This window comes from Medicago sativa, chromosome 8 (assembly GCF_051527215.1).
Source record: "Medicago sativa cultivar Bolivia chromosome 8, Bolivia_mono, whole genome shotgun sequence".
Classification (NCBI taxonomy): Eukaryota; Viridiplantae; Streptophyta; class Magnoliopsida; order Fabales; family Fabaceae; genus Medicago; species Medicago sativa.
This window is the reverse complement of record NC_140756.1, coordinates 51,468,868-51,539,658: the sequence shown is the minus strand read 5'-3', so window position 1 is coordinate 51,539,658 and position 70,791 is coordinate 51,468,868. Positions and strand designations below refer to the sequence as shown.

Sequence of the window (70,791 nt, the reverse complement as noted above, 5' to 3'; positions counted from 1 at the left end):
AAGACAGTGCCACCTCTTCAAGCGGTCCTCAATAATTGCATTGGTCTCGGACAGAGCATGAATGAATCCCGGCGTGGAAGTACCTCTAGTTGGGTTGAACACCCCAGGCTTGCTAGCGAGATAAGCCCAAACCTTCTTTACGCTTATTCTCGGGTAGATTCACCAACCGACCCTGACCTTCGGCCTTTACCCTCTTAAACCATCTTCGAGCATCCTCCAAAGAAGTCATACAAGTTTCACCTTTCCTAGTATTCCCTTCTGTAGAGAGCCCTTGAGATGAAGTCCCATCCGCACTATTACCACCGATATAAGAAAAAGCCGACAGATTGCTAACCAACAAAGCCGACTCACCACTTACGTTATTAACTTCCCATGACTTACAAATTTCGGCTTTTGTTGAAGAGTAGATGTCACAGCCCCCGCTTCATGAATCCAAGGCCTGCCGAGAAGGCAACTATAGGAAGCCCGGATATCCATAACTCCGGAAAGTGATTTTGAATTCATGAGGCCCGATGGTAATAGGCAAGTCTATATCCCCGAGTAACGTCTTTCTCGATCCATCGAAGGCTTTTACCAACACCGTATTGGGCCTTAGCCGGGTACTTGAGTATGCGAGCTTATCCCGCAGTGGTTTTCGCCATCACATTCAAAGACGAGCGGTATCTATTAGAACATTGGACGAGAGAGTCCGTCTTGCAAAAGACAGAGATATGTAAAGCCAAATTGTGATTCTTCCCTCCGCCGGGAGGTCTTCATCGCTAAAACTCAATTTATTACATGCGGTCACATTTCCTTCGTACTCCCAACCGACCCGCAGTCACATCGTGGTCCACATAAGCTTGGTTTAACACTTTCACTAAGGCCTTTCTATGAGCATCGAGCTTGTCAACAGAGACATTATAGAGATTTTGGACGGAGTCTACAATAACTAATCCACTATATTAGACTCGCTTCTCTTGATCGGTTTCGAATTTCATCACTATCTTCATAAACAATTCCACTAGGTTGACTTGTAGCTTTACCTTTACCCGGGTTCTCGCACCGGCTCGGTTCGTCAACCGGAGCACTAGTCTTCTTTTGAACAACAACAGGGAGAATATGTCCACTTCTCAAAACTTGACTACTATCAACAATATTATCTACGGAGGTCGAAGGACTCAAGGGTATCTCTTCACCATCTTCTAAGATTGTAGACTCATATTTGAATGGAATAGCCTTCGAGAGACACATGGCTTAGGTCTGGTAAGCAAATCACAAGAGGGGTGATAGCCGGCATGGCACTGCTATAGGTTATTTCAAGACGTTCCCGACGCTCCGGACTCGAACACAGGAGTAATAACAAGTTGTATTTTTTTCCACCATGATAGGGTCTTTTTTGGGCCTAATTTTAATGGATTTGAGGTCTATATTTCATCAATATTTTCTTCTTCTTCTCCTTCTAATTACAAGTAAACGTATAATATTACTTATTCTTAGAGTACTTGTAATTTTTGGCATATACTTGTCGTATAAGGTCAAAAAAATTAACAACCCGGGAATGTCATATGTTATTTTTTAAGTTGTATTTTTTTCCACCATGATAGGGTCTTTTTGGGCCTAATTTTAATGGATTTGAGGTCTATATTTCATCAATATTTTCTTCTTCTCCTTCTAATTACAAGTAAACGTATAATATTACTTCTTCTTAGAGTACTTGTAATTTTTGGCATATACTTGTCGTATAAGATCAAAAAAATTAACAACAAACATTATAAGTTTTTTTTTTCTTTTTAAAAAAATTGTATTTTTTAGGGGCCTATTTTTTTAAGAGAGTCGGGCCTCCAATTTCACAGAACGGCCCCGAGCATGACGGTGTCTCAAAATGTGTATCCTAAGGGATGCTAGATACCATATGTCTATTTTTTTTTATTTAAAAAACACAAATGTAGGTTCTAAGTAATGCATGTTAGATTCCTTAAAAAAAAATAGAAGGTAATTGCATGTTAGATCAAGCACTTGAACCAGGTTTTGGGACCTATGTTAGTAGTCCCAGTTTTGAACTCTAAACTTCCTTCTCAAACTCCAAGTGTTTCAGATCAAACACTTGAGCCAGGTTTTAAGACCTATATTGTTTGTTCTCCAATAATCGAAGAAAAAAATATTCAATAAAGATCATACACTGGAAATAGTGCTAGTGGTGAAGATTCAATCGAAATAATCATAAACCATGCTTAAGCCAATTTATACCAAGTGGGGTAAAAAGTAATATAAATTCACACCGTGAATGCACAGCATAATAGAGCAACAATTTACACTGTCATTAACTATGTTTTTCAGGACAAACTTTATTTTTTAGATGTTACAACTAGAAATAACAGACCCATGGTATCAAAATTAATTTGATTAGATCTTGCAAGGTTGGATTAAGGTACGAAATTGGCTTGACATCATTTATCCGTATTGGCGTGCAATCTTTAACAGACTATGTCTGGTGAATGATCTTTTTTCAATTACTGGAACACAAACAACATATTGGATACATACAACAACATTTACTAACCAAGCAATTGTACTTAAGATTGTCAAAATCGGGATTTTACTTGCAAAATCGTAAATCGTAAAATCATAATCGAATGATTTTAGTTAAGGACTTTTGTAGAATCGATAAAGAATAACAAAATCACAAATCGTAAAATCGCAATCCAAATCAAAGATTTTACCATAACAAAAATAATATTAAATATATGTTATAAATTACATATTGTCATAAATTACTCAAAGTTCAAAGTACACAAAATACATGTACATAAATGACTCAAAGTCTAGATGTCAAATATTTTAAGGCAAATCCTAGATGTCTAATGTAACCGTCCGATTTTTCGCTAGATTTATTTTATTATTTATTTAATTCTCCTATGTGTGTTAATATGTGCTCTTATGTAATTATTTGCCTCTGTGTGTATTTTTGGTTGGGAATTGTAGAATTCGATGTTAGAAGGGTATTTCGGTCATTTTGGACTCGGGGGTATTTTGGTCATTTTATGAGTAGGGGTGATTTAGTAATTTTGATGAGGATTATTTTTAGTGCTTAGTGAGAGTGGTTATTTTATCGCCTGTGCAACTCGCCGTTGCGAGTAACTTTACTCGCGAGGCGAGTAAGCTCCAGGGAGCCCCTACTACTTGCGTCCAACTCGCCTTGCGAGTGCGGTGGCGAGTTATGACCGTTCAGTCTCGGAAAAACCTCCATTTTCATCCCAAAACCCCAATTTTGACTTCCCAATGCCCAAATTTGATCCCAAGGTTTGTCCAAACATTTCCAAACATGAAAAGACACTTAAATTGATAAAAAATTTGACCCAAAACATTCTCCCAACAAAATTCACCATTTGACCCATTTTCATAAAACTTTCAAAAATAACAACACAATCATCACAAGCTCAAGATAATGATAACCCAAGGTTCCATTCCTCAACAACAACACCTCACAACGTCGACAACAACAACCAATCATGAATTCATCACAATTCATCAACAACAACATCTCATATCAACAATTTTTGGGTAAAACACAAAGCATACATATGTACATGATTTAAGCTTGCAACTTCATCATCAACAACTCAATTAACATTCAATTTACATACCCAAACATTGCATCATAACATAAGCACGAATTTCACAATTAATTCCACAATAATCAATTATTCAATTAAGCACTTAAGTAAAGAATTAGGGTAGAACCTACAACTAAGTAATTATGACCAAAGACTAACCCCCTCACCTTAATTCTTCACAAACTCAAGCCAAGGCTTCAATTTAGCTCCCACAACTTGAATCCCTAGCTCTCCTTCTTCAAACCCTTTCTCTTCTCTTGCTCTTTCTCTTTCTTCCTCTTCTCCCAAATGGTAAATGTTGGTAAAACCCTATTTCACTACTAACACTAGTGTTTAAATAGGCTTTACTTAATTGGGCTCAACTCATAATGCCTTAATGGGCCTAACCCATTTCTATTCTAACCCAAAATGTTACTACTCACTTAATGGTAAAATGTAATAACAACGGTCAACTACCGGTAATAAAATAATTACTACACTCTCTCTCGTAACTTAGTAAAATACCCACTCTCACTAAGCACTAAAAGTAATCCTCATCAAAATTACAAAATTACCCCTACTCGTGAAATGACCAAAATACCCCCGAGTCCAAAATAACTAAAATACCCTTCTAACACCGAATTCTACAATTCCCAACCAAAAAATACACACAGAGGCAAATAATCATATACAAGCATATATAACACACATAAATAAATAATAAAATAAATCTGTCGAAAAATCGAGTTGTTACAACATGCATATATGTGTCGAGTATAGGCGCATTGCATATTGAAATGATGTCTTGTTGTGATATGTGAATGATGTTTGTTAGTGATGAACGTGTTTGATAAGTGCTAGTTGTGATACTTGAATTTGTTGTATGAATATAGTTATGGAAGTTAATTGTTCATGCAAACTATTTGAGAATTGAATTGAATTATTTATGTCAATTATTATTATGATTAATGTAAAGTGTACCCCCAGTGGTTTTTGCCGCCTACTGTCTGTATGGATGGGTAGACATTGTGCGGGAGAAGTTGCTTTGGTGAGTGCTTGAATAGCGGGAGCTTTCTCCGTTATCAATTGGAGTCGTAGGTCTAGGCTCGATTAGGGTCGGTGTCTTTTGTTGTTGTATATGTTGATGTATTTTGACCATGGCATGTATATGTTGGAGTTATATGATTTGTATCTGCATTTGTGGCTGTTGAGATATTTTATATATATATGCATGTATGTTTGGCTTTTGGATTTTTATGTTAGACGTAGCGTCTATTTCTTGAATATTCGTTATATTCGCGTGTTTTATTGCTTTAATAGTTATAGGGCTTTACAAGTTGGTATCAAAGCCGTGGTCGGTCTTGTCGGACTAGTATCCATTGAATTTTCTGTTAGTATACGAATGGTAATGAGTTACCTTCGATACAAGTTTTGTTGTGTTGTTGTTCTTATCTCGTTGGTTGTTTTTCCCGTTGTATATGACATGTATGGAAGTACCGTCGGTACTTGTTCCGATGTTCGTTATTTTAGGAGGGTACGAGCTAAGTAGGGAGAAGCGGCATACTCCAGGTAACTTTTGGATAGAGAAGCTCGGTTGTTTGTGGTTGTGGTTTCGCAAAGTTTGAAGAGCTTTCGAGGTTTTGTCCGTACATCAATGAGGAGGATGATATGGTTTCTAAGTGTGTGAAGTTCGAGAGTGGTTTGAGGTCCGATATCTATCGGTACATGTGTATTCGGGAGATCCGAGACTTCGATACTTTGGTGCACAAGTGTCGTATGTTTGATGAAGCCGGAAAGGTCAAGGTGAACCATTATAAGGCGATGAATGATAAGAAGGGAAAGAGTCATGGATTTGGGAAACCGTATAACAAGGACAAAGGCAAGAAGAAAGAAAGTGGTGGAGGCTCTAAGTTGAATGTTGCCGAGGTTAAGTGCTTTAAGTGTGGCAGATTTGATCATTTTGCTAGTGATTGCGGGAAGGGTGATAGATGCTACAAGTGTCGGAAAACGGGTCACAAGGCTTTTAAGTGTACTTATGTTGAGAAGGAGATCACTTGCTACAATTGTGGGGAGAAGGGTCATATCGGTACTAAGTGTACCAAGTCGAAGAAGGCGACGGGGAAGGTGTTTGCACCGAATGCGGAAGAGGTGGAGCATCCGGATAATCTCATCCGAGGTATGTGTTTTATCAATAGTACTCCTTTGATTGCAATTATTGATACCGGTGCTACTCATTCTTTTATCGCGGTTAGTTGTGTTGAGCGTTTGAGTTTGGTTGTGACTCGGTTGTCTCGAGGGATGGTTATCGACACCCCGGCTAGTGGTTCGGTAACTACTTCTTTTGTGTGTGCTAAGTGTCCCGTTAGTTTTGGTAAAGTTAATTTTGAGTTGGATCTTGTGTGGCTTCCGTTGAAGCATATGGACGTGATTTTTGGCATGGATTGGATGTTGACTTTTGGTGTTAACATTAATTGTTTGACCAAGAGTGTGACGTTTTCTAAGCGGTAGCCGAGGAAGGTGGGAAATTCTTGACCGCGGAGCAAGTGAAGAGGTCTTTGGATGGTGAAGCTAGTGTGTTCATGATGTTTGCTTCCTTGAAGGAGGGTAGTGAGAAAGGAGTTGGTGATTTGCCGGTAGTGCAAGAGTTTCCGAAGTTTTTTCGGACGACATTACCGAATTACCGTCGAGAGGGAAGTTGAGTTTGCAATTGATTTGGTACCGGGAACGAGTCCTATTTCGATTGTGCCGTATCAGTATGTCTGCATCAATGGCAACGCCAACTTAGAGAATCCCTCAATTAACCTCCGATAGTAACTCGCCAAACCAAAAAAGCTTCTAACTTCAAAAACGGACCTAGGTGATTCCCACCGCAACACCGCATCAACTTTCGAGGGATCCACGACAATACCACCTTTAGAAATCACATGACCAAGGAAACTCACTTTCCGTAACCAAAACTCTCACAGAGACAACTTAGAAAACAACTTGTTCTCCTTCAAGACTCCCAACACAATCCTCAAATGCTCGACATGCTCTTCTTCCGACTTCGAATACACCAAAATATCATCTATAAACACCACCACAAAACGGTCCGAAAAGGATGAAATATTCTATTCATGTATTCCATGAAAACACTCGGCGCATTAGATACTCCAAATGGCATCACAGAATCACTCATAGTGTCCATACCTCGTTCGGAACGCAAGCTTTGGATATATCTTCCGCCTTCACTCTAATCCGATGATATCCCGATCTCAAATCAATCTTGCTTGAACACTTTCGCACCAACCAACCGATCCATCATATCATCAATCCTCGAAGCGGATACCGATTCTTGATTATCACCTTGTTCAACCGCCAATAATCCACACACAACCTCATGCTTCCATCCTTCTTCTTAACCAACAATACGGAGCACCCCACGGAGAAACACTTGGCCCGATAAACCGCTTCTCAAGCAACTCTTCCAACAAACTCTTCAACTCACCCAACTCGATGCAGTACATCCGATACGGCGCAATCTAAATAGGACTCATTCCCGGTACCAAATCAATTGCAAACTCAACTTCCCTCTCCGGCGGTAATTCGGTAATGTCGTCCGAAAAACTTCAGAAACTCTTGCACTACCGGAAAATCACCAACTCCTTTCTCACTACTCTCCTTCAAGGAAGCAAACATCATGAACACACTAGCTTCGCCATCCAAAGACTTCTTCACTTGCTCCGCGGTCAAGAACTTCCCACCTCCCTCGGCTACCGGCTTCGAAAACGTCACACTCTTGGTCGGACAATTAATGTTAACACCAAACGTCAACATCCAATCCATACCAAAAATCACGTCTATATGCTTCAACGGGAGACACACAAGATCCAACTCAAAATCAACGTTACCAAAACTAACAGGACACTTAGCACACACAAAAGAAGTAGTCACCGAACCACTAGTTGGGGTGTCGATAACCATCCCTCGAGACAACGGAGTCACAACCAAACCCAAACGCTAAACACAACTAACCGCGATAAAAGAATGAGTAGCACCAGTATTAATAATTGCAATCAAAGGAGTACTATTGATAAAACACATACCTCAGATGAGATTATCCGGATGCTCCACCTCTTCCGCATTTAGCGCAAACACCTTCCCCGCCGCCTTCTTCGGCTTGGTACACTTAGTATTGATATGCCCTTTTTCACAACAATTGTAGCAAGTGATCTCCTTCTCAACATAAGTACACTCATAAGCCTTGTGACCCGCTTTCCCACACTTGTAGCAACTCTCTCCCTTCTTGCAATCATTAGCAAAATGACCCAATGTGCCACACTTGAAGCACCTCACCTCAAAGCAAATTCATCTTAGAGCCTCCACCATATTCTTTCTTCTTTCCTTTGTCCTTGTTGTACGGTTTCCCAAATCCATGACTCTTCCCTTTCTTATCATGCCGAGCCTTGTAATGATTAACTTTAGCCCTCCGGGCATCATCAAACATACGACACTTATGCACCAAAGTATCGAAGTCTCGGATCTCCCGAATGCACATGTATTGATAGATATCGGGCCTCAAACCGCTTTCAAACTTACCACACTTGGAAACCATAACATCCTCTCGCATTGATGTACGGACAAAACCTCGAAAGCTTTTCGAACTTAGCCGCATACTCAACCATTGAATGGTTCTCTTGCTTCAAGTTCAAGAACTCCACTTCCTTCTTGGTCCTCAAATCCTCAGGGAAAGTACTTCCCCAAAAACTCAATCTTGAACCTAGCCCAAGTCACAACTCCACCACCGGCCTCAAGCCTTCCCTTAGCATTGGTCCACCAATACTCGGCCTCCTTAGCAATTATATGAGTAGCCAATCCGACCTTCGATTCTCACTAGTTACCATAGCACGAAAGAACCTCTCCATGGCCTCGCATCCATGTCCGAGCTTCATCCGGGTCATACCTACCCTTGAACATCGGCAAGACCGTTTCTCAAGAAACGATCAAGCCTCCGCTCCTCGGCCTCTCCAGATCACGATGACCACCGCCGCCCGCTCATTATCCCGAGCCAACACCCGAGCCATCGAAGCCAAAGCCTCGCGCAATCGCTCCATCAACTCTACCACCAGCCATCTCAAGACTACACAAAACCAACCAACGAGATAAGAACAACCGCACAACAACCAAGTATCGAAGGTAACTCATTACCGTTCATATACTAACAGGAAAAATCAACGGATACTAGTCCGGCAAGGACCGACCACGACTTTGATACCAACTTGTAACGACCTAATTCTATTAAAGCAATAAAACATGCGAATATATCAAATATTCAAGAATTAGACGCTACGTCCGAACAAAATAACGACGGTCATGCATATATATAATATCTCATCGGTCACAAAGGATATAATCATACATCTCCAAATCAAAACAAGATATATGCCATGGTCAAACATCGACATCAACATAAAATCCTCCAAAGTCTCAACAATGAGTACACCTCAACATAGATAAAATCCAACAAAAGAAAGGGACACCGACTCGACCTAATCGAGCCGTAAACTAAAAATCCAAAATGATAGCGGAGGCTAACTCCAGCTATCCAAGCACTCTCCGCAAGCGGACTACTCGCACAATGTCTACCCATCCATACGTACAGGTAGGCGGTCAAAACCATCGGAGTTTAGCATTACATTAATCATAATCAATAAATAATAATTGAAAAGAATAAGACAATTTGGTTTTCAAATAGCTTGCATAAACAATTAACCTCCAAATATTAATTCATTAAACCAATCCAAATATTACAAGCAAGCATCCACTTATCACCAACAAACAACAATCACATATCACATCAAGATTCCATTTCAATATGCAATGTGCCTATACTCGACACATACATGCATGTGGTACCGAAACAACGTCATTAGATGCCAACCGCACATCTATGTAAGAGTACACACAGAGGCAAATAATCATATACAAGCATATATAACACACATAAATAAATAATAAAATAAATCCATCAAAAAATAGGTCCGTTACAACATGCATATATGTGTCGAGTATAGGCGCATTGCATATTGAAATGATGTCTTGTTGTGATATGTGAATGATGTTTGTTAGTGATGAACGTGTTTGATAAGTGCTAGTTGTGATACTTGAATTTGTTGTATGAATATAGTTATGGAAGTTAATTGTTCATGCAAACTATTTGAGAATTGAATTGAATTATTTATGTCAATTATTATTATTATTAATGTAAAGCGTACCCCTGATGGTTTTTGCCGCCTACCCGTCCGTATGGATGGGTAGACGTTGTGCAGAGAAGTTGCCTTGGTGAGTGCTTAGATAGCAGGAGATTTCTCCGTTATCAATTGGAGTCGTAGGTCTAGGCTCGATTAGGGTCGGTGTCTTTTGTTGTTGTATATGTTGATGTATTTTGACCATGGCATGTATATGTTGGAGTTATATGATTTGTATCCGTTGTGGCTGTTGAGATATTATATATATATATATATATATATATATATATATATATATGCATGTATGTTTGGCTTTTGGATTTTTATGTTAGACATAACGTCTATTTCTTGAATATTCATTATATTCGCGTGTTTTATCGCTTTAATAGAAATAGGGCTTTACAAGTTGGTATCAAAGCCGTGGTCAGGTCTTGTCCGGACTAGTATCCATTGAATTTTCTGTTAGTATACAAATGGTAATGAGTTACCTTCGGTACTAGTTTTGTTGTGTTGTTGTTCTTATCCGTTGGTTGTTTTTCCCGTTGTATGCGACATGTATGAAAGTACCGTCGGTACTTGTTCCGGTGTTCCGTTCTTTTAGGAGGGTCTCGAGCTAAGTAGGGAGAAGCGGCATACTCCGGGTATCTTTTGGATAGAGAAGCTCGGTTGTTTGTGGTTGTGGTTTCGCAAAGTTGAAGAGCTTTCGAGGTTTTGTCCGTACATCAATGAGGAGGATGCTATGGTTTCTAAGTGTGTGAAGTTCGAGAGCGGTTTGAGGCCCGATATCTATCGGTACATGTGTATTCGGGAGATTCGAGACTTCGATACTTTGGTGCACAAGTGTCGTATGTTTGATGAAGCCGGAAAGATCAAGGTGAACCATTATAAGGCGATGAATGATAAGAAGGGAAAGAGTCATGGATTTGGGAAACCGTATAACAAGGACAAAGGCAAGAAGAAAGAAAGTGGTGGAGGCTCTAAGTTGAATGTTGCCGAGGTTAAATGCTTTAAGTGTGGCAGATTGGGTCATTTTGCTAGTGATTGCGGGAAGGGTGATAGATGCTACAAGTGTGGGAAAGCGGGTCACAAGGCTTTTGAGTTTACTTATGTTGAGAAGGAGATCACTTGCTACAATTGTGGGGAGAAGGGTCATATTAGTACTAAGTGTACCAAGCCGAAGATGGCGACGGGGAAGGTGTTTGCACCGAATGCGGAAGAGGTGGAGCATCCGGATAATCTCATCTCGAGGTATGTGTTTTATCAATAGTACTCCTTTGATTGCAATTATTGATACCGGGTGCTACTCATTCTTTTATTGCGGTTAGTTGTGTTGAGCGTTTGGGTTTGGTTGTGACTCGGTTGTCTCGAGGGATGGTTATCGACACCCCGACTAGTGGTTCGGTAACTACTTCTTTTGTGTGTGCTAAGTGTCCCGTTAGTTTTGGTAACGTTGATTTTGAGTTGAATCTTGTGTGTCTTTCGTTGAAGCATATGGACGTGATTTTTGGCATGGATTGGATGTTGACTTTTGGTGTTAACATTAATCGTTTGACCAAGAGTGTGACGTTTTCTAAGCCGGTAGCCGAGGAAGGTGGGAAATTCTTGACCGCGGAGCAAGTGAAGAGGTCTTTGGATGGTGAAGCTAGTGTGTTCATGATGTTTGCTTCCTTGAAGGAGGGTAGTGAGAAAGGAGTTGGTGATTTGCCGGTAGTGCAAGAGTTTCCCGAATTTTTCCGGACGACATTACCGAATTACCGCCAGAGAGGGAAGTTGAGTTTGCAATTGATTTGGTACGGAACGAGTCCTATTTCGATTGTGCCGTATCGGATGTCCGCATCGAGTTGGGTGAGTTGAAAAAGCGAGTTGGAAGAGTTGCTCGAGAAGCGGTTTATCGGGCCGAGTGTTTCTCTGTGGGATGCTCCATTTTTGTTGGTTAAGAAGAAGGATGGAAGCATGAGGTTGTGTGTGCATTATCGGCGAGTTGAATAAGGTGACGATTAAGAATCGGTATCCGCTTCCGAGGATTGATGATTTGATGGATCAGTTGGTTGGTGCGGAAGTGTTCGGCAAGATTGATTTGAGGTCGGGATATCATCGATTAGAGTAAAGGCGAAGATATATCTAAAATTGCATTCCGAACGAGGTATGGACACTATGAGTATTCCGTGATGCCATTTGGAGTGTCTAATATGCCAGGTGTCTTCATGGAGTATATGAATAGAATATTTCATCCTTTTCCGGACCGCTTTTTGGTGGTGTTTATAGATGATATTTTGGTGTATTCGAAGTCGGAAGAAGAGCATGCCGAGCATTTGAGGATTGTGTTGGGAGTCTTGAAGGAGAAGAAGTTGTTTGCTAAGTTATCGAAGTGTGAGTTTTGGTTGCAGGGAAGTGAGTTTTCTTGGTCATGTGATTTCTAAAGGTGGAATTGTCGTGGATCCGTCGAAGGTTGATGCGGTGTTGCGGTGGCAATCACCTAAGTCTCGTTTTTGAAGTTAGAAGCTTTCTTGGGTTGGCAGGTTATTATCGGAGGTTCATTGAGGGATTCTCTAAGTTGGCGTTGCCATTGACGCGATTGACTCGGAAAGGACAAGCTTATGTTTGGGATGCTAAGTGTGAGCGAGTTTCCAAGAGTTGAAGAAGACGTTGACTTCGGCTCCGGTTGTTGATTTTGCCGAATCCGAAGAAATCGTTTGTTGTGTATTGTGATGCTTCTAAGATGGGTCTTGGTGGTGTGCTTATGTAGAATCGTCGAGTTGTAGCTTATGCTTCGAGGCGAGTTGAAGGTGCATGAGAAGAACTATCCGACTCACGATTTGGAATTAGTGTAACGCCCCATTTTAATTCTATTATTTTTAGTAGATGTGTGAATATTTTTATATGACTTTATTTGTTATATATATGATTTTATGTGAAATATAAATTTTATATGATTTTTATGTGATATATGTTGTGATGCTATTTTATTATATGATTTATGGAGTTGTGTTTTATTTGAATGAATATTGTTTTATTATTTGATAAGATAGTAAGAGAAATAGAAATAATATAGAAATAGTGTTTATTTTGGTTTAAGGGGAATAATGAGGAATTAAAAGAAATCAAGGGAGTTAAGAGAAAAGAGAGGTTTTAGTTTACGGTAAAAACGAAAGTCGAAACAAAAAACATTTTCACGTGAAAACTCTAGAAAAGCTGGTTTTGGAGAGAAGGAAGAGAAAGCTAGGAGAAGAGCTAGGAAGAGAGGATCCAACCAATTTTTTTTGTAGAATTTGCCGAGATAAGGTAAGGGTGGGATTCCTTTCAATAATCGTGGTATATAATTACGAAATTTGATGAATTGTTGTTCTTGGTTTTAGGGTTAGAAGTTTTATGTTAATTGAGGAAAATATGATGAATTGTGTTGTTTGATGCATGTTTCTATGTTGTTTTGGTTGCTATGTTGTATATAGAACCCGTAAACATTGTTCTAATTCATTTTGGGTGATTAGGGGATCAGAAATTGGGTTTTTTGGGGTGAAAATGGTGTTAAAATCGTAACAAGAGATGAAAAACTCGCCGTAAATTCGCTATTAGCGAAACTCTGGAACATTTTCGCTATTAGCGAAATTGTCCAAAGGACAACATTTTCTCGTTTCGCGTTCTTGCGTCTTTTTCACCCGTTTCTGTTTTGAATTAGCTTTAGGTGTAAACATAAAAGTTGTAGATAATTGAGTTAGCTTTCTAATGGCTTTGGAGTTACTAGAAAATTATTTGTAGATTTTGAGTTATGATGAAAATAATCCAAGTGGGTCTTCAGAAAATTTTAAGAAAACTTAGCATAACTAATCTCTAGTTAGTCCAAAAACTTACGGTTGGTTTCCCAACTTCAAACTTAAGTGTTAGGGATTTAGTTGAGGTGTTTTATGGATATTTGACTTATGTTCTATTGATCAAAACTTAATTGCTTTTGAAGGAGGTTTTGAACTTTGAGACGAATGTAATTGATTTTATATATATGCTATGTTGTTGATTTCCGTTGTTGACGTTGTTGTATCATCTAATGTCGAAGTTGGGGAGTGTGTCATAATTGTTGTAGGCACATATGTTGTTGTTGTAGTTGTTGTTGAAGTTGTATGTTGATATACACAAGTCGAGTCCATATGCATACTCATGTTACGTTGGGGGGCTTATGCCCCGGAATGTTCATCATTCAAACCGTTGGGGGCTTATGCCCCGGAATGTTTATCATTCACTTGTTGGGGGCTTATGCCCCGGGATGCTTTAACCATCCAAACCTTGTTGGGGGCTTATGCCCCGGAATGCTTAGCATTCAACGTGCGTAGATTGGAACCACATGCATGATGCATTAGTTGTTGTCGTTGTTGCATTGTCAAGTTGTTGTTGTCGTTGTCGCATTGTCGAGTTGTCGGTGTCGTTATTGATAACGAATTTGTTGTTGTTGTTCAGGCGTTGTTGAAGAGGATTATGTTGTTGCTATATGTATACGTTTATATACATTATTAATGATGCTTGCCGTGATATGTTGTTGTTTCATTAATTTGATGAATTATATATTATTATTATTGGATGTGTTTCTCACCCCTTCGCTTGAAAATTGTTGCTCTTCGTATGGGTAACTTGCGGGTAATGATGGCTTGTAGGTTGGTTGGCTCAAGTGTCTAGGGCTCGATACATATTAGGATGGGGATCGTCGCGAATGTTTTCTTCATTTCTTTTATGTATCATGTTTTAAAAAAACTTGGTTGTTGGAGTTTATCCTTGTTGAAAATTATGTTTATTATCTTGAGGCCTTTGTGCCAAGAATTACATTGATGTTGAATTATATTTTCTAAAAGAATTATTCCGCCGCAGCTTTAAGATATTTTAAATGTTGGTTAAAATAAATAGTTATTTTCTATTTATGAAATTTTGAAAAGCGAGTGTGACACTCCGTTGTATGATTTACTCGATTATTATAATCAATATTACGTTGTTGGGAGAACAGGGTGTTACAATTAGCGCCGTTGTGTATGTGTTGAAGATTTGGAGGCATTATCTCGTATGGTTCTAAGTTTGAGGTGTTCGGTGATCACAAGAGTTTGAAGTATTTGTTTGACCGAAGGAGTTGAATATGAGGCGAAAAGATGGTTGAAGTATCTTAAGGATTTCGATTTTCGGTTGAGTTATCATCCCGGAAAGGCAAATGTTGTTGTTGATGCCTTGAGTAGGAAGTCGTTGCATATGTCCGCTTGATGGTTAAAGAGTTGGAATTAATTGAGCAATTTCGAGATTTGAGTTTGATTAGTGAGTTGATGTCGGATGTTGTGAGGTTAGGGATGTTGAAGCCGATGAGTAATAGTTTGGAAGAGATTAAGAATGGACGAAGGAAGATTTGGAACTTGTAGATCTTGTGGCATTGGTTAATCAAGGCAAGGGTGGAGACTTCGGGTTGGATAGGAATGGTGTTTTGATGTTTCGTGATCGTGTTTCAGTGTACCGGATGTTCTTGAGCTTAAGAGACGGATTTTGGAAGAAGGTCACGAAGTAGTTTGAGTATTCATCCGGGAGCGACTAAGATGTATTAGGATTTGAAGAAGTTGTTTTGGTGGCCTGGAATGAAGAAGGAGATCGCGAGTTTGTGTATGCTTGTTTGGTTTGTCGAAGCCTAAGATTGAACATCGAGACCGTCGGGTTTGGTGCAACCGTTGTTTGTACCGAAGTGGAAGCGGGATAGTATCTCTATGGATTTTGTTGGAGCTTTGCCGAAGACTCGTGAAGGGTTTTGATTCGATTTGGGTGATTGTTGATCGATTGATGAAGTCGGCACATTTTGTTCCTATCAAGACCGGTATGCTCGGTGGCGAAGTTGGCTAAGATCTACATTGAGAAGATTGTTAGATTGCATGGTATTCCTTCTAGTATTGTGTCGATCGGGATGCGAGGTTTACTTCCAAGTTTTGGGAGAGTTTGCAAGCGGCTTTGGGAACTAAGTTGAGGCCGAGTTTTGCTTATCATCCCTGCATCGATGGTCGGACGGAGAGGATTTGTTCGAGTTTGCAAGATTTGTTGAGAGCTTGTGTGTTGGAGCAAGGTGTCGGTTGGGTCGAATGTTTACCATTGATTGAGTATACTTACAACAACAGTTTTCAAACTAGTATCGGAATGGCACCATTTGAGGCTTTGTATGGTCGGAGGTGTAGGACTCCGTTGTGTTGGTATGAGTCGTGTGAAAGGGCTTTGTTCGAACCGGAAGTTGTGCAAGAGACTAATGAAAAGGTTAAGATGATTCAAGAGAAGATGAGAGCGTCCTAGAGTAGGCAAGAAGAGTTATCATGATAAGAGGAGGAAGGACATTGAGTTTCGGGTTGGTGATCATGTGTTTTTGAGAGTGAATCGTGTAACCGGTGTTGGTCGTGCTTTGAAGTGTCGGAAGTTGACTCCTCGTTTTGTTGAACCATTTGAGATTGTCGAGAAGGTTGGGGTTGTAGCGTATCGGATTGCGTTACCTCCATCTTTGTCGAATCTTCATGATGTGTTTCATGTGTCTCGGTTGCGGAAGTATGTGTATGATGCGTCTCATGTAATTCAAGTGGATGATTTGGAAGTAAGGGATAATTTGACCGTTGAGACTTGGCCGGTTAGGATTGAGGATCGGGAGGTGAAGCGTTTGCGTGGCAATGAGATCGTTTTGTTTAAAGTGATTTGGGTTTGACCGACCGGTGAGAGTGCCACTTAGGAATCGGAGAGTAGGATGAGGGTTTCGTATCCCGAGTTGTTTCCTTCGAGTAATTTTCGAGGGCGAAAATTCTTTTAGTGGGGAGAGTTGTAACAACCCGATTTTTCGCTATATTTATTTTATTATTTATTTAATTCTCCTATGTGTGTTAATATGTGCTCTTATGTGATTATTTTCCTCTCGTGTGTATTTTTGGTTGGGAATTGTAGAATTCGATGTTAGAAGGGTATTTCGGTCATTTTGGACTCGGGGGTATTTTGGTCATTTTATGAGTATGGGTGATTTAGTAATTTCGATGAGGATTATTTTTAGTGCTTAGGGAGAGTGGTTATTTTACTAAGTGCTAGGGAGTTGTAGTGAATTGTTTTATTACCGGTAAGTGACTCGTTAGTATGACATTTTTACTCGTTAAGTGAGTAGTAACATTTTGGTTTAGATTAGTAATGGGTTAGGCCCATTAAGGCATTGTGAGTTGAGCCCAATTTTGTAGAGCCTATATAAACACTATTCTTTGAGAAAATAGGGTTTACACCAACATTTTCATTTGGTAGAAGAGGTAGAAAGAGAAAGAGCAAGAGAAGAGAAAAGGTTTGAAGAAGGAGAGCTAGAGAGAGCTAGAGATTCAAGTTGTGGGAGCTAAAGTGAAGCCATAGTTTGAATTTGTGAAGAATCAAGGTAAGGGGGTTAGTTTTGATCATAATCACTTAGTTGTAGATTCTACCCTAATTCTTTATTTAAGTGCTTATTTGAATAATTGATTATTGTGGAATTAATTGGTAAATTAGTGCTTATGTTGTGATGCAATGTTTGGGTATGTAAATTGAATGTTAATTGAGTTGTTGATGATGAAATTGCAAGCTTAAATCATGTACATATGTATGCTTTGTGTTTTGCCCAAAAATTGATGATATGAGATGTTGTTGTTGATGAATTGTGATGAATTCATGATTGGTTGTTGTTGTTGATGTTGTGAGGTGTTGTTGTTGATGTTAGAAACCTTGGGTAACCATAATCTTTGATGTTGTTAAGAATTTGTGTTGTTCTTGAGCTTTTCATAAAAATGGGTCAAATGATGATTTTTGTTAAGAGGATGTTGTGGAGCAAGTTTTACATGATTTTGAGTGTCTTTTCATGTTTAGAAATGTTTAAACAAACTTTGGGATTAAATTTGAGCTTGGGGAAGTCAAAATTGGGGTTTTGGGGTGAAAAAATGGGTTTTTCCCGTAACGGGACTGTCCCAACTCGCCACAGCTGAGCTGGAGGCGAGTTGGAGGCGAGCAGAGGTGCTCCTCGTGAGCTTACTCGCCTCGCGAGTAGATTTACTCGTTGGGGCGAGCCGCATGGCGGCGCATCCCCTGTTTCGCACGTTTCTGTTTTGAATTGGCCTTCAGTGTAAACATGAAAGTTGTAGATAATTTTGTTAGCTTTCGAGTGGCTTTGGTTTGACTTGAAAATGATTTTTGGTTTTTGAGTTATGATGAAAATACTCCAAGGGGGTCTTAGGGAAATTTTACAAAAATTCTGCATAACTATTTCTAAGTCAACCCTAACCTTATGGATTGCTTCCAAGCTTCGAAACTTGAGTTTTATGAGTTAAATTAAGGTGTTTAATGGTATTTAAACTATGATATGATGGATCTAACTTGTTTTGATTCGAAAATGGAAATTTCTCGAAAAGTGATAAAGTGATACGAACTTTGTGATTTTAATGATTGTTATAATTGGCCGGTGAAACGCCCGAGTATACTCTACTACACTTATATGTGGCCTAGAGGTATACTTAGTTGAGGCATTGGATCTTATTTGCTTGGTTTTTGAATTGTTTGTCTCAATTATTCTTTTTATGTTGCACATGAGAGACGAACTCGTCGAAAATGGTTCTTTAAATCCAATTACTTTATAAATCTTTCGTGAATGGTTTTATATGATAAGTGGATGGCTGTTGAAGGTTGAATATGATGTTTATCATGAAATGTTGTGTTGTTCTATTTTACTTGGTTTATGAGGAGTATATGGAAATGTTGTGATATTTTGTAGTTGATGTTAATAGATATTGATATATGTCGATGACTCTTATTTGAATTGTGATTGGTTGAATGTGTGGACTTGAATACTTGATAATGCAATGGTTGTTGAGATAGTCAATGTAATTGGAGGTGTACTTTTACATTGTCGTTGGTAGTTGTGCATTATCGAGTCATTGTCGTATGTCCATGCATCATGATCATATTGAGTCATATGTTGAAATGTAAAAGGAGATGGACTTTTACATAAGTGAATTGTAAGAGGAGATGAACTCTTACATATGATGTTTTTGTTGCATCATGGGTGACGACCTTGAGGAGATTTGGTACCACATGCATATATGTGTCGAGTATAGACGCATTGCATATTGAAATGATGTCTTGTTGTGATATGTGAATGATGTTTGTTGGTGATGAACGTGTTTGATAAGTGCTAGTTGTGATACTTGAATTTGTTGTATGAATATAGTTATGGAAGTTAATTGTTCATGCAAACTATTTGAGAATTGAATTGAATTATTTATGTCAACTATTATTATGATTAATGTAAAGCTTACCCCCAATGGTTTTTGCCGCCTACTGTCCGTATGGATGGGTAGACGCCGTGCGGAGTAGTTGCTTTGGTGAGTGCTTGGATAGCAGGAGCTTTCTCCGTTATCAATTGGAGTAGGTCTAGGCTCGATTAGGGTCGGTGTCTTTTGTTGTTGGATTGTTTCTTTTGTTGTTGAAGTTGTCCATTTCTTAGGACTTGGAGGATTTATATGTTGATGTATTTTGACCATAGCATGTATATGTTGGAGTTATATGATTTGTATCCGCCGTGGCTGTTGAGATATTATATATATATATATATATATATATATATATATATATATATATATATATATATATATATATATATATATATATATATATATATATATATATGCATGTATGTTTGGCTTTTGGATTCTTATGTTAGACGTAGCGTCTATTTCTTGAATATTCGTTATATTCGCGTGTTTTATCGCTTTAATAGAGATAGGGCGTTACATCTAACAAAATACTTATGATAAGTAAGCAAGTGACTATTAAGTTTCAAGACAAAGACCAAATGCGTAACAAAAAAGGTAAAACCTATGTGCAATCATAAATAACGAAGAAATCGTCAATTATATAGATTATCCTCATCAATTATATAGATAATCCTCTATCATATCAACACCTTCATCTTCATCAATCTCATCATTTCACCGTTAATGAACCGGGTCATGGGTACAAATCGGATCATTTGATGAATCAACAATAATTGACCCATAAATAAAATAAACAAAATTCTCCAATTTTCAACGAGATTTCATGATTTTGATAGGATTTTACCGGTTTTTGGGATTCTTTATGGATTTGAGTCGTTGAAGCTAAGTAAAGTCGCAAAATCATGAATTTTGTGACTTAATTGCGAATTTGTTAACTGTAACACCCTCCCTTTTATTTAATTATTTTTATTAAGTTAAAATTTATTTATGTGATTTAATTATTTATAAGAGGTGTTAGTATTTTATTACGTGGCATATTTCTATTATTTATTAGAATATGAGAATTATTAGTGTAAGTAGAATTGGGGGTTAGAATAGAAAGGAGATTAAGTTGTTGGGCCCAAATAGATTTAGAAAGAATAGAAAGGTTATAAATAGAGGAAGTTAGGTTGAGAGAATAGTTTTCAACGTACGTTCAAGTTTTGGAGAAAAGAGGAGAAAAGCCAAGAGAAGAAGAGGAGAAGAGAGAGCTGCGATTTCTGCAAAATTAAGGTAAGGGTGAGACTATCTTGCTTTAATATTAAGTTGTAAATCATTAGATTACATCTAACAAAGTTGGGGAGAGTTTGTGAGATTAAGAGGATTAGGGTTTTGAGTGAAGAATTGAGGATTAATGGATGAAAATTGTTAGATTGATGTAGAAGCGTGAACAATCCTTAGATAATCCGTAGAATGATTATTGGAATAGTTTTGAGGTTTAAAACATATGATTAGATGAGAAGTCGGTGAGTTTAAGAATTAGGGTTTATGAGCGATTTTGATGATTAGATGATGAAGAACCGTAGAATTGATGAGAGAATCATGAACAGACCTTAGATATTCCATAAGAATGTTATTAGAAGTAGTTTGATGGTTAGAAACATGAGAATAGATGAAAAGTTGAGATTTTTAGGATTTTGGCCGTATCGACACAAATCGCTCGCAATGACGAGCAAATCGCTCGCAATGGCGAGTAACCGGTAGCCACTCGCAATGGCGAGCAAATCGCTCGCAAAGTGGCGAGTAATACCGAAGCTCGCAATGGCGAGCAAATCACTCGCAATGGCGAGTAACCGGCGAAATCATGATGTTGCATTTAGGCCAAGTTTTAGGTGGTTTTGAGTGCCTTAATAGTTATGAGTTGATCCTAGAAGTATGTTGAAGATTGTCTAGGACATTAGGAGCTGTCCAGAAACCAAACTAATATGGTATAGGTTGTGATTAATATGATATTGATAAATATGCTTATATGATTCTTTTTGATGATTAAGTTGATATGATACATTTCTTTAATGATGATATCATATTCGAGCACCGCTATATGCCGTATTTGCCGCCGTTTGTTGCCGTTGAACCTTGATTTAATGTTATAAGTAAAGTGACGTGTTATAAATACATTAAGTAAATACTTGTGATGTTTAAAGTTAGTGTAATGCATTCAATGATGATAATATGTTGTGAACTGTCCATACGATGTCCATGTTGCTGTTGAGTTTTAGTGAAGATGTATAAGTCGGTCTAAGTTGTCATGATTTAAGAAGCCGTCCATTTTAATGGAATTGTATAAGATGTTCATGTTGTTGTCCAAGTTGTAGGAAGATTGTGTCGTTGCATAGTCGGTGATGGGGGCTTAATGCCCGACGGGTTCTTTATGACCTTAGCGATGGGGGCTTAATGCCCGACAGGTTCTTTATGACCTTAGCGACGGGGGCTTAATGCCCGACAGGTCCAAATATGACCTTAGCGAAGGGGGCTTAATGCCCTGGTGGTACCACATGCATATTGAAGTTGTCTAAGTTGTTGTTGAAGTTGTCTAAGTTGTTGTTGAAGATGTTGTTGCATTGTAGAGTCGTCATAACTTATATTTGATGATGATTTAATGATGATGTTTGTTTAAGAAGTTGATTACGAACTTAATTATGAAGTTGTTTTCGATAAATGATATGCTTTGATAATGATACTTATGTGAAATACATGATGATGCTTATGATTATATTTGGTGTTAGATGTTGATGCTTATGATCATTATATGTGTTGATGTTTGTAATTAATATTTGATGATGTATGCCGATGTTTATGAATTAGTAATTGATGTTATATGATGATGTTTACGTCTATAATTAAGATGATATAAGATGAAGTGTATAACTAATGTAGGAGATTAATGATGCTAGTTAATGGAGTATAAGATATGTTAATGATGTTTAAGTTGTTGAATGTACTTTATTTGATTTATATGTTTAATATTATTGTTTGAGAAATCTCACCCCTTCGCTTGAAAATGTTGCCCTTCGTATGGGTAACTTGCAGGTAATAAAGACTAGAAGTGTTCGTGAGTGGACTCCTCACTTGTGTCTAGGTTCTACGATACGTAACGGGATGAGACTTACTTTCATATCTATTCCTTACGTGTCTTTTATGAACTTTTTATGAATAAGTATTGAACCAAATTATGAGATTTTCCGATAAGGCCTCGCGTGCCAAGACTTTATTCATGTCGAACTATTTCCGCTGCGTATTTCCAGACTTTTATGATGTTGAACCTGGAAGGATATTTATTAATATCTATTTTATGACTTTAAAGTAGTATGTAACATTCCGTTTATGATTTAAATACTCTGATTTAATATGAGATTTTTATGTTCGGAAAATGGGTTACATTAACAATTATTCTAAAGTGGATAATCAACTTTTCACCAGAATAAAGCAAACAAGAAACTAGAATAGGGAACCCGAACACGGAAAACCAACGGAAGTCACAGAAAAAGAAAAGCAAAACAAAGGAATGAAAACATAAGACGCGATTAGAAAACGAAATTGTTTACTTACTCCTAAATTAAGCTGCGATTTGAAGGAAGCCCCGTCTGCGACGAGAGGTGGAAGCGTTGAAGAGAAGAGGAGCTTAAACACGTAAGGTGATGACATTGACAAAGATGAAGTGCGCAGTCACTGTAGTGTGATTACAGGTTGAAGGTTGGCAGGAAATGAAAACGGCGACTACATTTAGTTTCAATTATGGAGCAGTAAAAAATTATTTTTTTCTAATTGACTTTTAACATGTTTGAATTTTCAATATGCCTTTTTTATTATAACTTATAAGTTCAAATTTATAGTTTTTGTCTCTATTTTTTTAGAAAATGTTTCCACAATAATACTCACGTTGATACGACGGATTGATGAAGAAGGTGCTTTGTTGTTGAAGGTCTCGCCGAAATTCATGAAAGAGACCCCATTGCCGGTGAGATAAAAGAGGGTGGTACGTACACGCTCCAAGTCAGGTGGGAAACATGGGGGTTGAAAGGTTTATGGGATAAAATGAACTTACTTAAAATTGTGGTGGAGTAAGGGAGTGTAATGGGCTTGGAGAGCCTTATTTGTCCCTACCTTGTGATTGAGCCTTTGATAAGTGGATCTGACTTTTTAGCCGGACCGGAACAGGTTTTAACATGTTTCTTTTGGGGAAGTGGCTCTAATATTCTAGAGTTTGCCTGGTGCCATAAAATGTGATCGAGAATTGGAACTTTTGTGTCAAAAATTTGTAGTTATAGCATCAGCTTATTAAGTTCCATTTTTTTCACCATAATTCCAAACACACACATAGTGTGTGCAAGTTCAAGTTAAATATATATTTAGCAACTGCTCTAAATTTCAAGTTCAATAAAATTTGCCTTAGTTTATCAACCTCAAATGAGTAATATATATTGAGAAAATGCTCTAAATCTTGGAATTCTTGTAGTGCCGTTCATTTTTTGTATGTACCAATTTACTTCTTTTATGATTATACAACTACTAGTGTTTTTTTTTGTGTGTGACTAAAATACAACTATTACTGTTACTGTCAAGGAAAGAGCGCCATAGTTTTGGCATTGTGTGACAACATTGCAAGTTTATATGTTGATTTGCTGTCTAGCTTCAAATAACATTAATTTGTTTGGTAATTGATTCCTTGCTATTTAGGTTTTTGGATAATGTCCTTATTTAGCAGGTGTTTTTTAACCAGATACTATTTCTATAGTTTTCTTTATATATCTAAAGCTATTCATAAGTTTTATATAAGCAAAACAATAAGAAAAATATGGGTTTTGTTAGTTTTTAATTCAAGTAAGTTGAGGCTTTTGATTGATTACTTGATCAGCAAGTAATGTACATAAGCTTGCATATAAGTATGATGTAAACACACTTTCATTGCTAATGAGAATAACAAGTTTACAATCAATAGTTCATTTCTTTTTCTCTCTTTGAAAACAGATAACTTGCAGTACAAGTTATCATTACTGCGCTATCAGGTTGCACTACTAACAAAGGATCATATATCTTCCTATCAATGCGACATGAATGTGGTTAAACTAAACTGTCATACGGAGAAACTATGGTTTTGGTAAATTTAAAGATTTCAATCATATCAATAGCTTCAGATGTAATCTAAAAATTTTAAAGGAATCTAAAAATATTAGTTATAGGTAAACAACAATCATGTTGGGTCTTCATTGTAGGAGCAGTTGTAACGAATATCGAGAAACCGGCTTGTACGGTGAGGAGTGTCTCCTCTTTATAAACTCTTCTCAAGATTCCTATCTATCCGATCCGGGACTAAATCCCCTCGAGTGTTGGCCGCTAACAGTAGTTACCCTACCTCTCAAGTGAACATATAATCAGAGTTGTTAACTCATGCAGGTGATTGTGTGCATATATAATTAAATAGTTTGAAGCTTACTCTATATAAGGTAGGGTAGGGGCTGTTTGAAAGAGCTTATGCAGGGCTTATTTAAGCTTATCTTATGACGCAAGAGCTTATGACACAAGATGCTTATAAAATCCCCTGTGAAATTTATCTGGCTCTCTAGCTATGTTGTGGAAAATCCAGCCTTTCTGTGTACTTTTTCTGCTCAGGGTTTAGATTCTGGATCCCTGTCAGGGTATTAAATCTCTGGTAAGCATGTTCATGTCCTTCAATTCAATCTTCTAGTTTGTCTTTATCATTTTACCTCTTTTATCGAGTTCAGTAATGTTAGCTTGTGAAAATTCTACTATTGACTTTATAAAACTTCTCTTACCAAGTTTTTCATTTAGATTAGACTAGAAGTTTGATACAAATTTTACTCCATCATTCCACTTGTTCCCAATTAATGCAGAACTGCAGACATGTCATGTTATTCTACTTATTCCTTTGGCCCAACGACTGCATTTTCGGTGTCAAAATGATGTTTTTTGTTCGCATAACTCTTAACCTTATTTGCTTGCTATATTTCTTGATGAATATAAACTTTTCTCTTCAATTTGTATTATTCACAACCATGCTTGGTGAATTTTTCTGCATATGCTCTGTACTATATAACTGGTCAACATGAATAAATCTTGCACAACTCGTGTGTTTGCAACAAGTTTCTGAAAGATCTTACCTCAAAAATATAATTAGTTATCTTCTCTATGTTGTTACTCACTGCAAGTATAAAGTGTAAAGTATTCTTCATATACTTTGTACACCAGCATTACATATATATTGAATCTCTTGTAAGAATTTATGGTCTAGAGATGTTCCGAGTTTCTGATAAACAAGTGGATTACTGGAATCAATTACCAATTGATAGCAGCTATTCAGACAAAATTTTAATCTCATAGGAAAGGATATAATACAATAAACTAGTAAGTAGCAAAGCTTACAGTTGCGCGAGTAAGATAGTTCAATCAATTAAATACTACCACAAAAAATTTGATATAATATTCTTGAACAGAAAACTGCATCACAGGGATAAAGGAGACAGATTGTGATCTTTCTATATAAAGGTATTGACAAAAAGTTCTGTACATGTTCAAGTATCAAATCAACATTAATCATTGGAAGCTATATTAGTACAAACATTAATTGGTTTGAAACTTCATATTTTATCTTGCCTCAAAAGTTGTAATTGACATCTCATTTGAAGTTGGCGATATTGTTTTAGGTAAGCCCCTTCCAGTATAAAATCCGGGAGCTTTCGGCTGAGACAATAATTTCTCACCATTCAACATAAGAATTACAGATGACATGTCTGGTCTATCTCCCGGTTTTTCTTGTACGCACAACAACCCAACATGCATGTATCGTAAGATTTCAGAATAATTGATTGTTTCATGTAAGTGCATATCAACTAGTTCCATTGCCATGTTATCAATCCAGAGTCTCCATGCCTATGAAAATGAAATTTTGAGAGGTAACTTACTTTTAATCTATTATGATTTGACACAATTCAAATTGGTAAATGTATATTGATTGCACTTACATGGCCAAGAAGGTTGAGAGAGTGTTCTGGATCATAAAACACCTTAATCTTTTTCCCGCTTATTATCTCCAATACTATTACTCCGAAACTAAACACATCTGATTTCATGGAGTAACGACCATGAACAGCATACTCTGGAGGCATGTAGCCACTGAAAGCATTGATACATAAGGATAAGAAAGGAAAAAAAATGACTGTATACACGCTGAGTACAAAATGAAGGTAACTTACTATGTTCCAACCAATTTCCTTGTTTTGGCTTCAACTTGATCTCCACAAAATGTCCGAGCCAGGCCAAAGTCTGAGATTTTTGGATTCATAAGGGCGTCTAGTAAGATATTGCTTAGCTTTAAATCTCTGTGAATTATTCTAAGTCTGGAGTCTTGGTGAAGATAAAGAAGTCCTCTAGCAACGCCAGCAATAATATGGGAACGCTTCGACCAGTCCAAGAGTTTGCTTCTAGTTTCATCTGGTTAATTTCACTTATATGTTTAGCATACCACTTGCTGTAATGAAAATAAATAATACAAAGATATTTTAGGGAAAAGTCAAACAACAAAGGCACAAACCAAAGATGAAGTAGTCTAAGCTCCTATTGGGCATGTATTCATAGATCAACAATTTTTCCTCTCTGTGAATACAACAACCAAGAAGCTTCACAAGATTACGGTGCTGAAGCTTTGCAATCAACAGAACTTCATTTTTAAATTCCTCCAACCCTTGATCAGACATTTTTGAGTTCCGTTTTATGGCTACCTCTTTTCCACCTATCAGGGTACCCTGAAAACCATCATTTGGAATACTTAATGAATCATACTTTTTTTAGAAAATTAACATGTTAATGGAATAAGGCAATGTTACCTTATAAACTGGTCCAAATCCACCTTCCCCAAGTTTATTTCTGCCAGAAAAATTACCAGTTGCTTTAACAATGATTGGAAAACTAAATATTGGTAGATCGGGCTCTTCTTTCCTCAACCTAAAATATTTTTTCGTCCATTGAAACTGTGCAAGATGATATACTCTCGGCGCCACTGAAACGTGCAAGATGACAATATCAAGAAATTAATTACTATTACAAACACAGGTGTCCATATTTTCTTTTTGTCTCTATTTTTGGCAAACTAAAATATTACAATGTGTACAAAAAAAAATTATACATCAAAAAATTGTTGTTATAACCACATACAAAGTTTACCTCTCTTTATAAATATTACTATGCAAGCACATGTGAGGAATCCTGAAATTATCACGGCAACTGTGATCCGTATCAACTGCTGGCTCTGGTTTTTGTTGCTATTAACACTAACATCATCTGACAAATGCAACACACAATTGATCAATCATCAGCTATTTGTACAACTCATTGTTGAACTAAAATAAAGTATATAGCAAATTTCTTAGAAGTATATATGTAGAGCTAAAGTCACAGTATTTAACTTTTCCACTTAAGCATAACACTTCACCAGCAATATCAGAATGTTTCTTTAGAAAGTTCTCACTGCAATATCAGAATTTAATAAAGTATATTGGAAAGGAAAAGCTAATGAATAACCAAAGAGTAGATGAAAAAAAAAATCAAATTTACCCAATTCTGAAGAAGGGGCTTTGATATAAAGATCTTGTCCCCATTGAGAAAATACTCTCATGTCAATTAGATCATCAAACCAAAGTAAACAACCACTTCCTCCATTTTGGATATCCGCATTTGTATAAGCCGTACACGAACAATTTTTCATACACGCTTTTTGACATTCCAGCAGGCTCATGGTTTTATTGTACCTTGATGAAGATGTGTCCGGCAATTTCATTTCTCCGTACTTCAAGAAGCCAATTGTGGAATTGTTATCACAAAAAGACTTAATTTTTGGAACACAACCACTAGACCAAGATGATATATTCCACTGTTCGGGAAACTTAGGAACATAACCTTTTAAGCATTCACATTTAGGAACGTTTCCGTCCATATTGCATACTGAATTAGCACCACACAATGCATAACTATCACACGAATCTTCCATTCCAGTTTGGATGACTATCCTATCGCTTGTTTCACTTGTCCAGGCTAAAGCATTCAAACTTCCCAAAGGGGAGACTGCAAAAATTGACACAACAGAGCTATCAATGAGTTCATACCAAAGATACACTTCTTTGTCCGTCATGACAAATTCATATCTTTGCGTTCGTTTTAATGGTTGTATTGGATATCCGGTAAAAGTGTGACCATTCCATGATCCTATTCTCAATCTTATAACTGATCCCTTCATAACAACTATTTGAGGATATCCTCTAATGTCAATAATTACCGAATGATCTCCCTTAGCTGGATCATTTGAACTTTTCCACGACGAATAGAACTTGTTTTGACCGGTTACTAAGTTCCATCCAAGCTTCATTCCTGGCAAAAATGTATCACATGGATAGTCAAAACTCTGCCACAAAATATTGTTTGCCGAATTTTTCAACACAAGATTTCCTGTGTCCATGAGCTGTGCAGTTATTGAATTTCTCACTGGTTTGTTTGAGGCATTCGAGGACCAAATGGTGTTGTTTGTGCCATTGAGAATCATAAGAACACCATTTTCATTGAGCTTTAAGACTCCTAAATTATTTTGCACTGGTGTTTCTCTGTTGGCCACCCACACAATAGTCAAAGGAGTTAAATTTTTATACCACATACCTAAATATCTTCCTCTTGAATTTCCTGGACTGAAGAAACCGACTTCAAAAGTTCCACGTGCTGAAACCAAAGTCTGGCCATCATGGATAGATTGATTCAGAGATAAAGTGTCAAGTGAAGTGGTTGTTCTCAAGCTGGAGGATAAAAAGAACAAAATTATGAACTCTGTGATTCTAATATCAACCATTTTATTTGATTCTAAACAAGAAGATGGGTTTAATTTATGGTAGAAGGAAAAAGGATGATAGAATAGTATGATGGGAATATAGTGGACATAAGAGCACAAGGGTGCTTGATGGTGAAACCATTTTTGTTAATTCTTTGTGCAACTTAGTCACAAATTTGATACTCACCTCAAATAAATACTACTCCCTTCGTTTCAAAATACATATCGCATTTTTGTACAATTCTTTCTACGATACGTATTTGCTACTTTATCATTCACGTAAACGTCAAATAGTGCATTGTGATTGACTGATCTTTTCAAGAAATCTTGATATTATTTTTCTAGAAATATAGCATTGCTCATTTTTTTTATGACTAAATTTGTCAACGAAAAAATCGTAAAGGATTAAATTGAGTTCAACAAATTAATACTTAGCATGCATGGTTGACCAAAGAGAAAAAAACCATAGCTATGAGAAAATTATTATATGTTAGTCAACTATAGATACCAGTGAAGCTCTCATGGCAGAATTCCAGCTGCCGGTCTTTCTTTCAACGTAGGTAGGACCTATGAAGCCAGGATACTCTAAAATGGAGATGTACATCTATCGGATATAAATTGGATACCGATACTCCACGGATACTCGCGGATACGTACCCACGAAGTATCGGAATTAATTATTTTAATTTTTAATAAATATTTTATCGGATACTTATGTGATACTCCACGATACACAAAGATACTTCTAAGATACTTTACAAATACGTATCCTAGAAAAAAGATGAAGAGTAAAAAAGTGAGACAATGTTGTAAAAAATCATTATAGATGTATATGATTCAATAGATATGAATCAATAAAATTCTTTCTCGATAAAGCACTTAAAATTATACTTCTCGTGAATGAACGTAGCGAGAGAGGTGGTTCGCTTAACCAACATTAGATAAAATTTGTGTTGTGTTCTTTTAATGATGTTTCTCTCGATATCCCAACATATGAAAATGTAATATGGTTTAAAAGAAAACTTTAAAAAAATTTATTTTAATCACATGAATTATTTTTAAAAAATTGTAACTTTTATAATAATACAAGGGAAATGTTAACGAGTGCCCTTGGGGCACTCTTTAAGCACTTTAAATAGTAAGTTTTTATGAAAAGTTGTGTATTCAATGCATTACAAATTATAATAGTTGATTTTTGAAAAGAATAATTATTAAATTTAGGATCATTAAAAAGTGCACACGGGATACTCGTTAACAAGACCCATAATACGATAATGAAGAGTAATCGGTGCTAATTTTCTTCAAATATTTTACATATAAGTTTTAATATAAATTTTTGTTAGCGTATCCGTGTGGGGGCTTCATAGGGAAGGACTTATGAGTATGAACATATAGTATTTGTTTGTAGGTTGACATTTCAAAAGCAAAAGGAAAATTTGTTTCCTTTAACTAGCTAACTGTACCGTTCAACTTTTCTGGAACCAATACAATAGTCAGTCTCTATTGTCACAAAAATTAAAATTAGTTTTCTCTAAAATAAAATTAAAATTAGTTTGTACAAAATTGTACTTCATCACAAATTATATGTTATCCCAACAATTTCAGATATATAAAGAAATAAAAATAATGTTGTATAAACAACAATAGTTATGAGTTGTTTTAAAAAAACATATTAAATTAAAAGAATTGAATAAAGATAAATAATAAATAGTATAGACCATAATGAGAAACTAAGCATTAAAGAATTATTGATATTAAGAATTCAAGAGAAAAGTTGTAAACCAAACCAACTCATACTGCAAAAGAACAATATTTGATTCTGATGTATTCGAAAAATTTCTTGACTCAACCATACGATTTGGTTAAGTTACAGTTTTTATTTTATTAGCCGAAGTAAACCGCAATACAAGACAAATATTAATGAAACGTATATCAAACAACTCAATACTAAGGGAAACTCAATGAGCAGACCCCACTTAGCGGTAAAGGAGAAGGTTTGTAAACCATCTAAAAAATAAAATTCTTGCACTAGTTGCATGAAAAATAGCCTTCAAACGTGACACGTGCCTACCCTTATTTTCTCATTTCATGTTACAAATGTCAACAAAATCAGCATGCCTAGAGAAAATGGAAAATTGTTCTGCCGACAATTGAGACAAAGTCACAAACCCAATTGTTCTGCCGACATGATTCAACATAAACCCAATTGTTCTTCAACCAACTATTAAATCATTCAAACATATATTTCCGAGAAGCTGAGAGTTTAGTTTCATCTGATGGAACATTTGAGGTTGGTTTCTTCAGTCCAAGAGATTCAACAAATCTATATTTTTGTTTATGGTTCAGAAATGTGACCCTTGTAACACTCATGTAGGTGGCAAACAGATAAACACCATTTCTGCAAAACTCAGAAGGATTCTAAGTTAAAAATTAATTCAAATAATGGTGTTCTTATGCTTCTTAATGGAGCAACAAACACAACTGTTTGGTCTTCTAATGTTACAACCAAAGAGGTGAACAACCCAATTGCACGTGTGATGGATTCAGGTAATCTTGGGGTACAAAATCGAAATGATTCTAATGCACAACTGTTTGGTCTTCATGGAAGTTTGATGAGAATGTTGGCATTGGAGTGTTTTATACTTGGTGTAAATGTTTGCAAGTCTATTTTAAAACTCACAAGAATTAAGAAAACACAACATGTATTCGGTAGAATCAACTATATAGGTTTTCACTTTTAATTCCTTCGTATAGGATGAGTGTCACAAAAGAGAATGCATTTCTAAGATGTTGTTTTGTGTTTGATCATACTCCTCTGTCGATTGAAACTTGTCAGGTTGACAAAGGATATAATTAAGTTCAAAAGAATATATTGAAATGCATTCATTTCTTTGATGACTCATCTTATATGAAGGGATTCAATGTGATAACCTATATAGTTGATTCGGTAAAATACATGTGTGGTGTTCTCTTCATTCTTTTGAGTTTTGAAAGAGATTTGCAAATTTTTACATTAAGTATAAGAAACTTCAATGCCAACATTTTCCGTAAACTTTCAAGAATCTAATTTAAATCCAACCTCATGATGATATCACATATTTAGGGAGAATATAATGTAACATAAATGAAATTAAAACTAAATAAAATTGTGTATTTTTGGAATCGATTTCATGTATTTGTGTATTTTTAGTTATGATTTATTTTGGATCATGAATGAATTGTTGTTATTGATGTTTCGAATACATAACATGCTTTTAAAAATTGAAAATAACATATTGTATGTTTGGGGTCTTAAAAAAATAGCATATTTGTGAAAAATTGATGAAAACTTAACTAGCCTAAAACAAACGTGACGTAACTCACGTTGGTTCAACTTGACTTAAGTCACACCGATTCTACCGAATGTGTGTTAACTCACGTAGGGGAGCATTTTGGAAAGTTCACGTGGGAGTGAGCAATTCCCGTTGGGAGAAGAGCAACTGCTCTTTACACAAATGGATTTGCTCATTCCCAAAGTAAATTCCCTTTTTACCCTTACGTGACTTAACATACGCTAGTTCAAAATGCAACGTGACTTAAGTCACGCGGCGTGACTTAACTCACGGCTGCGTGACTTAAGTCACGCAGCGTGACTTAACTCACGCTGCGAGACTTATGTCACGCTAGTGATAACTAAAACAAAAAGTAGCGTGAGTTAAGTCACGCTAGTTTTAACACTAGTGTGAGTTAACTCACGTTGGTTCTCGTGCACGAACTGAACGGATGTGCGCAGCTTCGTCTTGTTCCCCGTTTATCTTCGTTCCTTCGTTCGTTCATACATAGGTACAACCATTCATTCATTCAACCAAAACTCATAATTTAGAGAACATGCATTCATTCATTCATAATTTAGAAACGCAATTTTAACGAAAATTAACGTAAATGTCATAAATAAGTGCAACCGCACAAATGTAAATATAGTACAACCAAAATGTCGGGAAAATACTACAAATGTCCAAAAAGTCATAAAAACAAGTCATAAAATAAGACACTACTGCTCCTCCCGTCGACTCCTAGACTTTCTCCTCGAAACCGCCGTCGCTCAAACACACTAATGCCGAAGAAGAGTGGATTTTAAACCACCTCTCGGAATGCATTGCATGCTTCACTCGCCTCGCATGTTGGTAAATGTTTAAAAGTGAACCCTATCCCATTTGGTTTACCTTGAATTTGCCCTTCCGTAATCTCATCCGTAACATCGATATCGGTGGTCATCATTTTTACTTGCTTCATAACATGATTAAGTTGAGAGTTCGGTTGCATTACCTCATTATTAAGTTCAGAGATTTTTGCTAGATGTCCAATATTTTCTCCTCCAATCAATTGGTGATATTTTTACGCTCCTCAAGTTGTTTGCGGTGTCTGCATTTCGTCATTCGGCTTTTTTATAGGATACAACTAATTCATCATAAGCTAGATCTTCCTCACAAGATTCATCATCGTTGATAACTCTTCCAGTTAGTGCGGCAACATGTTTGGTAGATTCAAACTCCACATCTCTATCGATTCATCATCATCGGACCACGAAACAGCTTAAGATTTTCTTTTGTTTCTTGAGAAAAGTTGCACATTATGTTCCAATGTGACCATGTCCCTCACATTCATGACATTGAACACCTATGTGTTGAGACTTCTTCTCTTCGGACCTTGCAATCTTTTCTTTACTTGGTTGATTGTCAATGTTGGATCCGATGTTCGACCATTTGTCTTAGGCCTTCGTCAAACTCGTTTGAAGATCTTCTTGAACTATCTCCCAAGAAGTGCTAGAGACTCGATCGTTGGAACAAAATGTGTTTAACAATGAACCTTAAAGAGTTTTGATGATAACAAGGTATTAAAAATTGTAAATTGGACTAGCTAATATTTGTTCAAGTGTACGGGACCATAGTTAAAAATTTACATCATATAAAGGGTCCGAAGAACAAAAAGAGAGCTAAGGAATCAAGAAAAGGAAGCTTGAAAGCATCCGAAGAAAAGTGCATCCGAATACAAAAGTGCATCCGAAGACAAAAGTGCTCCCGAAGAATGATGAAGTCATCGGAAAATTTGAAAGTTATCGAAGTGAAAGTCATCGAAGCGGATAGTTCGAAGCGACTTTATCGTAAGCCGAAGCTCATCGAAGCCGATTATCACCACAAACCGAAGATTCAAGAATCAACACTTCAAAAGCCGTCTATTGGATTCGAAAACACCGAGAAGACTAGTGGAAACTTGCAACGGTCATTTTGGTGAAGATTTGAAGGATTTGGAAGCTTATCTTCAAAAAGCGTTGACATTGTACTTTGTACGAACTGTAGAACCACCTTCTCCACTACTCTATTTTGTGTCCACGCTACAAGACAAGAAAATAGCTCCGTAATAACAACTATGCTCGCAAAGATGTTCCTTCACAATGGGAATGGATTTCAAATCGGTTCTTCATAGGACAACAACCAAATCGGGCAAAAGATCATTGGTTAAAGATCAAGCTTCAACAACGACTCTTTTGATGTGCTGGCAATTTCACAATGTCTCTTTCACACCTCTATATAAAGGAGTGAAGACTTAGAGATTTGGTAATCTGAACGAAAGACTCTCAACAATTTTACAAGTGCAAACCCGCTGAAATTGTTCGCATTCACTTAGAATTTTTGTGTCTCAAAGTCATATCTTAGAAATTCTTAAGTCTTAGAGTACGTATCTGATTTGTATTGTGAGCACCTGCTGATTGTATATCAAGTGTTCAACCTTAAACAATTTTGTGTAATTTTGTTTAGCTAGAAGTCTCTTGCAGTTGTGCTTGAGCAAAGGAAGTCTCTTGATTGTGTTCTTGAGCATAGGAAGACTCTTGCAAAGTGTGCTTGAGCAATTGTAATCGAGATATTACATTCTAGTGAAATCTCCTTGGAAGTTCAAGGGGACCGGATTACTTCGGATTGTGGAAGGAACCAGGATAATTGCTTTGTGTCGTTCTTCTTCTCTCTCTGTTTTATTCCGCCGCGTTCAGATTTTTGTTTATCACTTCGAAGCCGTTTCACCTAGCTTCGATCGGTGTGTACCGTTTTAGGAGAAACGAAGAATTTTCCAAAACACAATTCAACCCCCTTCTTGTGTTTTTGTCACCTTCAATTGGTATCGAGCCTTGGTTCCGTTGATAACACCTAACAATGTAACAGTTCAAGATCCGAGAAAAACATGTCTAGTGGATCATCCGGCTCTGGATCCGGGCACGACCATACTACCGTTGCACATGATTATGACAACAACAAGAAATCCAAAGGCTGGAAAGATTCCAAAGTTCAACGGAGACCCCGAAGAATTCTCTTGGTGGAAAACCAACTTTTATAGCTATGTTATGAGTTTAGACGGAGAACTGCGGGACATACTAGAAGAAGGTGTTGGTAATGACTTGGTTCTTGATGAAGAATGAGCCTGTTGATAGAAAGAAACATACTCCCGCTCGAAGAAGATCTACAAGAAGCATCATATCATCGAGGACCACTTGTCACCGCCATTCCTAAAGCAAAGTACATGAAGATGAGTGACAAGTCAACTGCTAAAGCAATGTTTGCTTCTCTTTGTGCTAACTATGAAGGCAAAGAAGAAGGTCGAGAAGCAAAGGCTCTTATGCTTGTTCATCGGTATGAGTTGTTCAAGATGAAGGATGATGAAACTATTAAGGCTCTTATGCTTGTTTCAAGGTTTCAAATCCTGAAGAAGAGTTATGTTGCTTCGATCATGTGAGCAAGATACTCGAAGCTTGCCTCGCTAAATGGAGACCAAAGTTATTGCCATTGAGGAAGCTAAAGATTTAAAAATTTTAAGTGTCGAAGATCTTGTTAGTTCTCTCAAAGTTCATGAGTTAAGTCTTAATGAACATGAGTCTACTAAGAAGAGTAAATCAATAGCTCTTCCATCGAAAGACAAGTCATCAAAAGCTCTCAAAGTGGTTAAATCGAAGAAGAAGAAGAACCATCATGTTCGTATTCGAACCGGATGCCGCCGAGATGGCTATGCTCTCCAACAGACTTCAATATCCGGCTAAGAATAATAGGAAGTTTACGGCCAAAAGGAGTAACTCCAGAAGCTCAAGGAAAGAAGATCGGAAGGGATGCTTCAACCGTAAGAAGCATGGACACTTCATTGCTGAATGCCCCGATCTTCGAAGGAGAAGTCAAAGGACAAGTCAAAGAAATCAACTTTCAAACCAAGCAAATTCAAGAAGCGAGATTAAGAAGAGTTTAATGGCAACTCGGGATGATTTAGGAAGTGAATGCTGGATCCGACAAAGAGGAAGCCGATGAAGACGCAAAGGTAGTTGTTGGGTTAGTAGCTACAACAACTTCGAAGCGGGATCGATTCGGACTCGAAGATGAAAATGAGGTATATTCTAAGATTCCCGAGGAGATGAACTTGTTGAGTCACTTAAAGAACTTCTTACACATTTTGAAGTAAGAACCAATGAGTTGAAGGATTTAAAGGAAAAATATGCCGATTTGGTAAAACGGCAAAAATCAACTCTATTGGATCCGAAAGCTTCGAACAAGGACTTAGGGGCTTTGACTTCATGTGTAAAACTTATGAAGATCGGCTCGAGGTTCTTATGTCGAAGCTACAAGAAAAGTGTAATGAAAAACCTTTAAGCAACCATGAAATTGCTCTTGAAGATTTTATCATATCCGGCATTGACGAAGCATAGTGGTTTCGTGATTTATAGCATTTACGAAACAATGGAAAAGGGATTGGTTTTTCGGGAGGAAAACCTAATGAAATCGAGCCTCAAAGCATGTTGTGAATGCATCAAGGAAGGATTGAAAGCCTTCTTTGTACCCGAAGGTGCCGAGTTGAAAACTGTTGTTCAATCGAACTCGAAGCTTCTAGCTCTAAGGCTAAGATCACCTCAAAGCCAAATAACTCTAAGCCAAATGCTATGATCAAATATGATTCCAAGACTTCAAAAATCGGGATCTGAAGAGATCAAAACCTGTTCCTCGAGTCCGGTGAAACGAAAATCCGAGGTTACGAAGTCTAAGTTTCGAAGAAAACAATTATTGCTTCGAAGTACCAAAACCTAAGGTGATGGTTAATCGAAGCAATCCAACTCACAACACAAGGTACGGGAAGTGAAGAGTTAAGCCTCAAGTACTAACCTTTCAGGACCCATAGGACAATGGTTACCTAAATGCGAAAATGTCAATGATGCGGGTATGTCTAAGAGCGGCGCCAAAGCAAAGATCATGGTACCTAGACAGCGGTTGCTCAAGACACATGACAGGAGAGAAGTCCATGTTCCTCGGCCTAACAATGAAAGAGGGAGGAAATGTAAAATTTAGAGGCAACCATCTGGCAAAATCATAGGTACAGGAACTATTGGTAATTCCTCTACTTCTATTAATAATGTGTGGTTGGTAGATGGTCTTGAACATAACCTTTTAAGCATTAGTCAATTTTGTGATAATGGTTATGATGTGCTTTTTGAGAAAACCAACCGTACCGTAATCAACAAGGAAGACAAATCCATTGTGTTCAAGGGAAAGAGAGTTGATAATGTTTACAAAATCAATTTTTCTCGAACCGGCCGATCGAAGGTGATTTGCCTTCTATCGGTGAATGATAAGAAATGGATGTGGCACGAAGATTGGGACATGCTAATGGAGATTAATCTTTAAGCTTAGTAAGTTACAACTTGTCAAAGGGCTACCAGACATTGACTATCATTCGGATGCACTTTGTGGTGCATGTCGAGAGAGGAAAATTGTGAAATCATCTTTTAAAACCAAAGACACCGTTTCAACCTCCGAGACCCTTAGAACTACTTCATATTGATTTATTTGGACCGATCAAGCATCGCATCCTTATATGGAAGCAAATATGGATTAGTCATTGTTGATGATTATAGCGAGATGGACTTGGGTGAAACTCTGAAGAGTAAAGATGTTGCTTGTGATGTATTCGGTAGTTTCGCACTCAAATTCAATACGAAAAAGAATCAAAGATTTTGAAAGTCGAAGTGATCATGGTGGAGAGTTTGAAAATGAGCCATTTGAAGCTTTTTGTGAAAAACATGGAATTTTCCATGAATTCTCTTCTCCTAGAACCCCACAACAAAATGGGGTTGTAGAAAGAAAGAATAGAACTTTACAAGAAATGACCCGTAACCATGATCCATGAAAACAATTTGGCTAAACATTTTTGGGCGAAGCGAAGTGAATACAACATGTTATGTCCGAACAGGATCTATATCGGACCCAATATCTCTTACTTTCATCAATTTGGATGTACATGTTACATGATATTCAGAATGTAACATGTTATCTCTTACTTTCATCAATTTGGATGTACATGTTACATTACGAATAACAAGCTCTACCTAAAGAAATTTGATGCCAAGGCCCAAAGAGGAATCTTTTTAGGTTACACTCGAAAGGTCAAAGGCATACGAGTGTATAATTCGAAACACTTTGTGTTGAAGAATCTATGCACGTTAAATTTGATGACAAAGAGCTTGAAGATAAAACTTCAAAGCAAGGTGAAAGTTTTGCGAGATACGGAGTTCCCGAAGTTACTCCAACTCGATCGGATAGCCGAATACGAAGAAAGTCCGAAGTTGAACCCACATCGAAGCACAAGATGAAGTTGCTTCGATGAAGCACAAGATGGCTCACATCAAGCGTATCCTCCCGAAACACTTTCAAGCACAAGTCTTCACATCCAGAAGAGTTAATCATTGGAAACAAAGATAGTCCAAGAAGAACAAGATCATACTTCAGACAAGAAGGTTCAATGATTGGACCGATCTCAATGATTGAACCTACAACTATTGATGAAGCACTTTCAGATGATGAATGGATCTTAGCCATGCAAGAAGAGTTGAATCAATTTCAAAGAAATGATGTGTGGGATATGGTACCCAAACCTCGGCATAAGAACATTATTGGAACAAAATGGGTATTCGAAACAAGTTGAATGAGCAAGGAGAAGTAACAAGAAACATAGCAAGGCTTGTTGCACAAGGTTACGATCAACAAGAAGGCATTGATTATACCGAAACTTTTGCTCCAGTTGCAAGATTGGAAGCAATCAAAGGGTTACTTCTTTCCTATGCGCTAATCATGGCATAATATTATATCAAATGGATGTCAAGAGTGCATTTCTTAATGGTGTCATAGAAGAAGCAAGTGTATGTGAAGCAACCTCCTGGTTTTGAGGATATTAAATATCCCGATCATGTTTTTAAACCGAAGAAATCACTATATGACTTGAAACAAGCTCCCGAGCTTGGTATGACAGACTAAGTAATTTCTTAATCGAAATGATTTTAAAAGAGGACGAGTTGACACAACACTCTTCGAAGGACCCTTGGGAAGGATATTCTTGTTGTGCAAATATATGTTGATGATATAATATTTGGTTCTACTAATGCATCTCTTTGCAAGGAATTCTCTAAGTTAATGCACGATGAATTTGAAATGAGCATGATGGGAGAGCTGAAGTTGTTCCTTGGCATTCAAATCAATCATTGCAAAGATGGAGTCTATGTTCATCAATCAAAGTGTACAAAGGAGCTTCGAAGAAGTTCAAGCTTGAAGATTGTAAAGTGATGAACACTCCAATGCATCCTACGTGCACCTTAAGCAAAGAAGATGAAGGAGCTAAAGTAGATCGAAGGCTGTACAGAGGTATGATTGGTTCTTTGTTATATCTCACCGCATCTAGGCCAGGATATTTTATTCGGTGTATGCTTGTGTGCAAGATTCCAATCAGATCCTAGAGAGTCTCATATGATTGCCGTCAAGAGAATCTTCAGGTATTTGAAAGGAACAACTAATCTTGGACTCCTTTATAGGAAATCCTTAGATTATAAGCTAATTGGATTCGTGATTCCGATTATGCTTTGGTGATAGGATTGAAAGAAAGTCAACCAAAGTGGCAATTGTCAATTTCGGGTGATAATCTTATATCTGGGCTAGCAAAAGACAAACAACTTTTGCTATGTCTACGACGAAGCGAGAATACATTTCACTCGCAAGTTGTTGTGCACAACTACTTTGGATGAAACATCGGTTGGAAGACTATCGTATAATTGCTAACGTATTCCCATCTTTTGTGATAATACCGTCGCTATTTGTTTGTCTAAAAATCCAATTTTGCATTCAAGAGCTAAGCATATTGAAATCAAACACCATTTTATCAAAGACTATGTTCAAAAAGGAATTTTAGATATACAATTCATTGATACCGAGAATCAATGGGCTGATATATTTACTAAGCCTTTAACTATTGAAAGGTTTGATTTTATAAAGAAAAATTTGAACATGCACTACGTGTCCGATTAAAGCTTGCTTGCTCCCGAATAGGATTTTAGGTTCTAAAGTCGGTTCGTAAGCCGTGGTCCATCGTAAACTCTTTATTGAGGTTCGAGGAAAATGCACTTACGATGATGACGTCGGCATCCGAAGTCCGAAGCTGGATTTTATGCTTCGAATAGTTAAGTTAGTGGAAGCATTTGGAAGTTACTTTTTGTAGTAACACTAGCCCACTAACTTAGCGATTACTTCCGAGAACTTTTGACGTGGCTTATACGTATTGGTGTATAACTTAAAAGGGCAATGATGATTTAAAAAACTTTGAAAAGTACTTTCACGCGCCCCCAATGTCATTAATGTTATGTTTGTTTGTCTCTTTTGAATTGCAATCGTTTTTACTATTAACACATTGTCAATTCACACACTACTCACTTCACAACAAACACTTTGCTTTCAAACATGTTCTTGCGAAGTAAGCGCAATTCTCTCAACCCTAGAACCCTAAAAGTGTCTTCTTCATCATCAATCAAATGGCATCATCAAGCTCACAACGAGAAGCCTGCAGACCCATCGCACAAGAGGCCTCTCGCCTATGACTTCGAAGAGGAAGAAGCATGAAGCTAGAAGAATGGGAGTTAATGGTACAAACAGAAAATCCGGTGGATTTTGTATCTCTAGCCTTCCATGAGTGTTGGATCAGAAGTTACTACAAAGAGCAAGGTCTTATGCCATACTTCAAGATGTTGAATGCACCAACATACGAAGCCTTGGTTAGGCACTTCGGGTGAGAGCGAAAATTTATGACAGAAGCTGCGTCTATAGATGAAGAAAGGCAAATGGTTTTGCTTTATCCAAGTACGGAGGGAAAGACAAGAAAAGAAATGGGACTTGAACCATTTACGTGCACACAGATCAGGTCGAAGCATCCGTGGAATTCCGATTATCATTGCTGAATGGAAGATAGAAGGCATTTGTACTTGGTGTAGAAGCTTCAGTGGAAATATTCAGGAATTGAAATCTCAAGTTACGAAGAACGCCTTTAGAAGGAAAAAATCAACCCGGCTTTGTACAACTCCAAGCAGAAGGAAAATATACCGACCTAAGCACTAAAAAGGTTGCTTCGAAGATTCGTAATGAGAATTTGCTTCCATGTGGTGGAAGTGATAAACCTAATTTGGCACGAAAGTTTTTCTCCGGCACTTCATCAAGAAGGAAAAGGTGAATGTGCCCAAATACATGTTCAAGTATTTGATTGATTGTACGAAAAAGTGTCGGTTGCGGATAGACCCTAGGTACCTTATGGAAGACTCTTATTAGAAATATTTTATCAAGGAGGTGTTTTGGAATGAGACTAAATAGTGTTGAAGCCTTCTCGCATAAGCCGCTTGACACTAAGATTGGAAAGTTCATAAATGCTCAAACACTCAAGAATATGAAGCCGATCGGTAATGTCACCAAGCTTGAATCGACTTGAGTGAATCCGGCGCTAAATACTGATCGATGAAGGATTTTCCACCCATCCGCAAGAAGGATCCTCTTGATGTGCAGATGTATTTCATCAAAGATCACTTTGAGGCAACTAACAAGGTCATCGATTGGAAGATGTACCCGAAGAAATGTAGGGTGGTGCTCGCCGCTTGCTAGAGGCGAAAATCAAAGAAGAAACCGACTGCGAAGAGTACTTGGAAGCTAAAAGACTCGCAAAGAAAGCAAAAGCTACTTCGACAAGCTCAAGATTGGTGGTTCCGCAATGCCATCGGTTGAAGAAGCTACGCTTCTTTGGTTGTTCCCGATCAACCTACAATACCAAAGAAGAAGAGGAAGCCGGCAAAATGGAGGATTTTTAAGGAAGCGAAGGTTACTATTGCTTGCTCGAGGCTCTTCAGAGCTCTTAAGCTATCAAAAGAGATTGACGTTCCCGCATCTAGCCGTTATACCCTAATTTTGGACCTAAAAATACTAGCTCAATTCTTCTTTTCTTGTATTACGAGTCATTTGAATGTGTCTCTGATCAATTGCATATTTCTCTCGCATTTTATTTCAATGTTATTTGCAAAATTCATGAAAAAGGGTATTTTAGTCATTTCTGCATTCAAATTCATTTTAGTCTCTAAAAATTGCTTGAGTCCTTTCAATTGGTTTGTATAAGTACTTGCTTCAATCTCATGTCAAAATCCGTTTCAAAAATTACATTTGAAGTCACTTTGAGTCGGTTTAGCCCCTAGGGGCATTTTAGTCATTTCCGGTGTTAAAAGCTCTGTTTAATCTCTTAAAATTGTCTCTGAGTCTTTTCAATCTGTCTGAATAAGTTCTTACTTTAATTCCATGATTAAAACCACTTTAAAATTGCATACGAGTCATTTTGAGTCGTTTTAGTCCCTAGGGACATTTTGGTCATTTCACACAAAATTTCGACAGAGAGAGGTTACTTTAAAGTACCTCATTTAAGTAGTTGGTTCATTTTAGTCCATTTTGTGTTTTTTATTAGTTTCGCTTTACGTTATTGTCCATTTACCAATTTTAACAATTTTATTTTTAATTTTCATTTTAAGTCCTCAAACTTCTAAAAATTGCACTTTGGTCCTTTTTCTTCCATTTCGGTCCTTAAAAACTTTAAAGTTTGCATTTCTTTTCTTTCCATTTCAGTCCATAAAGTCTTTGTCGTTTCAGTTTTAGCCCTTTAAGTTTTAAAAATTACATATTGGTCCAAACTTTGTCAAAATTGCATTTTGGTCCAGTATACTTTCGAAATTGCGGGAAGGTCCTTGAGCCAAGTTCAGTCCAAAACAAGTCCAAGATTACGTGGAAGTCCCACATTGGTCCAGAATATCACACCTGGCCTATAAATAGAGGCCAGCTCATCAATGCACGAGGGAGGAATCAATCACAATTTGCCAACACATCAAAAATCACGAAACGGATCATAACTTTCTCTCTCTTGACAGTTATATCAAAAATTCAACAAAGCCAAAGAACATCGTTGAAGTTCATCAAGAACTTCATCAATATTCATCATCACCGAACCCTAACCAACTCAATCCTTCACCAAATTCGTCACAAATTACACAAAATCAACGCCAAATTCTAAAGATCGAAGCAAAAACACTTTCAATTCAACAAAAATCTTTTCGAATTTAGCAAAGTTCTCTGTGATTACTTGCGTAATCATCATCATTGAACTGCTTCCCTTTCTTCTTGCAATTCAAACCCTAGGGCGATCACAAGAAGAAGGTTGAGAGAGAGAATACGAAGAAATCGAAGTTTGAATTCGATCGGTGAAGAAGAAGAGGATCAAGAAGCGATTTATTTTCGGTTTCTTTTCAAAACTTACCGAAGCATCAAGAACACATCCGGGATTCAAGTTTTCCGAAGAATCTCATACGAAACTCCCACTCAAATCCAGATAAACATACAAATCCTTCTCGTTTTCACTCTAAATCATCATCGAAGGCTCGAAATTGAAAATAAACGGTGAATCGAAGCGAAAACTTCGAAAGGATTCAAAAAGTTTGAAACGAAACCCTAAAAATGTAAGTCCTCAAAGATTCACCGTTTATTTCATGAATCCAAGTTTATAATCATCATCGGCGAAGAAAATAGGTCAAGTTAGGGTTTAGTTTCAAGACGATTCGAAAAGGATTTGAAACCCTAGAAACCGAAAGCTTAAGTTCCGATCTATTTCGTTTCAGCCACAATTTCACAAAAATAATCTCAATCGTAAAGAGGGAGGAAGACGAATAGTTCTGTGCAATTAGTTTCAAGAAATAGCATCGTATCGTCGGAGAAGATGAAGATTTCGATGAATCTTCATCTTCCTCCGCCGTCCTCTCGCCGTCCTCCCCGTTACGGCAAGGCTTTGTTTCGTAGAAAAGATGAGGGAAGAACGAGTGAAGAGAGAGAAGTTAGGGTTGAGAATGAAGTGAACCGGCCTCCTTTTGTTTATAAAGGGAAGTGAACCGCACCGGTTCTCAGTGAGCCGATCCGGTTCGTCCCCGAACCATGTGTTTTGACCATCTCGATCTAGGGTTTAGGATCCTCGGATCAATCCAATGTCCCCGATGTGTTTGGATGATCCGGGATCCATGCAGTTTGGGTTTGGGCTTGGTTTCTTCGTCGCTTTGGTTTTTTTTCTATGTACACCCGTCGTGTTGCTTCCCGCACCCCTATTCACTCAAACATTCTTATAAAAATTCCATAAAATTTCCCATATGTTTTTGATATTTTTCTTGACCTTTTTGTTATATTTTTATGTGTTAAAACTTGAGGAAAATGTATGTAGTATTTCTTGCTAATTTGTTTTCTATTCTTGTTAAAATTTGTGATTCTCTTGTACATTTTTAAGTCCAAAAATCCTTTAAAAATTCCTAAAATTTTCTTACATATTCTTGACAATTTTATTGAAATTTTGGTGATATTTTTTTACATGTGAAAACTTGAAGGGAAATATGTGATGTTTTCTTACTAGTTTGTGATGTTCTATAATAAAACACTTGTGGAAAATGCATGTTCTTGATCCCTAAACATGATACATGATCTTGATTTGTGAAGTAAGAAGTGGTAATGAGTTTCTTGTTGTTTTGAAGTGTTTTTTACTGTATGTGGATGTAGTGTATGTGTTTGCTTGTTTTACAAGTCTTGTAAATATTTGTTTGTGAAATTAGATGCCAAATATGTCTAAAATATATCATGGTTCTTTGACTTGAATGTGTTCTTATAATTCTCATTTTGTTAATTGTGATAAGAATCTTTGAACATTGTCATAATATGGGAATTATAAATCACACACTTGTCTTGTTATCATGGTGAATTTCAGGCATATTTTGCTAAGAGTTTAATCACCTTTTTTGCAAGCTTTTGCTACTTTGCTTAATGTTCCTTTTGCTTATAATTTTCATGCCATTATACCTTGTCCTACTAACCATTTCATTTCATGTCTCATTCATCCATAAGCATTCCTCATCTCACACTTTAATTCCTTGCACTTTAATTCTTTACCAAGGCTTAGAATGTAAAAATTAGGGACTTGTAATATTACTTTCATGCAATTTTAAATTCTTGCAAGACCATAGCATGTATCTAGGCCAATGATGTAAAGGACAATGGACTCTAATGATGTACACCGACACAAGCACCGACACATGCACACACATCACATAGATATTTTTAGATGTATGCTTAGGATATGTATGCTTAGATGTATGTTTAGGAGATTTGAAACTTAGAAAAACTCTCTTTTCCAAAAAAATATGAACAACATCACTCAAATATTTTTCTAAATAAACCTTGGGATCAAAATCCCATTGTATTTTCCTTTTCTTTTCTTAAACAAAAACCCTTAAAGAATTTTAATAATACTTAGACCACATTTTGCAAAATAACTAATTCCACCTCACCTTTTCTAAATCTCATGCCCTTGAGGCCTCTTTCTATTCTTCAAAAATTCCATTTTTCAAACTTAAAATCAACCAACAAAAACAAAAATACTTTTGGAAGAGAACTACGGTGGATTTGATCCCTTAAAAGGGTACGTAGGCAAGGAATCAAAATTCCTTCAATTCAAATAAAATAAAAATTCAAACACATTCTTCTCCCTCCAATTCTTCACTTAGTAAACTCTTAGGTGTAAATATCATTTTCCAAATAGCATTTAAAAATAAAGCGCGCGCGTAGAAAGTAAAGACGGTTCCTATAGGATACTATAGTCGTTATGGGTGCCTAACACCTTCTCGTAGCGAAAACAAGTCCCGGACCTCGATTCTCAAGGGTTTTGCTTATTTTTTCCCTTTCCAAGAAAAAATGAGATATCAAAGGTTAAAAAGGTTCAAACGTAATCAATGTTTGACATCGGAAAACCAAGATAAAACATGGCGACTTCACCGGGGAGATTCGAGAGTTACGCCTAGTCTTTATTTCCACGCTTGCGCTTTCGTTTTTAATTGTTTCTTTTACTTGCTTTCCTATGTGAATAAATGTTAATTTCTTGCAAACGTGTGGGGTGAGAATATCAAAAGTCCTACACCCGGGCTGAGTGAACTTAGGATTTAGGAGGGATATAATCGACAATTCATTCCGAGGGTTGCCTCGTGTATTGGATTATGCGATCAATCCCACATAGCTGAGGCATTTTAGGGGTGATGTTGTCGGCGCGTGTTGTCGTGTTTAGGCACTTTACTTCTAATTGTTCTATGACGCTATGAACCATAGATAACCGAACCCATCCATGGCCATTTTCTAGGATGTAGTGCGGAGGCTAAACCGAGTGTTTGTCTCGAGTTTTAGTTGTCACACGATACTACACCCAAGCTAGACCTTCTTACGGATAATCATGGAGCGAGTGTTTGTCTCGTGACACCATGATATACGCGGAGAGGTTGCAACTTGGGAACGTTTTTAGAACCCGGTTACTATTATCCAAAACCCTAGTTTCACCGGACACCGTGTCCACCCATGACTCCTTGACTTTGAATTTCAACCCACCATGTTTTCTCCGTACTTGAACATAATCATGCATACATGCATACATGCATACATGCATAAACTTTTTCCATACATTTATCGAAGGGCTTAGACAAATTGAATTTGTAAACATTGTAGGAATGGGGAAGACTAAGTCCTACAAGTTCAAGGAAGTGGATTTGGCTAGTTTGAGAGATTTGGCACTCAAGATCGAGGATCCGATCGGTTTCCGACATCGTTACGGGGCCTTACTTACTCTTCTCCAGACTAATGTGGATGAGAAGCTTGTGCACACTCTAGTGCAATTCTATGATTGGGACTATCGGTGCTTCACTTTTCCCGACTTTCGGTTGGTGCCCACACTCGAGGCTTATTCTTATTTGATGGATCTATCTATTGCTAAGAGGGTACCCTTCGCGGGACTTGAGAATCCTCCTACTCCATTGGTTATTGCTAAGGATCTCTATCTCAAGACCACCGACGTCTCCAAGAATCTTGTCACTAAGGCTCACATCCGAGGGTTCACTTCGATGTATCTACTTGAGAAAGCCAACCTCAAAACCACTTGTCGTGGACACTCTTGAAGCTATTCTTGCACTCCTCATCTATGGGCTTATTCTCTTTCCAAATCTTGATGGCTTCGTGGATATGAATGCTATTATGGCCTTCCACTTCAAGAACCCAGTTCCTACTTTGCTAGCCGACACATACCATGCTATTCACGATCGATCCCGCAAGGGTCACGGATACATTCTTTGCTGTGTACCTCTCCTCTATAGGTGGTTTATTTCGCACCTTCCGAAGTCTTTCCATGATAATCCAGAGAATTGGACCATTTCACAGAGAATTATGGCTCTCACCCCTAATGAAGTGGTTTGGCTCACTCCCGCCGTTAGAGTCAAAGAAATTATCTTCGATGGTGGGAAGTTTCTTAATGTACCTCTTCTTGGTACCCGGGATGGAATCAACTATAACCCGGAGCTCGCATTGCGACAATTTGGTTTCCCGATGAAAGAGAAGCCCATCAATCTTGCTACATCTCCTTACTTCTTCCACTACTCCAATGCACCCACGGGAATAAGAGAGGATTTCATAGAGGCTTGGTCCAAACTTCGGAAGAAATAGGTGAAGCATATGGGTGTAAGGTTCGGTATTGCTCATGAGGCCTATACACGGTGGGTGATAAATCAAGCCGAGAAGATTGGTATGCCTTACCCCCGCCATGAGATATGTGTCCGCATCTATTCCAACCATGCCTTTGCCTCTACTTCCACCTACTCGGGAGATGTGTCGGGAGCATCTAGCTATGGAGAGTCGGGAGAAGCATCGGCGGAGGACTAGATGTTTTGAGGCCGAGAATTTGATCATGACTCGGATGGAAAAGACGAACAGTAAGACTCATGAGGTGTTGACACCGAAGAAAGAGTTGGCTAAAGCTAGGAAGGAAATTGAAGAAAAGGATAAGTTGCTTATGAGGGACTCCAAGAGGGCTAGGGGCCCGTAACTTCTATGCCCGATACCGCAGCTATGAGTCTAACTCGAGGATGATGCTTCTACTTCCTATGCTTGAGGATTTACGCTTCTCGTTGTTATTTTCGGTTGTTATTGATGTTTTACAATTCAAAGTCTATCCCTTGGCTTAGTATTTCAAAGGGAATTATCTTGTAAGACTCTATGATGTTTGCTTGTTTTCTCTGGTTTTGATGTTTCGGTTTGTTTAGTAATGTTTACAAATTTCTAATTTGTCTAAAAACCCTTCGATAACACAAAAAAGATTCTTTTTGCACATGCATTAACACATCTCATGCATCATGTGCATTCATTGGTCACAAAAGACTTCTCTCGTGCTTATTGCCTCCCGGTTCTTCTCGTAGTCGAAAAGTAGCTCGTGCTCGTAAAGTTTACCAACCAGATAGAGTGCATCAAACAAGATTTTACAAGAGAAGAAACATGGCTAACTTTGAAGAAGAAAATGCTCGGCTCCGTGCCGAATTGGCTGCTATGAAAGAAGACTTGGCTAAGGCTCATGACGCTATGTCTACCATGATGGCTACACAAGAACAACCAGCCACATCTGTCCCGGCTTCTACCGAGGTGATTCCATCTATTCCACCGTCTATTGTGATGTACCGATGCTCGGTTTCTTATGCCCAATGGACGCCCTTATGGACTCTCGGCTTTCTATGCTCCCAATATTGCGGCCGGTATTTCGGTATTGGCAATCAAGGACAGATTCTGTGACAACTTTTGCTTCTACACCTACTTTTATGCCTCAAGTGACTACCGTTGTTACCGATCCTATTGTACACACCGTGCAACAGGTAATTGATGTTGACACTCCGCGTGGACAAGACCCTATAATGGAGACTATGAGACAACAGTTGAGAGAGCTAGGCCGGAGAACTCCGAGAGGTTAAGGCTAACCGTGGGAACGGTGTTTCCGCTAAGGCTCGTGATCTATGCTTGGTATCCCGATTTGAGGTTCCTAAGAAATTCAAAGTGCTAGATTTTGACAAATACAATGGAACTTCTTGTCCACATAGCCATGTCATTCGGTACGTCCGAAAGATGGCCAACTACGCGAGAAAATGATGCGCCGATGATCCACTCGCTTTCAAGATAGCTTGATGGAAGATGCGGCGACCGGTACACCGGTTTGAGCAAAGACAATATCCATACTTTTGAGGAACTCGCTGCTGCTTTTGAAAATCACTATGAGTTTAACACTCGCTTGAAGCCGAATAGAGATTCTCTTAAGTCTTTGTCTCGAAGTCGGATGAAACCTTCCGTGAATATTCTCGTAGATGGAGAGGGGCAGCTGCCCGTGTTTCTCCTCGGCTTGATGAGGAAGAACCGACACGGACATTCCCGAAAATTTTGAAGAAGGAATATGTTGAAAGAATGATAGTCTCTCGCTCCAAATAATTTCTCCGACATGGTTACTATGGGAACTCGTCTAGAGGAGGCCGTCGAGAGGGTATCATTGTTCTTGAAAAGGGAGAATCCTCGGCTAGCGCACCTAAGAAGTATGGTAATGGCCACCATAAGAAGAAAGAATCCGAAGTAGGAATGGTATACGGTAACCCGCCCATACCGTCGCTCGATTACCTCTACCCTATCAATACATGTAGTACTCTCAACATCCTTTCTTCCCGCCGTTCTACCAAAGAATATCCTCTCGCCACCGGGTCAACCATCGGTGCCCGTTAATGCCATTGCTCAACAAGTACAACAGCAACCTTCGCTCAAAAGCAACCTCCGCAACAACAGGGTCCTCGACCCAGGACTTATTTTCCCCCAATTCCAATGCGGTATGCCGATCTCGCTCCCAACTCTACTTGCTAAGGGACATTGTGTCACTCGCACCATGCAAGCCTCCGCCCGTACCATTGCCTCCCGCATTCCGACAGGATCTCACATGTGAATTCCATCGTGGTGCTCAAGGCCATGATGTTGAAAGTTGTTATGCTCGAAAAATGTTGTGAAAGATCTAATAGACAAAGGACGATTGACTTTTGAAAATAGTGTTCCTCACGTTCTTGACAATCCACTTCCAAATCATGGTGCCGTTAACATGATCGAGGCTTTCGAAAGAGTTTCGTTCATAGAGAGGCCCCCATGCCGGATGTCCGTAATGTTGCTACTCCCTTGGTACTTGCTACATGTCAAACTTTGTCAGGGATTCTTTGTTCAAACACGATCATGCTTCTTGTTCAGTAATGTCTTCAAAATCCTATGGGTTGTTGTGTGGTGCAAGATGATATACAGAGCCTAATGGATGATAAACACTTGATTGCCGGTGATGTTTGTGTGATTGTGCCAGTTGTTCCATGATTCTCCGGTTGAAAGTGCATCTCGGACAAGGAATGTTGAACCCTTAGTGATCGTGTTGCCCGGTCCGATATCTTATGCCTCTACAAAGGCAATCCCTTACAAGTATGATGCAACTATGATTGAGAATGGGGTGGAAGTGCCTCGGTATCTCCGGCTATGGTTGATAACGTTGCCGGTGAAATTACGGCTACGAGAAGCGGAAAAGTCCGTCCACCCTTGTTACAAAAGAAGGTGGTTACACCCGTTGCTACCATAACTCCACCCGTTGCTCCTCCCGTTGATAAGAACGCCGGCCCATCAGGCCGCCCTATTGAAGAGTCTAATCTGGACGAAATTCGAGGCTTATTAAAAAGAGCGATTATAAGATTGTAGACCAGCCTGCAAACTCCGTCAAAAATATCCATCTTGTCTCTGCTCCCGAGCTCGAAGCTCACATGAAAGTGTTAATGAAGGTACTTGAACAGGCTTATGTTGATCATGAAGTCTCCGTGGATCAGTTCAACGGAATAGTGGGTAACATTACCGTTTGCAACGGCTTGGGGTTTGGTGACGATGAGCTCCCCAAAGCAGGGAAACACCACAACTTAGCTTTGCATATCTCGCAGACCGTAAGTCCGACATGATATCCAATGTATTGGTGGACACCGGATCATCCTTAAATGTAATGCATGACTCTACACCGAGACAGCTTGAGTCATCATGGACTCTCCTTAAGGGGAAGTAGCTATTTGGTTAAGGCTTTCGACGGATCTCGTAAAGATGTTCTCGGGGAGGTAGATCTACCAATTACCATTGGTCCCGAGACGTTCCAGATCAAGTTCCAGGTCATGGACATCAATGCTTCTTACGGTTGTCTCCTCGGAAGACCGTGGATTCACGATGCCGGGGGCAAGAACTTCTACTCTGCACCGAAGCTCAAGTTTGTGAGGAATGGTAAGCTTGTCACCGTACATGGTGAAGAAGCATATCCGGTTAGCCAAGTGTCATCTTTCTCTTGTGTTTAAGCAGTGGTCCGCCGAAGGGACGTCATTTCAAGGCTTGATCGTTGAAGGTGCGAGCCCCGCAGGGCTAGTGCTAGTATGGCTTCATTGAAAGACGCCCGTAAAGCTGTTCAAGGAGGGCGGCCGCCGGGCCGGGGCAAAGTGATACGCATTTTGGAAAACAAGCGTAAAGGGGGCCTTGGATTCTCCCCGACCTCGGGCGTTTCAACATGAACTTTCTACATTGCTGGGTTTATCAATGTTATTGCCGAAGATGCCGCCGAAAGTAGTTATGTGCCTACATTTATTGTACCGAGGAGGCACCGTGAGAAATTGGGAGGCCATTGATGTTCCTTTAGTCATGCATGCTTCCATGTAATGTGTCTTGTTGCTCATGTTTTTTTTCTTTGTTTTCAAAATAACACTCCTTTCGCTCTGCCCAAGGCGAAAGTGATATCCTTTTAAGGGCACGTTTGTTTTGGCATTGCCGTTATCAATAAAAATTGTCGTCTTTTCCGCGACTCTTTGTTTTTTCACTTTTTAGTGCCCTTTTCTTGGAAATAATGGTAATGCCGTAAAAACCAAAACATTTGTATTTTCTTATTAATTTCAAAAATTGCATGAAAAACATTTTTCTAGAATCATCCCAATCATATTATGCAGATTGAACCACAATAAACCCGTTGAACACGGTGACCCTATGGTTCCCCCAAATTTTCAATTCCCCGTATATGGAGCTGAAGATGAGGAAGATGATGAAGAGATACCGTATGAGATCACTCGACCGCTTGAGCAATAAAGGAGAGCCATTCAGCCTCACCGGAAGAGATTGAGTTTGTCAACACCGGGTACCGAAGAGAACAAGCGAGAGATCAAGATTGGTGCCGCACTTGAGCCGAAGTGAAAAAGAAGATTACTCGGCTTCTCCATGATTATCCAGATGTCTTTGCATGGTCCTATGAAGATATGCCGGGTCTAGATTCCAAGATCGTGGAACATCGGATACCAACAAGACCTGAATGTCCTCCTATCAAACGAAATTGAGAAGGTCTCGTCCCGTACATGGCTCTTAAGATCAAGGCCGAGGTGCGAAGCAAATTGATGCGGGTTTCCTCATAACAGTGAGTATCCTAAGTGGATTGCGAATATTGTACCGCACCGAAGAAAGACGGGAAAGTTCAAATGTGTGTTGATTACAGAGATCCGAACAAAGGCAGCCCAAAAGATAACTTCCCATTGCCTCATATTGATGTGCTTGTTGACAAGATCTTGCTCGGTCTAAAGTGTTCTCTTTTATGGATGGTTTCTCTGGCTATAACCAGATATACGAATGTCACCTTAAGATAGAGAAAAGACGTCCTTCATCACTCCATGGGGAACATTCTGTTATAAAGTGATGCCATTCGGCTTGATAAATGCCGGTGCAACGTATCGTAGAGGTATGACAACTCTGTTTCATGATATGATTCACAAAGAGATTGAAGTATATGTTGATGATATGATTGTGAAATCAAGTGATGAAGAGAAACATATTGTGTATTTGAAAAAGATGTTTGAAAGACTAAGAAAGTACAAGGCGGTTAAATCCTAACAAGTGCACATTTGGTGTAAGATCCGGAAAGTTGCTAGGCTTCATTGTCACCAAAGAGGCATTGAAGTTGATCCCGACAAAGTCCGAGCCATCGAGAGATGCCGGCCCCTCAAACCGAAAAGCAAGTTAGAGGTTTCCTCGGACGCCCGAATTATATTTCAAGATTCATATCTCACATGACTACTACTGCGGACCAATTTTCAAATTGCTCGTAAAGAATCACTCGTGGTATGGAATGATGAATGTCGAAAGCTTTTGATAGCATTAAAGAATACTTGTTGGAACCACCTATCCTTGTCCCACCGGTGGAAGGAAGGCCTTTGATTATGTACCTGTCGGTGTTAGATAATTCGTGGGTGTGTTCTCGGTCAACAGGACGAGACCGGAAAGAAAGAACATGCTATCTACTATCCGAGCAAGAAGTTCACCGACTTGCGAGACTCGGTATACAATGCTTGAAAAGACTTGTTGTGCTTTAGCTTGGGCTGCCAAACGCCGCGTCATTATATGGTGAATTATACAACTTGGTTGATATCCCGAATGGATCCAATCAAGTACATCTTTGAGAAGCTTCTGTTATTCTTGGAAAGATTGCACGTTGGCAAATGTTGTTGTACGAATATGATATTGTGTACAAAGCTCGAAAGCCATCAAATGGAGCATCCTTGCTAAGCATCTCGCTTGTCAACCTCTTGATGATTACCGGCCGATTAAGTTTGATTTTCCCGATGAAGAGATTATGTATTTGAAAGCAAAAGACCGTGAAGAACCACCGATCAATGAAGGGCCGGATCCCAATAGCAAATGGGGATTGGTATTTGATGGTGCCGTCAATGCTTACGGTAAAGGGATTGGGGCCGTTATTGTAACTCCGCAGGGGCACCACATTCCTTTCATCGCTCGAATAACTTTTGAATGCACAAACAACATAGCAGAATATGAAGCATGCATCTTGGGCGTTGAAGAAGCCATTGACACGAGAATTAAGCACCTTGACATCTTTGGAGATTAGCACTTGTTATTAATCGGATAAAGAGTGAATGGGAGACTCATCATGAGAAACCGATCCCTTACCGTGACTATGCAAGACGTCTATTGACATACTTTACCAAGGTTGAGCTGCACCATATCCCTCGGGATGAAAACCGAATGGCCGACGCTCTTGCTACTCTATCTTCCATGTTTCGTGTGAACCATTGGAATGACGTGCCCATGATCAAGGTGCGGCGTCTTGATAGATCCGCTCATGTGTTTGTTATTGAAAATATGCCGATCAAGCCGATAAAGAGGTGAATAATGGAAAACCTTGGTATTATAATATCAAACAGTTCTTGCGTAATCATGAATATCCACTGGTGCTTCCAACGGGGATAGAAAGACCCCGAGAAGATGGGCTAGCAGATTCCTTCGGACGGAGAAATCCTATACAAAAGGAATTACGACATGGTCTGTTGAGATGTGTTGACAAACAAGAAGCCGAGAAATTGATGCATGATGTACATGATGGTACTTTTGGGACCCATGCTTGATAAGTGTCATAAAAGTGTTAAATTCATGTTATATTTTAAGCACTTTTTGTTGCTTGCTTTGCAAGTAATTGAAGGAAAAGCCGAGAAATAAGCGTTAAATGCCTTAGTAACTTAGTTATTATGTTAGATATTATGTTAGATATTATTTAGATATTTTGGGCTTGATATATTATATATTATTAAAATTTCATTAGAGAGATATATAGTTCATATTAGTCTTAGTAACTTAGTTAGTTTTTCATAGCTTTTCTCTTAGTTTTCATTGTAATATCTTAGAGAGAAAATAGGGTAGATGATATGAAGTGAGAGTGATTTTGGAAGTTGGATCCTTATTCCTTTGTTGAGACATCACAAGTGTAATGGTTCCTTCCTTTTCAATCCATCCTTGCAAGGCTTCCATGATGATGTGTAGCTAAACACTCTTTGTTGGGATGAGAGGTACTTGATTCTTGCTAACATGTAATCTTTTGATCTTGCAAAATATGATTCTAGCAATTTATATTCAATATTGTTGTTATTCTTGTGTTAATGCTTTCAATGAGATTCAAGATGATTTGGACACAAACTCTTGAATCTAGAGCTAGAGTAGCAATATATCTTAGGTTATATCATTCTTGACAAGTTTGTTAATCATGTGATAATCACCATAATCAAGAGTTAAATGCTTTCGGATACTTAATCGGGCTGGACACGGTCGATTAGGTTATTCGATCGACTTTGTTATTGTTTAAGGGATTTGGACACGAATGTTTAAACGATACCTTAGAATTAATTATATCGCTTTGGACACGAAGGATAGTTTAGAATTGATTGTGATAATGTTGTTTATAAAGCTAGAATTCATATGGATCATTAGTTTACGTGTGACGCTTGGTTAAGGAACGCTACTCCTAACAAGTTTCAATCCTTATTAATCTCATCTTTTACTTTTTGCATTTAGTTAACATAGTTGTAAATTCAAACAAACAATCACCCTTTTTACTTAGAATGATATTTGATGTTGAAATATCCGTGATGTCGCACTAATCCCCGTGGAGACGATACAAATACTTATCTTGTTTTTGATGCAAAACTACTTCATCAAAATGGCGCCGTTGCGGGGATTGGTGTTTAGATATCATAGATAGAACGATTGATTTATTGTTTTAAGTATTCGTACATATTCCGTAAATATTTTTCTTTACTTAATAGTTGTTACCACTAACCCCTCTTTGATAAACAAAGAAAAGTTTCTTGTTAGTTGTTTCCATTTCAGGATCATCACCTAGACAAAATCATGGCTGATCATGGTTATAACAACTTCTACACTCCACCCGAGTATGAACCATATCAACAGCATCAACAATATCCTTTTGAAGATGAACGAATGACCAATGTGGAAAATACTTTGAATATCTTCATGCAACAATCCATGATAAACATGCAAAATACCAACCAAAGATTGAAGACTTTATCACTTCAAATTGCGTTGATTCAAGCACAAATCATGGATAGCCAAGCCAACAATCAATCCACTCTTAGAGAACAAGAAAATAATCCAAACATGTTTGAGAGAGTTGGAGAGATTGTTGAAGAAGTTGTTGTTCAAAATGAGGAAGTTACAACATTAGAAGAATGTGGTGCACCACACAAAGACGAACTTCCTCAAGAAAGGTCAAATATTGAAGTGGCCAACACCGTTGATAATGGAGAAGTGATAGAGGTGATAGAGAAAAAGGAATGGTTACTTAGCAAGGAAGAAACATTTGAACAAAAGGGGAAGAAAGTGAGCAAGGCTAAAATAGACCGGGTCATTGATGAAATTTGCGCCTTGTTCAAATCAAAGTTAAGGAGGACATGGACTCCACATCATCTGTACTTAAAGTTCATGGAATTCCTCCCAAAGAGAAGGAACACAAAGGATGATGTATTGTCCGTCTCATTTTGGCCACCCTAACGAAAAAGGCGTCGAGCTAACGACGTTAAACAAGCGCTTGTTGGGAGGCAACCCAATTTTGTGAGTTTATTTACTGTTTTTAATGCATAACAAGTTTAATAGTCATGAGCATGCATCAAAACATTCAAAACGAGAAAACAAACAGAGAGCACTCGAATCGTCTCAACTCGCAATGGCGAGTGAAACAGCTCGCACTGCGAGCAAATTTGTCATTGACCATTTTTGATCGCCTCTTAGCTCGCAACCGCGAGTAAAGCCGCTCGCAACCGTGAGTAGCTGCAGTTTGGCCAGCTTTTAATCATTTTTTTGGATATTGGTGTGTGATGACAATTGTTCTTAATTAGTATAGTGATGTTAGTATTCATTTTTAGTATTGTATATAGTTATCTTTTGTTAGTTAAAATTATGTGTTAGCACTTTTGGTTAATTTAGTACTTCATTTTAATTATGGAAGTTTCTTGCGTATCACTCTTGCTTAATTTCAAATCTCAGATGATTGATAATGATTCATAGTTGTGATTAAAGCGCAAAGCCAAGGTACAAGTTTCTAGTTTTTCTAAGCTTTTACTCGAATATGGAACGAGTACTTTGTGCAAATTTCATTTCATTTAGTTTTTCGAAATAATTTATTTATTTTTGAACCACTTAGTACTAGCTAAAAGTGAGGAAACCTCAAGTGTTTGTACATATGCAAGGAGACCGGTATTCATTGTTTAACTCGGTTGTGTTATTTTAAATCCAATAATTGTTTTTAATTGTGTGAAGGCATGGAAGTGATCAAGGCACATTTTTTGTTTATGAGTGAAGCTTACTTGACCACAAATAGCCTACCTTGTGAGAAGAGCGAGTATTTGCTAACCCACTTGAGCCAAATGAATCGGAGTCCTCAATTATGAACTGTCAATTCATAAGCACAATGCTTGATGAATTTGCCTTTAAAACTTTTCAATATCCAGTTCATTTTTGACGCACTTTAAGACTCGATATGTTTTTAATTGTTGAACCCTAAAATTTCATTGTTTTATTGTCCCTTTTGCCTTAAGAGTAAAGGAACATTCAAATAGGGTGTATTTTGATTCAAGTTGGGGAGAGAAGGTAGATGTAAATCTTATGTCAAGTACAATGGTGTAATTTTATCTTTGATCAAGACAACATGGTGTTGTAAATACAAAAGAAAAGAAAACAATGTGTACATGAAAAGAAAAAATAGAAAAAGAGAAAAAGAAAGAAAAATCCAAAAAGAGAATAAGTTGTCAAGATCAAAGTGTATCTCATGTGAACACCAAGGGTTTGTAATAATTGGTAGGGAAGATTGTGGACTTTAATGGTTGATACAAGGAATGTTCCTAGTTGTTAGGCTTTTTGATTTCAATTGCCCCACATATGACATTTCTTTTGTAGCCAAGCCAATTTATAACCCTCAAAGACCTTTTGATCCATGTTTTTATGCCTTTTGAAATGATATTTGGATGGACACATAACTTGATTGGAATGTTAACTTGATTTTCGGATGTGTGTTCATAACCCTCACTTATTTGTTGTCAATTGTTTATCTACTTTCAAAGAAGTGTGTTAGGTGTGGTTCGTGAATATATGTATTATTGTTTTGAACTATTTGGCATGAGCTTTGTACATAGGACTCATCTCATATTAGTAGTAGAATTCTAAATTAGTTGGAAACTTAGCCTTGCACGCGCATTCATTTTGAATCATTCATCCGAGAAAGTTTTCAAAGTCTTTTGTACTTGTGTCTTGTCATTAACTTGTTTGATTTTCAATCCTTTGTTTGAGGATAAACAAAGAGTTAAGTTGGGGAGAGTGATAAGTGTCATAAAAGTGTTAAATTCATGTTATATTTTAAGCACTTTTTGTTGCTTGCTTTGCAAGTAATTAAAGGAAAAGCCGAGATGATATTTAATTAAGTTGGGGAGAGTGATAAGTGTCATTAACTTGCTTGCTTTTCAATCTCATCTTTTACGTTTTGCATTTAGTTAACATAGTTGTAAATTCGAACAAACAATCACCCTTTTTACTTAGAATGATATTTGATGTTGAAATATCCGTGATGTCGCACTAATCCCCGTGGAGACGATACAAATACTTATCTTGTTTTTGATGCAAAACTACTTCATCAAAATGGCGCCGTTGCCGGGGATTGGTGTTTAGATATCATAGATAGAACGATTGATTTATTGTTTTAAGTATTCGTACATATTCCGTAAATATTTTTCTTTACTTAATAGTTGTTACCACTAACCCCTCTTTGATAAACAAAGAAAAGTTTCTTGTTAGTTGTTTCCATTTCAGATCATCACCTAGACAAAATCATGGCTGATCATGGTTATAACAACTTCTACACTCCACCCGAGTATGAACCATATCAACGGCATCAACAATATCCTTTTGAAGATGAACGAATGACCAATGTGGAAAATACTTTGAATATCTTCATGCAACAATCCATGATAAACATGCAAAATACCAACCAAAGATTGAAGACTTTATCACTTCAAATTGCGTTGATTCAAGCACAAATCATGGATAGCCAAGCCAACAATCAATCCACTCTTAGAGAACAAGAAAATAATCCAAACATGTTTGAGAGAGTTGGAGAGATTGTTGAAGAAGTTGTTGTTCAAAATGAGGAAGTTACAACATTAGAAGAATGTGGTGCACCACACAAAGACGAACTTCCTCAAGAAAGGTCAAATATTGAAGTGGCCAACACCGTTGATAATGGAGAAGTGATAGAGGTGGTAGAGAAAAAGGAATGGTTACTTAGCAAGGAAGAAACATTTGAACAAAAGGGGAAGAAAGTGAGCAAGGCTAAAATAGACCGGGTCATTGATGAAATTTGCGCCTTGTTCAAATCAAAGTTAAGGAGGACATGGACTCCACATCATCTGTACTTAAAGTTCATGGAATTCCTCCCAAAGAGAAGGAACACAAAGGATGATGTATTGTCCGTCTCATTTTGGCCACCCTAACGAAAAAGGCGTCGAGCTAACGACGTTAAACAAGCGCTTGTTGGGAGGCAACCCAATTTTGTGAGTTTATTTACTGTTTTTAATGCATAACAAGTTTAATAGTCATGAGCATGCATCAAAACATTCAAAACGAGAAAACAAACAGAGAGCAGAATTCTCGAATCGTCTCAACTCGCAATGGCGAGTGAAACAGCCTCGCACTGCGAGCAAATTTGTCATTGACCATTTTGATCGCCTCTTAGCTCGCAATCGCGAGTAAAGCCGCTTCGCAACCGTGAGTAGCTGCAGTTTGGCCAGTTTTAATCATTTTTTTTTTGGATATTGGTGTGTGATGACAATTGTTCTTAATTAGTATAGTGATGTTAGTATTCATTTTTAGTATTGTATATAGTTATCTTTTGTTAGTTAAAATTATGTGTTAGCACTTTTGGTTAATTTAGTACTTCATTTTAATTATGGAAGTTTCTTGCGTATCACTCTTGCTTAATTTCAAATCTCGGATGATTGATAATGATTCATAGTTGTGATTAAAGCGCAAAGCCAAGGTACAAGTTTCTAGTTTTTCTAAGCTTTTACTCGAATATGGAACGAGTACTTTGTGCAAATTTCATTTCATTTAGTTTTTCGAAATAATTTATTTATTTTTGAACCACTTAGTACTAGCTAAAAGTGAGGAAACCTCAAGTGTTTGTACATATGCAAGGAGACCGGTATTCATTGTTTAACTCGGTTGTGTTATTTTAAATCCAATAATTGTTTTTAATTGTGTGAAGGCATGGAAGTGATCAAGGCACATTTTTTGTTTATGAGTGAAGCTTACTTGACCACAAATAGCCTACCTTGTGAGAAGAGCGAGTATTTGCTAACCCACTTGAGCCAAATGAATCGGAGTCCTCAATTATGAACTGTCAATTCATAAGCACAATGCTTGATGAATTTGCCTTTAAAACTTTTCAATATCCAGTTCATTTTTGACGCACTTTAAGACTCGATATGTTTTTAATTGTTGAACCCTAAAATTTCATTGTTTTATTGTCCCTTTTGCCTTAAGAGTAAAGGAACATTCAAATAGGGTGTATTTTGATTCAAGTTGGGGAGAGAAGGTAGATGTAAATCTTATGTCAAGTACAATGGTGTAATTTTATCTTTGATCAAGACAACATGGTGTTGTAAATACAAAAGAAAAGAAAACAATGTGTACATGAAAAGAAAAAATAGAAAAAGAGAAAAAGAAAGAAAAATCCAAAAAGAGAATAAGTTGTCAAGATCAAAGTGTATCTCATGTGAACACCAAGGGTTTGTAATAATTGGTAGGGAAGATTGTGGACTTTAATGGTTGATACAAGGAATGTTCCTAGTTGTTAGGCTTTTTGATTTCAATTGCCCCACATATGACATTTCTTTTGTAGCCAAGCCAATTTATAACCCTCAAAGACCTTTTGATCCATGTTTTTATGCCTTTTGAAATGATATTTGGATGGACACATAACTTGATTGGAATGTTAACTTGATTTTCGGATGTGTGTTCATAACCCTCACTTATTTGTTGTCAATTGTTTATCTACTTTCAAAGAAGTGTGTTAGGTGTGGTTCGTGAATATATGTATTATTGTTTTGAACTATTTGGCATGAGCTTTGTACATAGGACTCATCTCATATTAGTAGTAGAATTCTAAATTAGTTGGAAACTTAGCCTTGCACGCGCATTCATTTTGAATCATTCATCCGAGAAAGTTTTCAAAGTCTTTTGTACTTGTGTCTTGTCATTAACTTGTTTGATTTTCAATCCTTTGTTTGAGGATAAACAAAGAGTTAAGTTGGGGAGAGTGATAAGTGTCATAAAAGTGTTAAATTCATGTTATATTTTAAGCACTTTTTGTTGCTTGCTTTGCAAGTAATTAAAGGAAAAGCCGAGATGATATTTAATTAAGTTGGGGAGAGTGATAAGTGTCATTAACTTGCTTGCTTTTCAATCTCATCTTTTACGTTTTGCATTTAGTTAACATAGTTGTAAATTCGAACAAACAATCACCCTTTTTACTTAGAATGATATTTGATGTTGAAATATCCGTGATGTCGCACTAATCCCCGTGGAGACGATACAAATACTTATCTTGTTTTTGATGCAAAACTACTTCATCAATGCTACAGGTCACACTATGTCGAGGAAACTTGTTAAGAGCCGGCTATTACCGGATAACTATGGAGCATAACCGCTACGTACATGCCAAGAGATGCCACAAATGTCAAATCTATGCCGACAAGATTCATGTACCTCCACATGCCCTCAATGTTATCTTTTCCCCATGGCCTTTCTCCATGTGGGGCATTGACATGATCGGAAGAATTGAGCCAAAAGCTTCTAATGGACATCGTTTCATTCTAGTGGCAATTGACTATTTCACCAAGTGGGTTGTAGCTGCCTCCTATGCAAATGTGACCAAGCAAGTGGTAGTAAAGTTTATCAAGAATAACATCATCCGTCGATATGGTGTTCCTAACAAGATCATCACCGACAATGGTTCCAATCGAACAATAGCATGATGCAAGCTTTATGTGAAGAATTCAAGATTGAACATCACAACTCTTCTCCTTATAGACCTCGGATGAACGGTGCGGTTGAGGCCGCCGACAAGAACATCAAGAAGATTGTTCGGAAGATGGTCACTACTTACAAAGACCGGCATGAGATGCTACCTTTTGCCTTGCATGGTTACCGTACTACGGTGCGCGATTCAACCGGGGCAACTCCTTTCTCTCCGGTATATGGTATGGAAGCAGTTCTCCCTCCGGAAGTGGAGATTCCATCTCTTCGAGTGATCATGGAAGCAAAACTAACCGAGGCCGAATGGTGTCGAGCTCGGTACGATCGCCTGAATTTGATTGAAGAGAAACGTATGGATGCTATGGCTCATGGACAGTTGTATGAAATACGAATGAAGAATGCGTTTGACAAGAAAGTACGACCTCGTGAATTCAAGGAAGTCGAACTTGTATTGAAAAGAAGAATAAGCGCAACCCGACCCAAGGGGCAAGTGGACACCTAACTATGAAGGTCCTTATATTGTCAAGAAGGCTTTCTCTCGGTGGTGCTTTGATCCTTACACACATGGATGGTGTTGAACTTCCCAATCCCGTCAATGCCGATATAGTCAAGAAATACTTTGTCTAAAAAGAAAAGAACAGCGCGGTAGGTCGAAAACCCGAAAGGGCGGCCCGGGCAAAAATGTGCTTCCCGGTGGATCGAAAACCCGAAAGGGCGATCCAGTAAAAGTTAGGGACAAAAAAAATGAATATGAAAAAAGCTCGCCGAGATTGTACGCAACTCGGGCAAGAATGAGCGTCTCGATGAGCCGAAAACCCGAAAGGGCGGTTCATGCAAAAATGAGATTGATAATAAAAGACAAGTAATTATATCTCGGCAAACCACCATCACCCCTTGGGGCATCTCGCAATCGTCAATGATCATCTTCATCGAAGCTTCGTACTTATGAATTCAAAATTTCTATGAAATGTAGCGGTCATCGTGTTCAATGTACCACCAACCAATAAAATTACCATTTTCCAAGCTTTGTAAATCCGTGGAGTTATGCCTTTGGCCGATTTTCACTCTTCTACATCAATTTGAGCCTCGTGCTTTTGTTTGAAACTCTACTTCTTCTTTCTACTTTCAATGCTATATACAAAAAAATTCCTTTCTATTTGATAATGTCAATGTCCGAAACAAACATCTTTGAAAATAAAAAACCTTTTTCTCGTCTATTTTGAAAGCAAAACCGAGCAATAGGGTACATTTCAATGAAACATGCATGAATAAATGAGTGTCAATGTCTATTTCAATACATGTTACGAGTGTGTTACTCCCAGATAATCTGTGGTCAATGGCAAGAATGAAAAAACATAACGAAAAAAGAAAAAATGAAATGAAAATGAAAATAGAAGCTCGCTAAGTTGAAAACCCGAAAGGGCGACTTAGGCAAAAATGAGCACCCCGCCGATTGACAACCTATGAAGGCAATTCAGGCAAAAATGGGGCAATGAAAAGAATTTAGTTCCCGGTGAATCGAAAACCCGAAAGGGCGGTTACCCGAAAGGGCGGTTCGAGCAAAAATGGGAATGAAAAAGGAAAGAATGAAAATGATGTGAAAAGAATTGACCACAGATGCGAACATCCAATGTTTACCCAAAGCACCGACACGCCTAACAACGGTGACCTGTATCCAAGAATCTCCCAAGGTTCCCTCCTCTACAAGTTTTATTGCCCTCAGCCATGGTTTTGATACGTCTTTCAACGACGGTCTCTCCAAAGAGGATTTCCGTGTGAATGTGTTATAGCACGAGCCACTACGTGTCCAATCTTCCAATGTTTTGTCCGTCTCGTGAAATTTCTCCGTCAAACTACGAACCAAGCATGCATTCCGAGCATTCATACATGCATAATCATGCATTTTATGTGTTCATACATTTAATAATCTTATTATACCATACATACATGCTGCATTTCCAAGCTCCACCGTCAAATTCAACTCAATCCCCAATTGCAATGCAATCTCAATTTCAATTCAATTCAATTCCGACCGTCAAATTCAATCCAATCTCAACTTTCAATCCAATCTCAATGTCAATTTAACTCGGTTTCAATTTCCAATTCAATTCAATTTCAATCTCCAATTCAACTCAATTTCAATCTCCAATTCAATTCAATTCAACTCTCAATTCAATGTCTATGTCTATGTCTCTGATTAACCTCAATTTTCAATCCCTCTTTCAATCTCAAACTTCCAATTCAATGTCTTTGTCAATGTTAATCCACTCTCAATTTGCTCTTGGGCCAACAATAATGGTCATGTCTATTTTTAGATCAAATCAATGTCAACTTACTCTCAATCTGTGTCTTTTCAAATCAAACTTCCAATTTGTATCTTGTTATTGGTCAAGTGGCTAGTTGATCCAAAGAACAAACTTATACCTCGCTTATATGCCTATATCTCCGGTCAAACAGCAAGTTCGATCCAAAGAACAGTTTGTACCCTACTTATGTTTGGTTATCGGTCAAACGGCAAGTTCGATCCAAAGAATAGTTTGTCCCTACCTACATGTTGTGATACCGATCAAGCGGTAAGTTCGATCCAAAGAACAAATTTTGTATCAGCCTTTTGTCTATATTTCTAGGTCAAACGGCAAGTTCGATCCAAAGAACGGTTTGTACATGTCTATCCGTCCGAATTCTCAATCAAGCGACAAGTTCGATCCAAAGAACAGCTTGTATCTTCCTATATGTCTATGTCTCCGGTCAAGTGCCAAGTTCGATCCAAAGAACGGCTTGTACACTGTCTTGTATTTCTATCCCCAATAATCGGCAAGTTCGATCCAAAGAACACTTGTACCTATCTTTGGTCCCCTAGTTTGTCTACCTTGTCAATGTCTACTTAAATCCCCAAAGTGATATGACATGCCTCTGTAGACTCAGCTTGTTTGTCCCGCATTCATAATCAAAACGTTGCATGGCATTCATATTTTGAAAATCTTAGAGCGTATTTTTATGTCCAAAAACAAGGTGCAAATGTTAATATTTAAGTATCTTCGTCCCGTCAAATCAAAGGCTTCGTCTCTTGACTCTCCGGACAAAGAAACTTAAATAGGGGCAGCTGTTATACCCTAATTTTGGACCTAAAAATACTAGCTCAATTCTTCTTTTCTTGTATTTCGAGTCATTTGAATGTGTCTCGATCAATTGCATATTTCTCTCGCATTTTATTTCAATGTTATTTGCAAAATTCAAGAAAAAGGGTATTTTAGTCATTTCCCGCATTCAAATTCATTTTAGTCTCTAAAAATTGCTTGAGTCCTTTCAATTGGTTTGTATAAGTACTTGCTTCAATCTCATATCAAAATCCATTTCAAAAATTACATTTGAAGTCACTTTGAGTCGCTTTAGCCCCTAGGGGCATTTTAGTCATTTCCGGTGTTAAAAGCTCTGTTTAATCTCTTAAAATTGTCTCGAGTCTTTTCAATCTGTCCGAATAAGCTCTTACTTTAATTCCATGATTAAAACCACTTTAAAATTGCATCCGAGTCATTTTGAGTCGTTTTAGTCCCTAGGGACATTTTGGTCATTTCACACAAAATTCGACGAGAGAGAGGTTACTTTAAAGTACCTCATTTAAGTAGTTGGTTCATTTTAGTCCATTTTGTGTTTTTTATTAGTTTCGCTTTACGTTATTGTCCATTTACCAATTTTAATTCAATTTTATTTTTAATTTTCATTTTATGTCCTCAAACTTCTAAAAATTGCACTTTGGTCCTTTTTCTTCCATTTCGGTCCTTAAAAACTTTAAAGTTTGCATTTCTTTTCTTTCCATTTCAGTCCATAAAGTCTTTGTCGGTTTCAGTTTTAGCCCTTTAAGTTTTAAAAATTACATATTGGTCCAAACTTTGTCAAAATTGCATTTTGGTCCAGATACTTTCGAAATTCCAGGAAGGTCCTTGAGCCAAGTTCAGTCCAAAACAAGTCCAAGATTACAAGCAGTCCCACATTGGTCCAGAATATCACACCTGGCCTATAAATAGAGGCCAACTCATCAATGCACAGGGAGGAATCAATCACAATTTGCCAACACATCAAAAATCACAAAAACATATCATAACTTTCTCTCTCTTGACGAGTTAGATCAAAAATTCAGCAAAGCCAAAGAACATCGTTGAAGTTCATCAAGAACTTCATCAATATTCATCATCACCGAACCCTAACCAACTCAATCCTTCACCAAATTCGTCACAAATTACACAAAATCAACACCAAATTCTAAAGATCGAAGCAAAAACACTTTCAATTCAACAAAAATCTTTTCGAATTTAGCAAAGTTCTCAAGTGATTACTTGTGTAATCATCATCATTGAATCAAGTTTCCCTTTCTTCTTGCAATTCAAACCCTAGGGCGATCACAAGAAGAAGGTTGAGAGAGAGAAGACGAAGAAATCGAAGTTTGAATTCGATCAAGAAGAAGAAGAGGATCAAGAACTCGATTTATTTTCGCTTCTTTTCAAAACTTACCAGAAGCATCAAGAACACATCCAGGATTCAAGTTTTCCGAAGAATCTCATCTCGAAACTCCCACTCAAATCCAGGTAAACATAAAAATCTTTCTCGTTTTCACTCTAAATCATCATCGAAGGCTCGAAATTGAAAATAAACGGTGAATCGAAGCGAAAACTTCGAAAGGATTCAAAAAGTTTGAAACGAAACCCTAAAAATGTAAATCCTCAAAGATTCACCGTTTATTTCATGAATCCAAGTTTATAATCATCATCGGCGAAGAAAATAGGTCAAGTTAGGGTTTAGTTTCAAGACGATTCGAAAAGGATTTGAAACCCTAGAAACCGAAAGCTTAAGTTCCGATCTACTTCGTTTCAGCCACAATTTCACAAAAATAGTCTCGCATTCGTAAAGAGGGAGGAAGACGAATAGTTCCGTGCAATTGGTTTCAAGAAATAGCATCGTATCGTCGGAGAAGATGAAGATTCCGATGAATCTTCATCTTCCTCCGCCGTCCTCCCCGCTTACGGCAAGGCTTTGTTTCGCAGAAAGGATGAGAGAAGAACGAGTGAAGAGAGAGAATTTAGGGTTGAGAATGAAGTGAACCGGCCTCCTTTTGTTTATAAAGGGAAGTGAACCGCACCGGTTCAGCCGAGCGTCCGGTTCGTCCCCGAACCATGTGTTTTGACCGTCCGATCTAGGGTTTAGGATCCCGGATCAATCCAACGTCCCCGATGTGTTTGGATGATCCAGGATCCATGCAGGTTTGCGTTTGGGCTTGGTTTCTTCGTCGCTTTGGTTTTTTTTGCTATGTACACCCGCTCGTGTTGCTTCCCGCACCCCTATTCACTCAAAAATTCTTATAAAAATTCCATAAAATTTCCCATATGTTTTTGATATTTTTCTTGACCTTTTTGTGATATTTTTATGTGTTAAAACTTGAGGAAAATGTATGTAGTATTTCTTGCTAATTTGTTTTCTATTCTTGTTAAAATTTGTGATTCTTTTGTACATTTTTAAGTCCAAAAATCCTTTAAAAATTCCTAAAATTTTCTTACATATTCTTGACAATTTTATTGACATTTTGGTGATATTTTTTACATGTCAAAACTTGAAGGGAAATATGTGATGTTTTCTTGCTAGTTTGTGATGTTCTATAATAAAAAACTTGTGGAAAATGCATGTTCTTGATCCCTAAACATGATACATGATCTTGATTTGTGAAGTAAGAAGTGGTAATGAGTTTCTTGTTGTTTTGAAGTGTTTTTTAATGTATGTGGATGTAGTGTATGTGTTTGCTTGTGTTACAAGTCTTGTAAATATTTGTTTGTGAAATTAGATGCCAAATATGTCTAAAATATATCATGGTTCTTTGACTTGAATGTGTTCTTATAATTCTCATTTTGTTAATTGTGATAAGAATCTTTGAACATTGTCATAATATGGGAATTATAAATCACACACTTGTCTTGTTATCCTGGTGAATTTCAGGCATATTTTGCTAAGAGTTTAATCACCTTTTTGCAAGCTTTTGCTACTTTGCTTAATGTTCCTTTTGCTTATAATTTTCATGCCATTATACCTTGTCCTACTAACCATTTCATTTCATGTCTCATTCATCCATAAGCATTCCTCATCTCACACTTTCATTCCTTGCACTTTAATTCTTTACCAAGGCTTAGAATGTAAAAATTAGGGACTTGTAATATTACTTTCATGCAATTTTAAATTCTTGCAAGACCATAGCATGTATCTAGGCCAATGATGTAAAGGACAATGGACTCTAATGATGTACACCGACACAAGCACCGACACATGCACACACATCACATAGATATTTTTAGATGTATGCTTAGGATGTATGCTTAGATGTATGTTTAGGAGATTTGAAACTTAGAAAAAACTCTCTTTTCCAAAAAAATATGAACAACATCACTCAAATATTTTTCTAAATAAACCTTGGGATCAAAATCCCATTGTATTTTCCTTTTCTTTTCTTAAACAAAAACCCTTAAAGAATTTTAATAATACTTAGACCACATTTTGCAAAATAACTAATTCCACCTCACCTTTTCTAAATCTCATGCCCATGAGGCCTCTTTCTATTCTTCAAAAATTCCATTTTTCAAACTTAAAATCAACCAACAAAAACAAAAATACTTTTGGAAGAGAACTACGGTGGATTTGATCCCTTAAAAGGGTACGTAGGCAAGGAATCAAAATTCCTTCAATTCAAATAAAATAAAAATTCAAACACATTCTTCTCCCTCCAATTCTTCACTTAGTAAACTCTTAGGTGTAAATATCATTTTCCAAATAGCATTTAAAAATAAAGCGCGTGCGTAGAAAGTAAAGACGGTTCCTATAGGATACTATAGTCGTTATGGGTGCCTAACACCTTCCCGTAGCGAAAACAACTCCCGGACCTCGATTCTCAAGGGTTTTGCTTATTTTTTCCCTTCCCAAGAAAAATGAGATATCAAAGGTTAAAAAGGTTCGAACGTAATCAATGTTTGACACCGGAAAACCAAGATAAAACACTAGCCTTATAATTAAAGATGCCGCCGCTATTGCTACGAAGCCTTTCAAGCTGCTAAAGATCTTCAAAATCAAGTCATCTCGGAAGCAGAAGACTTATTGATAATTGCAAACAGAGCCGAAGGTAGTCGAAGACTCGATGATAAGCCAACAGATGTAGTCGGTGTATCCTCGGATTCTTCATCCTTATCCTTATCCTTATCATCATCCTTTGATTCTCGATGATGATAAACCCCTAGGACAACGCTACCCAAAACTAGTAAAAAGCCATCCAACATCAACCAAGACCAACAAAAGCCCTCTCGCTCAAGCACTTATGAGCCCGTTGGTCATATAATTAATGAAAAGTTAGAAGAAATGGCTGAGAGAAGAGACAAAGTCATTGATAGTATTCTTCGTCATCACCCTCAACCTCTCAACATTCAACCCCTCAACATGCTTGTACCGAGAAAATGTTGAGCTTAACTCGAAAAAGCCTCTCGAAACAACTTCGAAGCGCTGCTTCGAGAAGAATGTTTCGTAAAGCCCCCAACAACAAACACCGAAACACAAATGCCCTCATTAACCCAACAACACCAATCACTCAAAGCCGTTAGTGACCCACAACCCAACATTCAAACAGAGCAAACATCACCCCAATAACCACCAACCAACACCGAAGTTGAACTCCAACCAAACCCACAAGCAGAGCAAAGCTTTACCCCAACCTACTCCATTGGATATTGACAATCATCAAGTCAACTTTCTAGCATCAACTTCATCCGTACACATTGCTTCGACCAACCATCTTCCTCAACCCAATCTCGAACAACTCACCTTTCTAGAGTCTAACTTTGATCAAAACCTATCCCTTAGTGCTTCTAACCAATCCTCGACTTAGAAATCCTTGAACAACCACCCTTAGACATCCCGGAATCCGAATACATTGTAACTCGAGCTACTCAAGATAAGTTCGTATATGCATGATCTCATTCAGCTCGAAGACCGCTTGACTTGCCAATAGCCTATGAGGAAGAATGGGCATCTTTGAAGAAAAGAGCTACCGATCCGATAGAAGCAAGTGAGCAACAAGTGCATCGTAACCAAAACTGCCGTCGTCGAAGATTCTTCAAGATCTCTCGCCCACTCGAAAGAGCTAGAGGTCCCAAGCCGCTTCCGGCTAATGAGCCTTTCTACTCGTGCGTACTATGTGACAAGGGAAGCAAGGATGTTCAAGCCGCTAAAACAAGCTAGCGAGGCAACAGGAGGAATATAAGGCAAGGGAAGATGCTCTTGTTGAGAGGCAACGAGCACTTGAAGAGATAGTGAAGAAGCAAGCAGAACAAATGGAGAAGATGATGAACATGATGCAACAACAACAACAACAACAAACCAAACCCTAGTTGCACACCCTAGTGTTTTTTTTTCTTGTTGTTTGTTTTAGTTGTTTCAGCCTCGCTTCGAATATCTCATGCTTTAAAAGTTCTTCTTGTTTCTGAATGATATTGAATGCTTAGTTGGTTCGATTCATAATGCCATGATATTTTGTTCATATACATATACATTGCTCTGATTTACTCTATTATTTATGCTCGATTATATTTTGATAAGATTATAGGTTACGATTGTAGTTCTACTCACTTCATGTTTGAGTTTTTCTCAAATCTTTTTGTCTTTTATGCT

General features: G+C 37.8%; 3 protein-coding genes and 1 long non-coding RNA gene across 5 annotated transcripts; 3 read left to right on the top strand and 1 right to left on the bottom strand.

Moving 5' to 3' along the window:
* Window positions 1-25,484: 25,484 nt before the first annotated feature.
* Window positions 25,485-29,084, bottom strand: LOC146899401 (G-type lectin S-receptor-like serine/threonine-protein kinase At4g27290). 2 transcript variants are annotated; one of them, XR_015024167.1, is made up of 7 exons: window positions 27,661-29,084; window positions 27,271-27,387; window positions 26,934-27,106; window positions 26,642-26,852; window positions 26,304-26,541; window positions 26,073-26,206; window positions 25,485-25,980 (listed from the first exon to the last, which is right to left on the bottom strand). XR_015024167.1 is itself a non-coding variant. In XM_085739291.1 (7 exons), the coding sequence occupies exons 1-7, from the start codon at window positions 28,937-28,939 to the stop codon at window positions 25,696-25,698; spliced, it is 2,454 nt and encodes an 817-aa protein (XP_085595417.1). In that variant the 5' UTR covers window positions 28,940-29,084; the 3' UTR covers window positions 25,485-25,695. The 2 variants fall into 2 exon arrangements, 1 of the variants encoding a protein (XP_085595417.1); XM_085739291.1 differs by having other exon boundaries at window positions 26,073-26,223.
* A 1,963-nt stretch (window positions 29,085-31,047) lies between these two features.
* Window positions 31,048-31,724, top strand: LOC146899400 (uncharacterized). The gene is made up of 2 exons (XR_015022664.1): window positions 31,048-31,208; window positions 31,293-31,724. It is a non-coding gene; the product is annotated as an uncharacterized LOC146899400 (long non-coding RNA).
* Window positions 31,725-56,043: 24,319 nt separating this feature from the next.
* Window positions 56,044-56,644, top strand: LOC146899399 (uncharacterized). The gene has a single exon (XM_085738164.1). The coding sequence runs from the start codon at window positions 56,044-56,046 to the stop codon at window positions 56,566-56,568; it is 525 nt and encodes a 174-aa protein (XP_085594290.1). The 3' UTR covers window positions 56,569-56,644.
* Window positions 56,645-59,030: 2,386 nt separating this feature from the next.
* LOC146899398 (uncharacterized) lies at window positions 59,031-59,631 on the top strand. Its single transcript, XM_085739276.1, has one exon. It carries the CDS (start codon window positions 59,031-59,033, stop codon window positions 59,553-59,555), a length of 525 nt encoding a protein of 174 aa, XP_085595402.1. The 3' UTR covers window positions 59,556-59,631.
* The last annotated feature ends 11,160 nt before the right edge of the window (window positions 59,632-70,791 follow it).

Coding starts and splice junctions, on each gene's coding strand:
- LOC146899401 (XM_085739291.1), bottom strand. CDS start 28,939: ATGGTTGATATTAGAATCACAGAGTTCATAATTTTGTTCTTTTTATCC. Junction 27,107..27,270: donor AGTAATATTTATAAAGAGAG/GTAAACTTTGTA, acceptor TGCACGTTTCAG/TGGCGCCGAGAGTATATCAT. Junction 26,542..26,641: donor CTTAGACTACTTCATCTTTG/GTTTGTGCCTTT, acceptor GAAATTAACCAG/ATGAAACTAGAAGCAAACTC.
- LOC146899398 (XM_085739276.1), top strand. CDS start 59,031: ATGATAAACATGCAAAATACCAACCAAAGATTGAAGACTTTATCACTT.
- LOC146899399 (XM_085738164.1), top strand. CDS start 56,044: ATGATAAACATGCAAAATACCAACCAAAGATTGAAGACTTTATCACTT.